Source organism: Euleptes europaea, chromosome 1, assembly GCF_029931775.1.
Source record: "Euleptes europaea isolate rEulEur1 chromosome 1, rEulEur1.hap1, whole genome shotgun sequence".
NCBI lineage: Eukaryota > Metazoa > Chordata > Lepidosauria > Squamata > Sphaerodactylidae > Euleptes > Euleptes europaea.
In genome coordinates, this window is record NC_079312.1 from 106,411,754 (window position 1) to 106,483,842 (window position 72,089).

The 72,089-nt window shown below is 42.7% G+C and overlaps 1 protein-coding gene across 1 annotated transcript; it reads left to right on the forward strand.

Moving 5' to 3' along the window:
* Nucleotides 1–6,930: 6,930 nt before the first annotated feature.
* On the forward strand, nt 6,931–57,530 carry LCP2 (lymphocyte cytosolic protein 2). Its single transcript, XM_056866683.1, has 21 exons — nt 6,931–7,023; nt 23,867–23,929; nt 24,455–24,501; nt 36,269–36,334; nt 40,902–40,933; nt 41,636–41,673; nt 42,119–42,305; nt 42,765–42,865; nt 43,458–43,521; nt 43,780–43,854; nt 45,498–45,523; nt 45,614–45,633; nt 45,739–45,843; nt 48,271–48,301; nt 49,864–49,876; nt 51,541–51,658; nt 53,889–53,932; nt 55,157–55,278; nt 56,669–56,746; nt 56,914–57,069; nt 57,402–57,530. Exons 1-21 carry the CDS (start codon nt 6,946–6,948, stop codon nt 57,522–57,524), a joined length of 1,587 nt encoding a protein of 528 aa, XP_056722661.1. The 5' UTR covers nt 6,931–6,945; the 3' UTR covers nt 57,525–57,530.
* Nucleotides 57,531–72,089: the final 14,559 nt, after the last annotated feature.

Sequence of the window (72,089 nt, forward strand, 5' to 3'; positions counted from 1 at the left end):
TTTTAAATGAAAAAGACAATGTTCGATTTTTAGGGGAATGGGAGGATTGGATGAAATATTGTGAATATGAATTAAAACGGGGGGAAATGGAAGAATACTTATTAATCTGATCTAGAGAACACAATTAATATTAAGAGTTATAATCATTTATATTAATAGAAGATGTTTTATGAAAGTTAAATGAATTTATGATAGTTAAGATCAGACCAATTACGATGGGATGAATACTTTATTAAGAGGCGGAGAGAGGTGATGGGGAAGTCATAAATTTTCCTCTAATTTGTTTTTTTTTTGTTATGAATTCAAGAAACCATAACAACATAGAGTTAGAATTTTGAATTTCATATTGCTTTTATTGTTGTTTACTATCATGGAAAATTTGTATTATAAAAACCAATAAAATTATTATAAAAAAAAAAAGGAAAGAGGCTATAGGGACGTTTAGGGAAGAGGGAGGAAATAATGGGAGTGGATGAAATTAGATGTCTCCCACAAGCCCTTGTAGGTCCCTCACTTGTAAGATTCTATGTAGAAAAGGTATCAGATACAAGATGTATGTCTGTGCTGTCAAGTCTCAGCCAATTTATGGCAACCCCATAGTGTTTTCAGGGCAAGAGACATTCAGAAATAGTTTGCCATTGCCTCCCTCTGCATGGGCTGAGACAGTTCAGAGAGAGGTATGTCTGGCCCAAGGTCACCCAGAAGGCTTCATATGGAGGAGTAGGGAATCAAACAGACAGATTACAGTCTGCCGCTCTTAACCACTTACCAAAAGTATATGCTTTTTATACCCTCTAAACACATTAGCATCTTTGTATAAGATTAATAACAGTTTACTGCTTGATGACAGTTTGCTTCTATTTATCAAGCAGGCATGTTTTCACCAATATGGTTTTCTAGCAAAGCCAGCTCCTATCTGCATTAATATCAGTAGGACTGGAATGACAGCCAGGGGACTTTCTCTTGCACATGGAAGACAGCAGCAAGGACCTCCTGTTCAGGTCAGTCTTGACTTGGAAGCTTTTGTAGGGCTGAAGGAGCTCACTTACTCTAGTCATATATCATTAAAGGCTTCTATGTGAGCCTGGTTAATTTTCCTGTAACTTCTGCATATGGTCAGATTGGCATGCTGGAGATCTGACATCATTCAGGTGCCATATTAGAATCTACTGAAGGCTGTCATACGTTGTTCTTTGGTCTTCAGTTTGGTTCTTTATGGCTGTTTCTGTGTTCACCCAACACTCAGTTTTCAGCACATGACAGTTTTGTACAACAGCATCCTGCTTTATCTGACAATCCTAGCATTTTCTCGAGTACAATGTATCCTACTGTTGCAACATCCCAGGTGTTAATTCAGTGTACACCAATACTACAGATTGTGCCAAAACACTAGCTGTTGCATTCCAACCTAAAGTTAAACACTTATATACTGGATCTCATCTTAAAACATACAAGCTTTGTGCTACACTGAAAGGCCCTGTTTGAGATACGAAAACAGAGAACTCTATGTTTTCATGTGTACCTAACAGTCTGTGTGGTTCCTGGACAAAGATGGGCAGAAATGCCAATAAGTTCTGTTGAATTTTGATAGAGAGCAGAGAACTTCCTTCCATTCAACCAAAATTCTGACATAGATTATGTAAACCAGAAGGTCTTATGAATCGTTCTGATGCAGTGAGGAGAAATTATGATGCAGTGAGGATGGACTGGTTTTAGATTGTTTTTTAAAAAGTTGTGAGTTGCTCTGAGCCTGGCTTGGTCAGGAAAGGGTGGCCTATAAAAATCAAATAAAAGTAACTTAAATTTAAAACACATACTCTCACAGGACTGATAGCCTTCAAAATATGAAGGAAATCCAACAGCAGCCCCCAAGCTGTATAGGGTTACTCCCACACAGGGAAGATGGTGCTTTCCCTTCACTGAATCAGAGGGGTTTTGACCTGGAATGTGAATGAGAGGGTGTACAATAGCCCTTAGAATATTGCTAGACCTGTCCGAGGCTTTTGAAGCATGGGTGAGGAGGCAAATATATATATACATATATTCTTATCCAAGAATATCCATTTGGTGGCCAAAATGAACAATACTTGGAGTTTCAACCTAGCTAATAATACATCCTGGTTGTAGGACCATCATAGCATCCCTGTGCATTGGCCTCTCTGGTGCCAATTGTGGGCCTTGGAGAAATTAAAGAAGGGAACAACTACAGAGAGTGAAAGAGAATCTAGAATGAAAGAAAAGGGCATGGGACAGTCATATACTGTGTCCAAGTCCTGGCAAGTACCTTGGAATCAAGGTGGCTAAAGAACATAAGAACTAGTTGGGAATCAACAGGTCTGAAAAACCTTATGTCCTTCTGAAGAAGCAGATTGTCTCTCCCAATGTTATCTAACTACTAACTGCAGAATTTTTTATATTATCTGCTGGAACGTTAGCCTTCCAAAATTTAAATTGGATTGCCTTTGTGATAGTGAAGTGTGTCTGATACTGATTGGCTGAGCTGGTTCAGTAGGCCTCCCACTTACCTGCCTGAGGTGGGGAATTACCCAGCCCCAATTTCCTGCCTCCAAGGAATTGAGGAACAGAAAATTGGCCTCCACATATTGACATTCTAGAAATTTCCCTTAATCTCTGTGGTAAAGAACATAGAGACTATGGGATGTAGCCTAGAGCATCACCCAGAACTGACATCATATCCTTCCCAAATTCTGCCCTCCTCAGACCCCCCCCACCCCCCAAAAAAATATTCCAGCATTTGCCAAGGCATTGTTGGGAACCCTATTTTTAAGTAAGTAGGCCTGAAATCAGGACCTGAAGGGAAACTATGGATGATGGAGACATGTGGTTCAGGAATGTCAGGTGCTGTTTACATTTCAACACCGCCTAGTGGATTGAAAGTTATCACACACTTGCTATAAACTTGTCATTGACAGAAACATTGACCATTTTGAAATAGTTGTTCTTACCCTTTTCCAGTCAGTTTACTTGGGTTTTACTTTCTCAAATATCTCTTGTGATTTGGGGGGTTGTAAAGATGTGTTTCTGATTATGGTGATGTAAATGGGGTCTTATCAACAGTTTCATCCGTAGAGGTGACTATATCGGACACTAATTTAGAAGGATCTTACAAACACATTTACTTGGAATGAAGACGAGTGCCTTGCTATCAGTTATATTTAGAATGACAAACATTAACCATAGCCATGTGTACCAGCAAGTAAACAGCAGTTTCAATTGACTCATTTCCAAGTCGATGTATTTAGGATTGTAGGTCTAAAATCCTAAATCTCGTGGCTATCATGCTGTGGTTCTTGGGCACACACCATATACCACCAAACTGATGAGATACCATTATTTAGTTAATTTGGTGGTATAACTTTGATTGCTGCTCTCATGAGTGGCTTGAGTTTAGGACTCTGTGTCTTTAAAGGTGAGAGTGCTCCAACACATCTGTACCTTTTTATGTCTGCCGTTCTCACTCCTATAGTCTATTTTCCAAAAGCCTCTCTGTCCCCAGTGCTGTGATAACTGAAACTAGTGTGTGTTTTTTCTTTGAATATCAGTATATTGCTTTCTTAAGATGTAATGATAACCAATTCCTCTTTCATGTTATGGAATAATTTCTAAATACGTTTACCAAGAATAGACTGAATGTGCCACCTTGTGGTAACACAAGGACTTTTCTAGTTCCTTCTTTGATAGATTGTAGGGAAAAGTCCCTCATAATTTAATAAACTCATTCTCTCCTTTTAAAAATATTTATAAATTTATAGAAAGGTTCAGGGTATTTTTTCCTACTGCAGGCAACAGAACATTGACTACCTTATATACAACAATGATGGGGGTTTTCTCTTCCATTCTATGGGCTTCCTCCTTTCATTTGGATGGGATGTTTATTCCCTTAAAAATGAAGACAGCAACCCAGCAAACCCTGTCACTTCTGGGTTTGCCTTGGAAGGGACATTATTGTGCCGTGTGGGAATTGCCCCCCCCCTTTAGCTGGCCTGCTTCCCCCACTGGCCAGCTAGGGTTGCCAACCTCCAGGTACTAGCTGGAGATCTCCTGCTATTACAACTGATCTTCAGTCGATAGAGATCAGTTCACCTGGCCACTTTGGCAATTGGAGGGAGGGGCTTGGGGAGGGGAGGGGCTTAAATGCCATAGAGTCCAATTGCCAAAGTGGCCATTTTCTCCAGGGGAACTGATCTCTGTCACCTGGAGATCAGTTGTAATAGCTGGAGATCTCCAGCCACCACCTGGAAGTTACAAACAATAATCAAGCACTGACGGCATCAAATTCAAATGTATTGAAATTAGCATATAAGCATATATAAACAAAATAATTATTTGGAGAACAATAAAGCCAAAAAGTCCCGAAGTATAACTGCATGCAAGATAATAACAAGCATAAAAGAAGAAGCCAGGTGGGGCAGAAGACCAGCAGGAGTGCTTGCTGCCCAAGAACTCCAATGAGCGGCTGTCTGGAAATCCCGGAAAAAGGACCGCTGGCCAGTGCAGTATGACGGTCAGATTATTGGGGTTCATACGGGTGAGCCTACTATCCTGAGATGGGAATCTGGTAAAACCCATTTCGCCGTAGCTTCATCCATCGGGAGGAGTTTTACAAACAGCAAGAGATTAACATCTGTCTCACTGTGCCGCAAAGCCCATAGCTTACAATTCTGCGGACAGCTTCTAGCAGTGTATATTTGAACTTGATGCCATCAGTGTTTGATTATTGTTTGTAAACTCCATACTGTAAACACGAGGAACCTTTTTGAATCTACCACCTGGAGGTTGGCAACCATAGCCATCTGGGAGAGAACAGTGAAGCCTGAGAAGGATCCTTGAGAGAGCCGCAGCCTCTAGAGATCAGCAGCAGGCCCAAGAGCAGAAGTAGCAGCACAGAGAGTTAGCCAAGGCACAGCAGAAAAGAGCATGAGAGACTTGCAGATGGCCTCAGAGAGATAGTAAAGGATTCTTATCACCTCTTTAGTTCAGATTTTAAGTTGCATTGCCTAAGTTTGCATTTAATATATGTGTGCCCTTCTCTGATTCCCCATCCCTCCTTGTTGAATTAAACAACTTGTATTTTAAGTTCTACTTGTGAAATGGTTATAGGTGACCAGAGGGTTGGGGAGTTGTTTTAGAAATGACTTTTTCCCTTGTTTGCCTACTGGCCATCCCTCCTGTTAGGAAGTGGAATCCAGTGGGCTGGAAGCACCACCGCTTTCTTTTTCTTTTTTTGTCACCCCCATCCAATTAACGAACACAGGTCCCATAATTTCTTCCCTCAACTGTTGGTGAAAGATACAGAGGTTACATGTTGTTCCTCCTGGGAGGACTCCATCCCTTCCTCCAGCTGAGACCCCCTTGGATAGTAGGGTACCCTTTTATTTTGGACTTAGTTGTTTTAATAGGCATCCCCCTTCTAGATCCTAAGTGCCAGGGGATCTTAAACTTGGCGAGTCTCATAAAGGCACCTAGGTTCATCCATGACATTGGAAAGTCCCAGGAAAGAAGAGGAAGGGTATGCTGGAATTTTAAAAAATCTGATTAAGGCTGTAATCTGGAGAACTGGATTTGAGTTCCCACTCCTCCATATGCAGCCTGCTGGGCGACCTTGGGTCAGTCACAGTTCTGCCTCACAAGGTGCCTGTTGTTGGGGGGGGGAGGTGCTTTGAGAAAAGCAAAGTATAAAAACCAACTCCTCCTCCTCCTTCTATAAATCAATTTCATTTTTTAAACAACGTAAGAACCAAATCTGACTCCTCTGTTTTTAAATTTGCAGACCCTTTTAGATAGTTTCAGACTCAAATCTAACCAGATCATTTTATGTTCTCATGGTTGCTTTTAATAGTACATGGTATTCTAGGGTGCTTTGGATTTGTCAACCGACGACTATACTACATTATGTGATGTGAATCTAAACGAAACTATCTGCATATTGAAATCATCCTCAGAGGCACCCACACCTTGAGGGTTTGGTAAGCAATCATCAGCAGAGGCCCCAAGACTGAGGACCTTCTTCCCTGGGGAGATTTCTCTTTTCACTTGTTTGATGGAATCTTGTTGCCAGATCCAAAATTATCTTTTTGAGAGCACTTCTGATGGTCTGTGGCTCGTGGTATGGGTTATCTGCTGCTTCTGTATTATTTTGATTGATTATGTATCTGATTTCTTTAATTATTTTGCTATATTCTCTTCATGCTCTTTTTTCATTTTAGATTGTCAGGTTTTAATTGTTTATTATTCCTTAGATGCCTTAGTTAAGTCAAACAAAAGACAAGCTTGACAATAGTTACTGTAGTTACTTCTGTTAACCATAGTAATATTTCAATTTCAGTACCTTTATTGGCATACCATCAAGCAGTCGATCAAATAAAACCAACCCTCTAAACATCATTTAACCTTCGCCTCTTAACAATTGCATCAAAAAATTTAGCCACAGATTCAATAGTCTCAGAATCTTGTGAGGACCACAGTAATATTACTATTGTAATAAACTCAAAGATAACTGCTAGCTAGCTTCCTTTCACATCAGGATGTGACCTAACCTGATCAGTAGTCATACAATTTCTGCCTCCTCATTTTCAAAATTCACCGTACAATCCTAGCCTTCAGCATGTTAGACGTAGCTTTTAGGCATAGGCAGCAGCATTTCCTTGTTTACCCATTTAGATCCAGAAAAGGGAAGTGGTGAAGCCGACTAACCAGCTGACAAGTTTTCTGAGAAACTAGAGAGACCGCTTGGTTCGCAGAGGAAGCCGTTGCTTTCTTAAGTATATTTTGAGCGCAGTTCTGAAGAAAGCCAAAAATCTGGGAGTTCAAGGAACTGGTACTGGATTTCCCCCAGTCTTTGTCACCAACTGGGAATCCGACATCTGGCTCTCTAGCAATACTGTCATATCTATGTCTGCAACTGGCTAGCCAAGAAGAACAGCGATGGATGCACGACACCTTCCCTATCGGTCAGATGTGGGCAGCTGGACTCCAGATGATCTGGCAGACTACTTCAGGAGGGTAAGTGGCATTTAATTTCAACTTGTTGCATCTTTACACTACAAGTAATGTTCTGAGCATAACCTTAGAAGAGTCTCTGGGAAGCCATTTTGAAAGCCTTTGTATCTTCTTCTGAAAGTATCACAGGACTTGCTAGAAATACTTCCAAATTCACAAGCCTGAAAGGACAATCTTTACTGAGTGGTTTGCTGCAGCCTTGCACCTCAACCCATCCCTGTTTTGTTTAGTCAATGTCTGCCTTTACTCTCATTCCATCCCTGCTTTGCCTGACTCATATGGATTGTGACACTTTTGTAAATAACCTAGCACACTGTTGGAGCAAAATAAAAAATTTTAAGGAACAGAATTAGTGAACTAGGCCACATTGTATCTGACGAACAGAGCTTTGACTCTTGAAAGTTTATACCCTGAAAATCGTGTTGGTCTTGTCGCGGTTCGGGCCGTTAAGTGCCTACACTCTTAGAAAGGACCCCTTCCTGAGAAGGGATATGTGATCTTATTCAGCGAGACACCACTAGACCGGAATCAACGGTTCCTAGAAACTTGTTATTGCTCCTAGGACATCTCTTGAACACGCCAATAAATTTATAATAATGGACAAGAGTAGAAGTATATAAAAAACACATTTATTTACATTATATAATATATGCTTTTTGGTTGCAAAGCCTTAAAATATCATATAAGGATAGACATCATTAGTCTTAAACATGTTGATGTAGCAAGTAATCATTCATATTCTCTATGCCTCCATAAAGGAGTATTTTAGTCAGAATATACTCATAAAGTATCCTTAGTGCAATGCACCTTCATTCAGAATATAAGGTTACAGAAATCCTGTCAAAATATGGTTAATTCTTTGGAGAAAGATTTGGTTAGAAGCATCCTAACTTAAATCATTCAAAACATCATAACATTTCTGTACAGAAGACACACTATACCTTGCTGTGTCATCTGTGTCATCTGGAGTCCTTAAAGAATCTAAGCTCTATGAGAACATATGAAGTTATCCCAGAGTATCTGTATTTGCTAAGTCTTGAATCCTTTAAAGACTTCTATTAATATTCTTAACTGATCATCATTAAGATCAGGCATTGTGTATGTACATGCTATGCATGCTCTTTCTAGTTTTAGACAGCAATGCTGAATATATAAATACTATGTGTTAGCTTAAAGCTGTTTACAGTCTCTTTGACTGTGCCAATCTGTGTATGTGCATTGTGCATATCTCACAGAGTACAGACAGTCTCCTTTCCCTTCTCTGGTCTCTTGCTCTGAGGAGGTTCAGAAGTCCCTCTGTTAAGTAGAGGACGTTCTGACACAATCTCAGAGATCTAGCTATTAGCCCTGTATTCAGGATGCTTCTTAGCATTGGTAAGCCAAATAGGCTTAGTTTGTAAGAATCCATAAATCTGATGGACTCTCAGTGTTCCAATACATGGAAAGATCATTGCACTTAGATTCCCATTCAAAGAATAGGAATTCTAAGGGTCTCTATCCTCTTCTAGGAATAGAGCAGTCTCACAAGAAGACTGTAAGTAAGATATGTTGAAATATCCAGATCTTGATACCTCAAGATATCTCTGAGAACTGCTGTCCACGCAAGGACAGAGTTTCAATGTTTTACATCTCAAGCCTTTTGAGATGGAGAAGTGTCATTCCAGGCAGCTGCAGTCTGTCAGTCATAACACTCTAAAGTGCTAGCTGTACTGTGGCTGTTATTTATACTATTTCTAGACCCATTAAGAGTGAAGAAAGATCCTTTATCCCCTCCTTCTTATCCTTCAGATGGGTACCTTTATTCTCTTTTATCAGATACCAGGAGCAGTGCAGCAATAGCTTAGTAAGCAGTTGCTCATGTCTTCTGATGTCTTATGTCCTAATATGGACTTCCTTGTCTTTCAGTCCTCTTAGCTTAGAGTATAAATTCTCATTTCTGAGTTACATGATCACGTTACATATTTAATTTCTATACCATCCTCTTTGTTAGGACTATACGCATTAAATGAGACTACTTAGAAATCTGTAGCACAACGTTTAACTATATAACTCATGAAACACAATTATTGTTTACATTTGTCACTTTGTAACATCTTTTAGTAACTGACAGCCTTGGGCAGATTACAAAAGGCAAGAAAGCTTGTTACTCATATCTTTGAGAGAACTTTAATGCCTCAATAGCACAATTTCAGCTATTGAGACCTTGAAAAGGCCTTTGAGATTCTGACATCTGGCAGCTGAGTCAGAAAGGTGACTTTTGCACACTTTATGGACAAAGTGCTTTACGCTGCCCCTTCAAGGGAAGGTGCTCAGCTCTGCCCCTTCAAGGACAAAGCCAGAGTAACTTTAGTAGTTAGCTTTGATAGAGCTAACCTTGAGAGTAGTCTGTCAGCCTGACACAGAGCTAGCCTGTCAGCATGACACAGACTTTCATTGTACATTACACAAACCTCTGTATGTGTATGATGTGTTTAAGCTCTATATGGAATTAATTCTGCACATGTTCTCATGATTATGTCAGGGCCTGGCACAGTCTCTAAGGTGTTACTGGACTCGAATCTAGCTCAGGAAACATGTAGGATTTTATACATGGACTTTTAGAGGAAGGTAGGAAGACTGATTTTTTAAAAAGCAGGGTCTCATCCACTCCATTGACTAAATACTGGGGACAATAGGGACAATACATGCAATAGATCTCCATCAGTGGTACATGGAAGTTTTATAGCAAATGAAGAGCAGCTGTTCAGAATGAGGTAAAAATCCAGCAGGATGCAAAAGATGCCTCCATGTCGCCTGGCATATCTCACTGACTTTTCTGCATCATATATATTTCTCTACCGCCTAGAAAACTGTTTGCACTCTTAGGCATAAAACATTTATATATTTATTTTCATTCAAATAGAATTGCAAAATGTTCAAAGAATTTCAAATTTCAATATCTATGTACACATAGATAACAGTCTCTGTTACTTTCACTCTGGTTGGTATGAGCTCTGGTTGATAACAGCGATGAATAGATAAGTCCTGACCTGGCTAGATAAGATAAGCAGGGCTGGCCCTGGTTATTATTTGGAAGTGCAGGGTTGTGACACACAGGCAGGCAATGGCAATCCATCTCTGAACGTCTCTTGCCTTTAAAACCCCACAGGGTCACTGTGACTTGACAGCAAAAAATAAAAATGAATAGCTATGAATGGTGTCCCTCCTTCTCATGTTGCAGACTTATTAGTTCAGTCTGTCCCTGAAGACTTATGAGTATGTCTGGTTTCCAGAATGCTCTGGGGGTTTTCTCTCTTTGGGGACAGCCAGTGGGGTGTAGTGGTTAGGAGTGGTGGACTCTAATCTGGAGAACCAGGTTTGATTTCCCACTCCTCCACATGAGCAGCAGACTCTAATCTGGTGAACAGGGTTGGTTTCCAAACTCCTCCACACGAAGCCTGCAGGGTGACTTTGGGTTAGTCACAGTTCTCTCCAAATGGATTTCAACAGGGAGAAGTGTAAGGTACTTCACCTAGTCAGAAAAAACATAAGACACAGGTACAGGATGGGAGAGAGTTGGCTTGACAACAGTACACGTGAAAAAGATCTGGGAGTCTTAGTGGACCACAAACTGAGCATGAGTCAACAGTGTGAAATGGCAGCTAAGAAGGCCAATGCAATTCTGGGCTACATCGATAGGAGTATTGTGTCTAGATCAAAGGAAGTAATACTATCACTGTATTCTGCATTGGTCAGACCTCACTGGGAATACTGTGTCCAGTTTTGGGCTCCACAATTTAAGAAGGATGTTGACAAGTTGGAGTGTGTCCAGAGGAGGGCGACCAACCAGAATGGTCAAAGGTCTGGAATCCATGCCATATGAGGAGAGACTTAAGGAGCTGGGTTTGTTTAGTCTGGAGAAGAGAAGGTTAAGGGGTGACATGATGGCCTTGTTTAAATATTTGAAGGGATGTCATGTTGATGAGGGAACTAGCTTGTTCTCTGTTGCTCCAGAGACTAGGACACGGAGTAATGGATTTAAACTAAGAGAAAAGCGATTCCACCTAAACATTAGGAAGAACTTTCTGACGGTGAGAGCTGTTCGACGGTGGAATGTGCTGCCTCGGAGGGTGGTGGAGTCCCTGTCTTTGGAGGTCTTTAAGCAGAGGCGGAATGGCCATCTGTCGGGAGTGCTTTGATTGTGGGATCCTGCATGGCAGGGGATTGGACTGGATGGCCCTTGTGGTCTCCTCCAACCTTGTGAACTTGTGAACTTGAGACAATCAACAAGATTGCTCCCCAGTTTCCTCTCCCATGCACTGTAGAACACCTACCACCTGCTATACCATTAGCTATGGCTGAACAGAACTTGATAGGAAGTCATCTTGAGTGATGATGGAAGAAAACTCCAAATGAATAAGAAAGACCCCTACTTGGAGCCCATTTGAATGCCTGTGTAGTGGCAGTGATGGCAGTGAAGATAGCTTTCTTCTTCTCTGCCACCATTGCTTCTGTAGCATCTCCTCTAGTGGAGCTATGCTTATGCACTCTTAACATACAGATTTGCCTGAGGTGGTGTGGATTTGTCCTGCTGTGGGACATTTGTGATATTTTCTGCAGAAACCCCCCCCCCCCGCCCCCGTGATCTGTTCCAGCTTGGACTATAGTTTAGATATAAATCAGGGTATAAGAACACTTGTTTCCAGTGGATCATTTAAATCCTACTTCTGTGGATCATTTAAATCCTACTTCTATGACTGCAGTAGACAGGAACCCATCAATTGGAAAGACTATGACTTGCAAACTTGGCCTGTGTCCAGCTTGGTTAGTTAAATCAGCCAGGGAACAAATACATGGCAAGGCTATAATTTCATCTTTGGTTCACGGTCAGTTTCCAAGAATCTTCAAAGAGGCTATTATAAGACAATTGCTAAAGAAGCCAACTCTTAACAAAGATAATCTGGCAAAACTATAGATGCGTGTTAAACCTGTCATTCTTGTGCTAGTAAATTGAGCACTTTGTGGTGCAGCAATGTCAAATTTACCTAGAAGGCCCTTCTTCCCTTGTCTGGCTTTCAGCCTGGTCATATGACAGTGCTTCAGTGATGGATGATTTTTGGTGTCACATGGATAAGGGAAGTGCCTCCTCGATTGATCTGTCACTTTTGATACGTTGGACCACGCCATTTTGTTGAACCACTTCAAGAAGAGTTTTGTTGTGACTGGAAGGAACTGCTCTTCAGCGAGTTGAGTCTTTCCTAATCAAGAGAGGGAAAAGAGTTCCCTTTGGTGAAACAGAGTCAAGATCATGAGAATTTTCCTGTGACATCCTGCAAGGCTTGGCATTATCACCTATGCTCTTAGTAGGCATATGAAACCAATGAGTGAGGTATTTGGAATTTGGGTGTCATCAATATATTAACAATATCCAGTTTTATATTTCTAATCATCTGTGTGCAGTGGTCTCAGCCTTGAAATAGTGCCTGTACACTATGGTTAGGAGGGGCTGTGGCTCAGTGGTAGAGCATCTGCTTGGCATGCAGAAGGTCCCAGGTTCAATCCCTGACATCTCCAGTTAAAAGGACGAGGCAAGTAGGTGATGTGAAAGACCTCTGTCTGAGACCCTGGAGAGCCGCTGCCAGTCTGAGTAGACAATACTGACTTTGATGGACCAAGAGTCTGATTCAGTATAAGGCGGCTTCATGTGTTCATGTGTTCAATGACCAGAGACAGGGCTTTTTCTGTGGTGGCACTTCGCCTTTGGAATGCTCTCTCCCATCAGGCTTGCCTGGGGCCTAGCTTGTTTTCTTTTAGGCACCAAGCTAAAACTTTCATTTTTATCCAGGCTTTTAGCTAAGGGGTTTTAATCTTTTAAAAATTTTATGATCTGCTTCTGGCCCTAGGATCATTTTATATATATCAGTTTTGGCTGCTCGGTATGTATTTTATGCTGTTATTCCCTTGGATATTTTAATGGCAATGGTCTGTTTTTTAATGGTATATTTATGGCATTGGCCTGTTTTTACTGTTTTCTTTTAATGGCACTTTATTGCCTTACCTGCACATTGCCTCCAGCAGGTCTCTGGGAAGAGTTATACATTTTTGAAATAAGTAAATAAGCACGGATTCCCGGACCTTACCAGGAGTCCGCTTTGCTGCCCAGGCTGGGGGAGGCACAGGCCGGGCAGAGTCTCGGGCGTTAGCTGGCACTCAGGAGTGACGAGGGAGCCTTCAGATCTTTCCTTGCACACAAACTGCTCTGCTGCCTCAGACAAGCAGCTGCCGCTGAGGTTCAAACTGAATCTAACTGGAGCTGTGGACCAGGGGAGGCATTCAACGGGTGGACACTGGAGTTGGAGTTTACTCCAGTCAGCCCGCTCCACCTAAATAAAGGGGCTCGCCTGGCTGGAGCGTCAGTCGTCCCCAGCTTTGTTCCACCCTCCCTCCCTGTTCTTGTGTATGTTTATTGTTTTTTGTCATGACTTAGGCATTGTAAGCATGAGGCTGGATTCGTTTTGGAGGAAAGTGGCCTGCGTGCCCCTTTCCCTCCCATGGGGGATCCCACTAAGGGATTTTGGGAGAGGCTTTGCGATGGACATTCCCAGCTCGGGGGGATGTTTGGGCAGCCTGTTCCCAAGTGGTGGGGGAACACCAAGTGGCTCATGCCCAGGTGAATTCCCAGTACTGCCATCCCTGCTATTCCCAGCAGGATCGCTGGAGGTAGGATGTACACATTGGCTGCACAGGGTTGGCTGATGTTCTTGATCCAGCCCACAGGCTGCCCCAATGTAATTTCAGCAATTGCCAATTTAAGTTGTGGCCATTTCATTCCAATAAAATATTTCTCTTATTAAGTAACATGGTTATTGTTGGTTATTGTTGAGTTCTCTGCCTCATCCCACAATTTAGCCCTGGATCAGCAAGGGTAAATACACTGAAACTGAAGTAAAAAGTTTTTTGGTGGATTGATCCACCTAGTTTGGATGGTACTGTTTTGTCCTTGTCTAAGCATGTGAAGAACCTGGGAATGTTCTGATCCCAGCCTTGCTTTTTGAGAAACAGATAAGTATTTGGCCAGGAATACCAGTGACATCTAATTTGAAAGCTCTGTACCCCTCCTTTCCCTACCAGCTTTGCCACATTGATCCACACTTATGCATTCCCCTGATGTGACTGCTGTAATATGTTCTGCCTGAGACAGCCATTGAATATAACTCAGAAACCGCAGTGGTCCAGAATGCAGCAGTCTGCCTGCTGGGAGAGCATTATATGTATGTGGCATCACTTTTTAAACAAGTGTGCTGGCTTTCAGCGTATCTCCATGTCAAGATCAAGGCACTGGTTTTGATCTATAAAGAACCACACATTTGAAGAAGTGCCTTTCCTGGTAAACACCAATGGATCAGTAGAGGTCAGTGCAGTGTCATCTGCTAGCGATCTCTTCCTTTTCAGTAGTGTGTCTGATCACTGTAATTTCTCTGTTGCCACTCCCATTTATAGAAAAGCTTGCCAATGGAATTGCTGCAGGGACTTCCTTTGACAAGATTTCATGAGGTGTGAGTGAAGGCATCACAGGAGATGCGTAAGTAGCAGGGTTGCTAGCTCCAAGTTGGGAAAGGCCTGGAGATTTTGGGGGTGGAGCCTGAGGAGTGCAGGGTTTGGAGAGGGGAGATAGTTCAGTGCCATAGACTCCAACTGCCAAAGCAGCCATTTTCTCCAGGGGAACTGATCTATAGTGCCAGGAGATCATTTGTAATAATGGGAGATCTCCAGCCACCACCTGGAGGTTAGGCAACCCGCCCTGAGCCTGGTTGTGTCCCGGGATGGCGGGCTAGAAATGCAATAAATAAACAAACCTTAGTAAGTAGGTAGTCAACACCAGTGAGTCCTACCAAAATACTTGGGCCCTGGCAGCTGCCCCCCATCAGGGTATGCTGATGTCAACCCTGAGAACAGCTGAACCCAGACACGAGTCTCACCATAGCATTTTGTATTTTGAAGACATCTTCAAAAACAGCCCAACAAGGAGCACTCGTGAGTCGCAGTGACTCATGAATTACTTCTTCAGAAGAATTCTTCAGAATCTTCTGGTATCTGAAGAAGTGAGCTGTGACTCATTAAAGTGACCCCACCAGAAATTTTGTTAGTCTTTAAGGTGCTACTGAACTCTTGCTCTTTTCTACGGCTACAGACAAACACGGCTACTGATCGTGCTCTATCAACAAAGAACATGTTACATTAGTCCAGAGATTATGGTAGCATGGGTCAGTGTGACTAGGTCAGCAGAAACTAAATAAGGTCCCTTTATGAACCAGATGTAACTGGAAAAGATGCTGTTAGCATTATAGTCAACTGTATCAAATGCCACTGATAGGTATAACAGTTCCAGCAACAATGGATTGCCCTTATCCAGCTATACCCTAAGATCATCAACCAAGGCCCATATGCTGTTTCAGTCCTGAAACCCAGCCAGAAGCCACACTGAAATAGGCCAAGGGCAGAAGTTTCATCCCCAAATATCTGCTATTGCTCTTCCACAACCTGCTCAATCACTTTGCCCTAAAAGTGGCAAATAGACACTGGTTGATAATTGCCCACATCCATCATCCAAAGATGACCTATTAAAAAGAGTTTGAACCACAGCTTCTTTTAAGTTGTCAAGAAAACACCGATTGTAACACTGACTTATTAATAATCTTCCCCAAAGGAGGTGTCACTTCCTCCCAGCATGATTTTAGTAGTCTGGATGGGCAAAGATCTAGTTTGCCAGACGTGGACTTCACAGCCTGAAGCACTCTGTTGATATCAATCAGGTAATTATCCATAGAACTCTAACAACAGGTTGCTACCAATATGCCCAGACAGGATCTACCCTCTGACTGGCATCTAAGTCAGACTGGATGAGAGAGACTTTATCAGAAAGAAAGAAAAAAAGAGCTACGATGATGGTACACCAGCAATCTCCCCAGCTTGTCCCTGGAACCCAATACAAATACATAAACTCAAAAGTGGACCTTGTCTATATCAGGAACATGTAGAATGAGAAACAGTATAGCTTCCCCCCCTTCATCAACCACAGTTTAGGGTTGATGAAGAACAGAATACCCAGACGGAAATAATTGAAACAAATGCTTTTAGAGACTTTTATATCCTCTAGTATTTCAGTCACACATGCCAGGTCAATATGACGCTAAATATGAGACTAACTGCATGTCTTTGAGCAAGTCTCTCTGTCAGCCTGACTTACTCACTGGATCATTGGGATGATAAAATAAGATAACTGTGTCTTCAATGTGTCTTCAGAGAAGTTCCATAGCAGCGATTTGCATTGTCCTGTCTGTGTGGTAGTTGTCCTCCATACCTTAAGGCCATACTAAGGCTGCTTCAAGCCATTATGTACCATCAGAGGTGGTACATTGTATTGGACTCTGGGACCCTTCAACACTGACATCTTTGGGTCATCTCACCCAACCCTACATTATCCCCAAGAAATAATCAAGGATAAAGGGAGGACAGGCAGACAGTTTGCTGCAACAGTATCTTAAACATGCTCAGAATTTAATCACTAGACCATGTATACTGGATGGGGACATGCATACTGGATGGGGGATACACTTCTGGGTAGCAGTGTGTGTGAACAAGATCTTGGGGTTATGGGTGGACCATAAATTAAATATGAGAAGCCAGTGTGATGCAGGGACAAAAAAAGCTAATGCAATCTTGGGGTGCATCAACAGAGGTATAACATCCAAATAGCAAGATGTCATAATTCCACTATACACAGTATTGGTTAGGCTGTACCTGTAGTATTGTGTGCAGTTCTGGAGGCCTCGTTTCAAACAGGATGTTGACAGAATGGAGTGGGTGCAGAGGAGACTGACGAGGATGATCAGGGGCCTGGAGACCAAGCCCTATGAGGAAAGGCTGAGAAAGTTGGGAATGTTTAATCTGGAAAAGGTTGAGGGAGACATGATTGCTCCCTTTAGGTATTTGAAGGGCTGTGACTTAGAGGAAAGCAGGGAGTTGCTCCTGTTGGCAGCAGAGGATAGGACTCACAATAATGGGTTTAATCTGCAGGCAGAGAGGCAGCGGCTGGATATTAGGGGAAAGTTTTTTACAGTAAGAGTTGGAATCAGCTACCTGGGAAGGCAGTGAGCTCTCCCTCACTGGCAGTCTTTAAGCAGAGGCTGGACACTTGTCAGGGGTGCCTAGGCTGATCCTGCATTAAGCAGGGGATTGGACTAGATGGCCTGTATGGCCCCTTCCAACTCTATGATTCTACCATTTGCAAAATCAAATGATATGTACTGGTATTGAAACCAATCCTTTCATAACTTCCTCTTTCCTTCGACACATTCCCTATATTCTATCTGGTATTCTTTCATGAGGATTGTGCTCAGGCCTGTTCATTTGCTGAGATTGTTTATTACACAATTACAATAAATAATATAAAATAGAAATATTCCACATGGCATAAATAATATACATTAATTATATAACTTCTAAATGAGTCATAATATATTTCCGAATACTCACTTGTCTATTTACATCTTGTTATATTTGAAAAGCAGTTAATTTGTATAGACCAAACTCTATAATTTTTTACCAACCGGTCTTCATTAGTAGGATCTCATTTACTGAGATTTTTCATACACCCTGAGTTTGGATTACATGAGGAATTCAGGATACGCACACTTTGCACTTCCAAATTGTTTTTAGTGATGAACATTGTTGTAGTCTTGGGAAATTTGTATCATCTAGCCGTTTGTCAACACTGTAAAAAAACTTGCACTATTGGTATCTTGGGGAAACCACAGTCATGGATACTTCAGTGATGAGGCTTTCTACCCCAAGTCAAATTCCAATGTATCTTGGGGTAGAAAATGTCCCACAATTAATTTCATGTGTGTGGGGAAGTAATATTGTATTGTAAAGTACCAACACCCAAATGCCCAGACCCTGAAAACATATTATAACAACAGACCAAAAAAAAGTGCATTAATGATAACATTATAAATTACACATTTTGTTGTTGGTCTGGGCTTAGTCAGTAACATATCTCTCTGTGGTGAGACAAATGATCCTCAGACATATGTATATTATGATACTCTTTTGGTGCCAATGCGTTCAGGGCTTAAACTGAAAGCTAATTCATTCCTTTTGTTTCTGTTATTCCCTTTACTCTACATTAGGTAGACATGGCCAATGTGTAGAAAGAGTTTCTTGAATGAATGGTGAACATTCAACATGAGACTGGTAAAAGTCAGATGACATAAAACATACATCGAATGAGACATGTCAGTGGTCCAAAAACCACTTTACAGGGTAGGCCTTGATAGATTTAAAGATGTAGGGAGCAGTTATGGCTAGAACAGCACAGTTCAAGTAAAGCTAAATTGAAGACTGCCAAATAGTGTGTGTGTGTGTGGGGGGGGGGGGGTTTGCCTCAAGTCACATCTGATTTATGGCAACCCCTGATGGGAGTTTTCAAGGCAATAGACATTCAAAGGCGGTTTGCCACTGCCTGCCTTTATGTTATGACCCTGGTATTCCTTGCAGGTTTCCCATTCAAATACTTGCCAGGGTCGACTCTGCTTAGCTTTTGAGAGCTGACCAGATCAGGCTAGCCTATGCAAATGGTTAAATGGTAACAAACTGCCAAATGTGATTAATTTGTTTTTCAAGGAGAAGGAGCAATACATCTACAGTCTTCATTGTTGATCCTATCCTTTTTAAATTTTTAAAGTAAGGTCACAAGTACAATGGTAGTTAGCAGATGATTTAGAGAAGGAAAAGCACTTCCTGTAAGGGCAATCGGTAGCTGAGTAGCTGTGCGAGAGAGCTATTTAACGCTTTCCCTGCCTGCCCTTTCTCTGTTCCAAATCTTTCTCACGCACATACTCCATAGCTTTCATATACCATGTGGTTTTAATTTCTTTAAAGTCCTTCAGGTGGAAAGCTGCTTAGGGAGCATTCAGACTGGAAAAATCCAGTCAAGGGAAGGATTACATGCCGCCTCTCTCTACAACTGTTCTATTCACATGAAACCCACCAGAAGTGGCTTTCCATATGAAAGTGTGGTATTGATCTACTGCCTAATAGTCTGTGTATAACATATAATTTGGCATAGGTTCCAGTGCTTTCAGTGGGACTTATTGCCAAGTCCCACTGAAAGCAGCCTATACATCTAAAATTGAATCCCAATCTTATCTTTTTCTGTTCAAAGACTCTGACAAGGGTAATTCAATTTGCACATAAGGTGTTCAAAAAGTGAATTTACCTTGTTTGCAGTGCCAGTTTGCTGACATCCAATATAACCCCGTTGGTAACCTCTTCGTAGGGTTGCCAACCTCCAGGTTGCCAACCTCCAGCTGGCCATCTCCTGCTATTACAACTGATCTCCAGCCGATAGAGATCAGTTCACCTGGAGAAAATGGCCGCTTTGGCAATTGGACTCTATGGCATTGAAGACCCTCCTCTCTCCAAACCCCAGCCTCCTCAGGCTCCGCCCCAAAAACCTCCTGCCAGTGGTGAAGAATGACCTGGCAACCCTGCCTATCCACAATTTAAAATGAATAGTGTTTTGGTTTCATTTCTGTACAGTGGCAACAGTCAGCGTAGTGGCTAATTAGGTTACTGGTGTTGGTGCATGCTCATCATTTCCTGATTTTCTGGCCCCATGGCCATGAATTACACATCATTTAAAAACAACTACATTTCAAACTATATGCTGAGTTTGTCCCTGGGTATTCAATGGCATCAGTCACCATTCAGTGACAAATCAGTCACTATTCATGATGTTGGAACACGGCCAGAACTTACTGGATTGAAATACATTTCCCAGGTAACAGTATGAGAACAAGCAAAGTATGAAATGAAATATAAATCACATTGTTTAATATGAATACATTTGGGTCAGGTGTCAGAGGAAAGGCAAGGATGTATCAACAGAAAAACCACACACTTTTCCCCCACCCCAGCAGCCTTGAGACAACCAAGAAAAGCTGTTGGGTTGGATGATGGATTGGGGAGGGGGAACAGGAAGTCATAAAAAAGCAGTGTGAGAAAGAACATTGATGAAACCTTTGCAATACAACTTCTAACAATTTCGAGCATACAAACTTTTGAGCGTTCAAAGATTGCACTCATAACTAATTCTGACTCTAAAAAAGAATAGGTTGGCCTATACTTCTGCAATAAGAAGAGTCTGTGCCTGAGTTCTAACCATAAGAGTTTTATGACCCTCATAGTAAATATGAGAGATACCGGAGATAATCCTTTCCCCAGAGAAAGCTAATATTGGAGACCATGCTGCGTGGGCGCATTTATATTCAACATTGCTGTTAAAATCTTAGAAAATAAGAACTTTCTAGAAATGTGTGTGTGTGTGTGTGTGTGTTAAGTGCTGTCAAGTCGCTTCCGACTCATGGCGACCCTACAAATGAAAGTCCTCCAAAATGTCCTATCTTTGACAGCAGATTGAGTGCCATCCGACCTGGGGGTCCCATCTTCCAGCACTATATCTTTTTTCATTTTGGATTGTCTCATCATAGGGTTTTCAAGGTAAAGGTTGGTCAGAAGTGGTTTACCAGTGCCTTCTTCTGTGCAGTACTAACCAGGGTTAGCCATAGTGGCACTGCCGTTGTCTACGAAAGATCTTCCGCCAGTGTCACCTTCCACTACTGCTGCTGCCCAGTAGCTAACCAGGGATTCCTCTGCCCCCATCCCCATTGGAACTGCCTGTTCTCTTCTGCGGATGTGGCCATTGATCCCTTAAGGGGGTGGATGCATCTTCGTCTGGTGTCTCAGCTGTGACCATTCTGTCTTGAGTGACTCTGCTAGGAGTTTAGTCTCTTGATAAGAGTCTAGACCCCTTACGGTATTGCTCTCAGCTTCCCTGACACACACAAACCCCCTCACCACGTTAAGGTGTGCATCCAGAAGGGGCAAGAAATTTTTACTGTCCTCTTATCCATACATGATCCACAGCATACAACTAAATTAAATTCTTTGTGAGAAATGAACAGAATAGATTTTTGTCTGTCTATTATATCTCTCAGCTGGACAAATTCACTTTCCGGGAAAGAAACTGCAGATTAACATTCTTTTTGCGTCAGTGCTGCTGGTGTATCGTAGGATACTTTACCTTTTAAAGCAACAGATGGTTTCAGCAACTACAAAAGTAATTTTATGGTGAATGTGTTCAACCAGCAAAATAACACTGTATTCGGTTGTCCTGAACACAGGTGAGCTGATTACCTGATCTGTTCAGCTACCGACAAACAATTCAATTGGCTTCCAAGAGGAAGATGCCTCCCAAACATCTTGTTGAGTCTGTGTCTTGCAGGGATCTGGCGAGAAGTTTGGAGGTGGACATCAAAAGCTGACTCTCAGCTGAGCTTCTCCCTCTGTTCTCCACCCCACCAACCAAGCTTCTCTCTCTAATTCCATCAAAGCTGGGGTTGGGAGAAGAGAAGCAATTGGCTTGTTCTCCTCATCACCTCGAACTCTCAGGGTGGACTGCAGAGAAAAGGAATCGACTGGTCATCTTCTCCGCAGTCCAAGCTGTTTCAGGTGAAGGGAGGAGAAGCAGATCACACCTCCTCCTCAAGCTGTTATCCTGGGCTATGAAGGACAATAACAGATTGAGCCCTTTCTCTGCAGCCCACTCTCAATTTTGGGTGGCCATGCAAGAAAGAAGCAACCTTTTTTTCTTTCCACCTGAAATTAACAAAATGGGCTGACAGCTTGAGCTGCAGGAGCGCGGGAGCAATCTGGTTCTGTTCTCTGCAGCCCCAACTCTCTGTTTGGGGGGAAGGGGGATCTGGTCCTATTCTCATCCTAAATTCTCACTAGGTGGGGAAAAGGATTTCTTCTGTCCCCTCTCCCTAGGTCATCAGTTTAGGCTGCAGAGGATAAGAGCAGATCATTCCTGTTTTCCACAGCCCAAGCTGTCAGTTTGAGGTGGAGAGAAAAGTTCATTCAAAGATTGTTGTTTTCCACCCGAAAAAGCTCCTGATTTCTACAGCTTTGGCTGCAGCCCAAGCTGACCATTTGAAATAGAGAGAAGAGAAGGGTTGGCAGATCAGAAGAAAGCAAACTTTCCAGGCTGGCAGATCAGAAGAACCTGACTTCCAAATGAACCCTGCGATCAGCTGGGAGTTGGCTCCTGAGTCCTCCTCCCCCATGTACTTTGCTTGGTATGCAGCAAAGTTCCCCCAGCAGGAGATCAGAAGCTGACTCTCACCTGATCTCTCATTGTCTGGAGGGTTCTGGGACCTGCAAGTCGCCTGTTTCTGTGAATAGATATGAACAGATTTTAAAAAAAACCTGAATAGCCTGCCAATTAATCAGCTGTCTGATTGCCACCGGCAAACAGAATGTGAACCTCACCAGGTGCTCAATCATCCCTAATGCTTCGATTCCTTTTCATAGAAGGGGGGGTTAGCCTATTACCCCCTCCAATGCAGACCGCCAACTTACCCTACTTGCTGTTCCTTTGGTCCCCTGGCCCCCAGGAGCAGTATTTTGCAGGACATTTAAGGGGAAGAAAATGGGGGGAGTTGAGACGTCCCTTCTGGCCGAGCAAATCACTGCAGGATCCTACTCACTGTTTCAAAGGTATGGAAAGAGTGCTTAGAAGATAACAAGCAGATTCACACGTTTTCCCTTAAATATAGAATAAGAGCAGAGGAAATCTACTCAGTTGCTTTGTAACTTCTGTAGATTTCACACCGGTGTAATACCAAAAAAGGGTGAATTTTTTTGAACTGTACCTTGCTAAACAGAGGACAAGATCACAGAAGAATAACATTTAATTTGGCAATGTACTTCTATTGCTGAGCCTTTGGTCTCACTTTTAATTAACTGAGTTCTGCTGAAATTAAAAAAACTTTTTAATTTTTAAAAACCTTTTCACGTGTTTGCTTCAACAGATTTCAGGTGAGAATGTAAGAGCTGTGACAAACTGTATCTTCATTGATTGTCTCGAACTAACATTATATTTAACTTGTGACATGCTGCAGGGGCTTGCAGTCAGGCGGCAGCTGCAAGTTCTTCATGGGAACTTATTTCCCAAGTACACAGAACCCCTGTCCAGACTGAGACCATGATGGCACAGGAGGAGGAGGGGCTTCAGCCTCCTCATGCCATTGTCCTGACACAAAATGGTGCTGGGGAACTGTCCATGTACTAATAGGCTACAAATACCACCCCCATGGGACAAATAGCACCCTGGGACCATTTTGGATCGGGAAAATAGCACAGAGAGGAAGACTGAAGCCCCTCCCCCCCATGGTTCCAATCTTAATCAGACCCCTGAAACATTTGGGAATTGAGTTCCCATGGGGAACTCACAGCAGCTTTCTGACAGCAAACCCCTGTGGTTAGGGTTGCCAGGTCCCTCTTCACCACTGGTGGGAGGTTTTTGGGGTGGAGCCTGAGGAGGCTGGGGTTTAGGGAGGGGAGGGACTTCAATGCCATAGAGTCCAATTTCCAAATCAGCCATTTTCTCCAGGTGAACTGATCTCTATTGGCTGGAGATCAGTTGTAATAGCAGGAGATCTCCAGCTAGTGCCTGGAGATTGGCAGCCCTACCTGTGGTGGCCTTGTGTTAAAAATGCAAGTCCTGTTGAAATAAACAAGCCTGGAACTGAAATAGCCTTATAATTTAAATGCTGCAATTCTATGCATTTTTACTGGGATGGCCTCATTAAAGTCATGTTTGAATAAACATGGATCAGTTCCATATGTAAATTAGTTATTTAACAGCCTTACTACATATGGAATGTACATATGAACACTGCTTTATCCGGCTGTCTCTGAATTACCAAAATGTGTCCTAAGAATAATTCATTTTACATTGCAGTTGAACTACAAGGACTGTGAGAAAGTTGTGCGGAAACATAGCATCACTGGGCAAAGGTTTCTGGTAAGTTTTTCAATATAGAATTTACAATATCAAAAGATGCCTATTTCTTTGGATTAGTTAAGAGAAAGAAGTGTGGGTGAATGGTGCACGATGAGGGAAAGTGGCTGGATTTTGAGGGAAGGGTAGGATTGCCATGTCCCTCTTCGCTACTGGTGGGAGGTTTTTGGGATGGAGCCTGAAGAGGGAGGGGTGGGGAGGGGAAGGACTTCAATGCCATAGAGTCCAATTGCCAAAGCATTCATTTTCTCCAGGTGAACTGATCTCTGTTGGCTGGAGATCAGGTGTAATAGCAGGAGATCTCCAGCTAGTACCTGAAGGTTGGCAACCCTAGGGAGGGGCATGAGACATTCTGTAAAATCAATCTACACAAAACAGTTGCTTTTAAGAGAAAGTCTGAGAGCCAACTCATACATGCAACCTCTGTACTTTCAGTTTTGCTTTAGCAATGGCTACCTGAAAAATTATCTTGATCATAAAATATTGCAGTGACTCTGTTTTAATATGCTGAGTGTGTTTCTGTTTCAGAACATGTCTGAAAATGATCTTCAGAGGTTTCCAAAGCTAAGAATGCCGTAAGTAAAATGCATGATATAAGCATATTTGAAGTTGGAATCCCATCATCCGATCATGGATGATATAAGCATATTTGAAGTTGAAATCCATCAAGTCCAGCAGTCTGTTCACACAGTGGCCAACCAGGTGCCTCTAGGAAGCCCCCAAACAAGACAACTGCAACAGCACCATCCTGCCTGTGTTCCACAGCCCCTAAGATAATAGGCATGCTCCTCTGATCCTGGAGAAAATAGGTATGCACCATGACTAGTATCCATTTTTACTAGTAGCCATGAATACCCCTCTCCTCCATGAACATGTCCACTCCCCTCCTAAAGCCTTCCAAGTTGGCAGCCATCACCATATCCTGGGGCAGGGGGTTCCACAATTTAACTATGTGTTTTGTGAAGAGATATTTCCTTTTATCAGTTTTTAATATCTCACCCTCCAGCTTCAGCAGATGACCCCGCGTTCTAGTATTATGAGAAAGGGAGAAAAGCGTCTCCCCGTCTACTCTGTCCAAACCATGCATAATTTTATAGACTTCTATCATGTCTCCCCTTAACCACCTTATTTCCAAGCTAAACAGCCCTAAGTGTTTTAACCGCTCCTCATAGGGCAGTTGCTCTAGTCCCCTAATCATTTTGATTGCTCTTTTCTGCACCTTCTCAAGCTCTGCAATATCCTTTTTTTAGGGGTGGTGACCAGAACTGTACACAGTATTTCAAATGTGGTCTCACCATAGATTTGTACAGGGGCAGTATGATAGCAGCAGCAGATACAATGAGGAGAGGTGAGGTGGTAGGCTCAGGCGGCAGGATTTTTGGGGTGGCCACCTCCACCACTACCTCACCATTGTCTCCCACCCAAGAATCAGCTAATATTCCTTCCCTCCTGATTCACCTGGCACACGCAAAGACTCTGCTGCAGGTCACGCAAGACCACCTGGCATATAGGAACCCTAAGTCAGGAAAAGCAGCAATAAATACAAAGCAAATATGTTTCAAGTTACACCCTCTTTGTGAGAAGATAGGCAGAAGGGCACAGAATGCAGTGGCTGGTTAGTATGCTCAAAATATTATTATTCTCTTTTTCATTGTTCGGGGGGGGGAAATGGCTCATTCATAACTGGTGAAAAGGACATGAGCAGAACCAGTGAATGTTCAAGCCTCCCTAACTTCACTTAGAGATGTCAAAGCCCGGGGGGGGGGGCAGGAACAGGGAAATAACAGGGAAAACAAGAACCCCCCCCTTTCCCCCCAGGGGACTTGTTTTCAATTTTTGCAACAGAAAAACTGGGAAATTTGGGGAAGTGCTAAACATAACTTCTCTGAAATATTTACTTTTTAAAGAATGAATTAAATGCTTCTTATGGTGAAGCTTTTAACACTCAAAATGTATCGCATGAATAAGCCTGATGACTTTTTTTCAATTTTTCCAATGGAAAAATTAAGAAATTTGGGGGGAAGCTGGAAAAAAAACTCATGACTTTTTGTTCCCCTTTTGGAATAAGTGAAATGAAAGACAAAGTTTTACTCAAGATGTGTAGTATGAAGAGCCAAACTTTTTCTTCCTGTTCCACTTTGGTGGGCAATAAGGATAACAGCAGATAATTCTGGCTTGGACAGAAAAGAACTCAGAGTCTGGGTTTTCATTTTCCCAGCAAAGCTGTAATATTACTCGTGTGAATATTAGTCGTGTGAATGCCAGATTGTGTGGGCTGATCTGAGATTTATTTTGGTTGTAGGACGTGTGTGTGTGGTAAACGTCAGCTCTTACCTGACAGAAATTGTTATAAAGGCCAGATTTCCACTCCAACAAAGGCAGGATAGAGTGGGTGCATACTAGGCGTTTCACACTTGTATCTATCATTCACCTCCCGTTTGTGGTTTTCAGTAGCCTCACCTATAGCATTTAATCAGTCTTTGCTTGCTTTTTGATGTTAGTCGGATTTTATTTTTACAATGATGAGAACGGAGTGAACACAGATGATTTTTCCATGGTCACTCCGAGGCTCTTCCAGTTGAAAATAAAAACCTGACTCTCTGATAACTTTCAAGCAGCTTCGCAAAACTTTCTTGTTTCATCAGACATTTAGGGATCGAATGTGACTGTTGCTGAATGATCTTGTCCTTTAGATTAAAGTAGCTTAATAGTAATTTTTTATTGTTCATAACTTTGATTGTTGACCTTTCAGATAGTTTTAATCATTTAGATGGTTATGCCTAAATGATTAAAAACAGTTGGGTGTATGGGAAATAAATAAATATTTATATATAAAAAAATTATGAGCTACAAGAAGACAGCAAAATAGGTCCTCATGACCAAGGTGAGAACAGTACAGTGATTCAATAAGAACAGCTATGCTGAGTGAACTACTGAATACATTTCACATAAAAGTGACGAGTTTCAATCTGTTGTTTGTCCCTGATAGGCAAATAAGAAGGACATGACCATGGTTCAGTGGTAAAGCATCTGCTTGGCATGCAGAAGGTCTCAGGTTCAACCCCCGGCACCTCCAATTAAAAGGCATTAGGTGACATGAAAGACCTCTACCTGCAGAGCTGCTGCCTGTCTGAGTAGACAGTACTGACTTTGATGGAGTGATTGCCTGATTCAGTATAAGGCAGTTTCATGTGTCTATCACCATTTATGCAGGGCTGTTTCCCCTGCGGTCACCCCGCTGACTGCTTTGGGGATTCCTTTTGATTATGCATGCCTTTCCCAACCGCCAGAGATTGCCTCGCTTTCCCTGTGCGTTTCTGCACATTTTGCCAGTGTTTTCTGGATGCTGTTTCAGCCAAAAGCCAGAAAACGCGGGCAAAATGCGCGGAAATGTGTGGAGAGCATGAGGCGACCTCTGACGGTGGGGAAAGGCATGCATAATCAAAAGAAAGCCCCCTAAGCAGTCAGTAGGGGTGACCGTGGGGAAACAGCCCTGCATAAATGGTTTATGTATCCACGAACTGTCTGCTAAGCCTGTCACTGCCTTGTTTCTTCATCTTTACCCTGACAGCATCAGACCACTCTCTTCTAATGCCTGGTTCTGAGTTGTTCACTTTAAGCAAAATAATTTTAGCTACTATGCAATTTCCTTTTTTCTAAAACCATCACACCGGCATATTTGGCAGCACATTTTACAGTGTCAAAACTCACTTCAGCAGCCATTGCCATCACAAGGACCTTCACTGCATTGCTGTGTGTGTGCATACACAGTACAATGTTTTAAACAGTGGTCTAAAACGCATGGTCAGTTAGCCCCGTTCCAGCCCCGTTCCAGCCCAGTTCCCTCCCAGTTTCACCCAGGATCAAATCTTCACAAACGGACGGTACTTTATTTACTCTTCTTTCAGCCCTGTATCGAAGCGAAATGAACCCGCATTTTCCCATTCCTCTTCTGGGAGAAACAGAAACAGAAATAGGGGAAACAGAGATGATTGGCATCACTCGCAGCCAATCACGAGGCAGTTTGTGAAGAGGCAGGAATTCAAATACTTCTTGCCTGCTGCTACTTCGGAGCTTTTTCTGAGAAAAAGAAAGTCTTTTTTCAAACGAGGCTTGGATCCCCCCCTTCTTTCAGGTAGCTCTGTTTTTTAGTTCTTAAAATGCTTTTAAAATTACAAGCGGGGGGGGGAAGCCTCCATTAGTCAATTCGAAAGGACCAATCACCAGGAGCTGGGGGGGAGAGGGAGGGCTTACTCAGCAGGAACCCGCATTTTCTGTTTACATGGATCCATTCGCACATAGTTTAGTCCCTGCTCATTCCAGGTAATGCGGGTTCGTTTGATCCTGGGTGGAACGGGGATGGAACTGGGCTAAGTGACCATGCGTTTTAGACCAGAATGTTCATTTCAAAAGGTATCCTGTTAAGCAAAGTTTCTGCCTGAAATGTTGAAGAGTTATTGTTAGACTTATGCATGACCTGACATTTTGTGGTTGACTCGATCTCCAGTGGCAATCATTTTGTAGGTGGCTCCGCCTGCCGTGGAAACCGTTTTAAAGTTGGGCCTACCACCTTGTGTCACATTCCAAAGGAGCCTCTAGGCTCAAAATGGTTGAGGACCTCTGCTAAATGAACAGGAGATGCAGGCTTATAATCAAGTGAACTGATCTCTATCGGCTGGAGATCAGTTGTAATCTGAGGAGATCTCCAGCTACTACCTAGAGGTTGGCAACCCTAGGCAGACAGGAGGAGAAAATTAGTCCCCTGTCTCACTCTGCCTGGTATCTTCTTCTAGTAATTAACTTATTAATCAAGATTTTTGCAGTCTGCCACAGCCTCTTCCTCTCCCAGGGTTTCCCAACCTTTCTCAAACCAGCTTTGCTGCAAAGTTTTGGGAAAGATTACAGTAAAGCCTGGATGATGATGCTGGGTTGGAAAATCTGGGTTTCTCTGCCTTCTGCATTAGTGGGGAAGAGAAAAGAAAAGGGTAAGAATTAATCGAGTCAGTACAGGGTTAACATGATTCAGGACAAGAACACCAAGGCTCATCCTCATTTACAACCCACCCAAAACTGCTTGTATATTGCCTTCCTTCCTCTCTTCTACCACTCTATGTGAACATCCTGCACTTAAAGGCAAAGGTAGTCCTCTGTGTAAGCACCGGGTCATTACTGACGTCACATCACAACGTTTCCTAGGAAAACTATGTTTATGGGGTGGTTTGCCATTGCCTTCCCCAGTCATCTACACGTTACCCCCAGCAAGCTGGGTACTCATTTTACCAATCTCAGAAGGATGAAAGGCCGAGTCAACCTTGAGCCGGCTACCTGAAACCGACTGCCTTCGGGATCGAACTCAGGTTGAGAGCAGAGCTTTGACTACAGTCCTGCAGCTTACCACTCTGCGCCACGAGGCCATTTTCTTAGCTACTCAATAACACTGTTTGGGAAATACAGGGGAAAAACCTTAAAGGGCATCCATGATGAATGAAGCACAGCAACAAAAAGTGATCAGTGGAGAAAAAACACTCATATCACCCTCTTTCAGAAGCAGTCTTTAGAACTATAGGCTTTGTTTCTCTTCTGATTTGTCTTTTTTTGTTTTCTGGCGGGCTAGCTGGTGTTCTTACCATTTTGACTTATGAAGAAGAACAAATTTAATGTATAACACACACTTTGATCTGGTCATGTGGGAGGGAGGAGACGGGTATGAGTAATATTTTCCACAAGTGTTGCTACCAAGCCTGGACTTTTATCAATTGCAAAAGTCTTGTAACTAAGCAGTGTGGTTTTCACACTTCCTTCCTTACCTAGCTGCAGACACACAAGCCGCATTCTTGAAATAGTTTACAAAAATAAATGCAGAGGAGTTGCTATTTCTTCTAATTTGCTTCACATGAATTCTGTGGAGTTGTTTGGTGCAGTTCAGCTACATACTGCTTGTATATTGCCTGCCTTCCTCTCTTCTACCACTCTGTGTGAACATCCTGCACTTAAAGGTAAAGGTAGTCCTCTGTGTAAGCACCGGGTCATTACTGACCCATGGAGTGACGTCACATCACGACATTTCCGAGGAAAGCTATGTTTATGGGGTGGTTTGCCATTGCCATTACAGCAGCCAGAGTGGTGAATATTGTGTGATTGGTGATAGCACTGATCAGCTGATTGGGGAAAGGTGGAAGCAGGGGGACATTAAATCCAGCACAGATGATCTTGATGATATGTGTGCATATAGTGCTCTTTTGTGCACATAATGCTTAATCCAGCTAGGGCACCTGCCTTCAGATTTAAAAGTACAGAGATAATATTGGGAGGAACCCTTCCCCCTCCTCGGAAATAAAGGATATAGTAAAGTTCTTTGTAGCATAGTAAGAAGAAAAATAGGTTAAACTAACAGTCCACAGGATCCCTAAGGTGAATATTACACTATTTCATACCTCAGCCCTGAGATATAAATCCCAATTGTTTCTATTTTACTGATGGGAAACTGAAGTCTAGTGATTTGGCTGAGACCATACTGGAGGCCAGTGGTATACTCACCCATTTTAGGTCCAGTGCCTGAAGCCCAAGATTTCAAAGCACTAGGCCAAATAATCTAAAGGCCTTGTGAAATGTCCTTTTCTTGCAACCATTGTGAGCAACTCCTCCTTTAAAACAGTTGTCATATAGTTAAATATTACATATTTTTTGTTAAAGCAATGTGTCATGAACACCTGCATAATGATGAGTTGTCCCGGTCATGGAATCTAGAATAACAGGAGGTTCAAAAAGGGGAGAAAAAACACCTGAGAATTCAGCAGTTGGCAGTTGAGAGACCATTAGAAAATGACAGTTGAAAACTGACTGTTGAAGCTGACAGTTGAGATTGGCAGCTGGAATGAGCGGAACACAGTTGTGTAGGATCAAGATCCTACAGTTGTGTAGGATCTTGTATGTGAGGGAAGTGATTTGAGTGTCCTTCCCTGGGGAAGCTCCTAAGTGAAGGGGATGATCTCTAACAAATTTTAAGGAAGAAAACTGGAAAATCTGTGTGTTTGTTCCTGACTCCGTCAACATTTAAAATATTGATTCAAGAAGCTTAACCATGCAATCCTGAAGGGGGGGCAGAGCCGCACAGGAACTGGCATGACCCCCATGCCACTTGTACTGTGAAAACTGGCCTGGATCAGTGCAGGGTGACTTATGCTGTCCCCGGAGCACCACGCAGCCTCCTGCACCTGCACTGCCTTGCTGCTGATATGTCTGGTTTGAATGTTCATGCCAGCATCCTGAGGGGTGTTCCTGGGGTATTCCCTGAGGAGGAGCTGCCTTTAGGCAGGTTTCTATCCTCTTTCAGGCTGGAAAGGAGCCATTTTTCTGGCATGATGATATGCCTGCAAATTCGTGGCACAGCCCCATAGAACTCTATGAAGAGTTCCACAGGATTTTTCTCCAAAAATACTGTGCTGGCAGCAAGCCACTCTGAAGGCGGTGCAGCTGTGCTGCCTCCGCCTGCCACCTATCTGCCCCCCCCTTCAGGAATGGGCTGCCCACCTGTTAGACTAAGCAGTGAGTCCCAAAGGTTCTCTGTCTCAATCTATATAAAAGTATCAACACCTGTCTGTGAAAAACATCAGATACATCCTGCTTCCAAAATATCTATTATTTATAAATATCCTAAGTTTCCCCATTCCTGTTTATTGTTTAACCTGCCCAAATTATTTATTGAAACCTCCCTGAAAACCTGACTTTACTATTTCCTAAAAAGAGATAAATAAAACAGTTTTGAGTTTTTATTTCATTAAGTCTCTCTTGTGCTATGTTTTAAACTTCTATATAAAGAAAGAGTTTTTGGCAGATCCCTCAACCACAAGAGACAATCCAGAAGTGTCAGGAGTGATAGTGATGGTTGCTGAGGGAAAATAAATAAATAAAACAAAAGGAGATCCATCATACAATGTTATATGGGTGTTAGAACAGGAAATCTTAGGTGCAAACCTCTACCCAACTCTCATGGGTGGCTTAGGACAAGTCAATATCTCTCATCCTCATCTCATTCGTATGAAGAAAAGAAAGAGCACTGTGCATGCAGTCTCAGTCTGCTTGAAGTAAAGGTAAAACGGAATGAAATACATATGTTGGATCAAGGTTGTTTTAATAAAACACCACCAAGATGATTTTAGCACATTGGTGAACTGTTACTCTTACAGGGGTGTTATTCTTACAGGGAAACAAAGAAGGGGCTTTCCTTCTACTGTGCCAGTAAAAGTAGGTCATGTGCTTTGACATTAACTCAGGATTGATACTATCAGATGCTCCAAGTAATCAGGGTTTTTTCCAGATAGAACTTTCTCAGACTGGCTGATAAGAGATGGAGTAAGAGAATGACTCATGAAATGAGCAGCAAGTTTCTTTCTTTTTTAAAAATTTTATGCAAAGTAAGAGCAAAAGTAACTTAGAGTATACAAGCTTTTAGATCCAATTAAAAGCTGCATAAGACATCGCCTCATCCTAAACTTTGCTATTCCAATACATGATAAACTTTGACCACTTTTTAAAAAATTGGTTAGGAACATTACTTAATACTTCTTTTAACCTTACATGTTAGGTTAATGTTGTCATTTGCATGATTTTCTAAATCTTCTGATACTACTCCATGATAGGAGGAGGTTTATACTTTTTCTTATTTGCTGCAATACAGATTTTGGCTGCTGTAAGCAAGTTGAAGAACATGTCCAAATCAGATTCAACAACCATCTCCTTCAAAAAATCCAATAAGATTGTACTGGGATCAAAAGCGATTTGAAACACCCACAGTCATTAAGGAATATAGCCATCCTTTTGATACCACATCAGGCAATAAAGCCATTCATGGTAATACGTCAGCGGAATCACAAAAGTATACCTCTAGCCGCCCTCTGCTGGTATTTTGGTGGGTTGGGTAAGAGCTTGATCGTTATACTTCTGTGATTTATTGGCTTTCTACACATGGGTTGTTCTTTTCATGGTCATCCCCCAACTACCTTGCATTATTCAACCTTCAGAAATCACCTCTCTTTCCCCTCGCGTTTTCCCCACATTTTCAGGATGCTGTTTTACAACAAATTTAAAGTCTGCCTCGATCCCAAATTGAAAGCTGGTCCTGTGCATACTTGTCATTTTGTTTGTTTTTTCTCCCCATGCCCATTCTTTCTTCTCCATCCCACTTCTCTGTCCCTCTTATCCAACCCCTCCTCTGGTAGCTATTTGTGAGTGAGGCTGCTTAGTCAGTTTCACAGCGAGTATGGGTCAGTTTCAGTCCTCTGCTGGATGGAATGGAGCCAGGCTGTTTTGCTGCCCTCCCCTTATAGGTGTCCTCTTATAGGCATGAAATCCTTTTTTTTTTTTTTTTTGCAAGTGCAAGATTGCTGATGGGATAGCTTTTCTTCTAGGAAGGAAGGAAGGAAGGAAGGAAGGAAGGAAGGAAGGAAGGAAGGAAGGAAGGAAGGAAGGAAGGAAGGAAGGAAGGAAGGAAGGAAGGAAGGAAGGAAGGAAGGAAAACAATTATAAAATAAGATCTTAATGAGGTGCTGCTTAGTGTGTAAGGATGCAAATCATAAATGTTCATGAAGAAGCAAACTGGGTCTAGTGTGGTGGCCTGAAGGGAACAGATCACTTTTTAACAATATATGTCTATGAGAACTGATTGTATAACTTGATTTGGTATTCATTTGATAGGCAAGGTTGAGTATGGAATTTGTTTCAAACTAAATCTTTCATTTTCTTCTGTTGCAGCACAGTGTTGCTGCTATGCTAGTCACTAAAAGCATGTTTAGGTCACATCAAGATAGTAATTTGCCCTGATACTAAAGATTAAGGATCAAATTGTCCATGAATTTAAGAAATTGAACGTAGACTTGCTCCGTGATTATAGTTACAAAAGGAAGTGGATGAACAAAGTAGGGATTTCTTAAATTCCGATAAAGCCTTTCAATTATGCACTAAACGGACCACGGCAAAGTCTTCTGAGTCCGCCATACAATTATATCTGCAAGTATCTCATGGGTGGCAGGGGATGCTTACCAAAGATAACACCTTTACTGTTCTTCCAGCAGTAAGTCAAAATCGTGGTTCAGTTCTGAGTGTTTGATAGCAAAGAACCAATTGATATCTCAGTGGCCATTTTCTCCAGGTGAACTGATCTCTGTAGCCTGGAGATCAGTTGTAATAGCAGGAGATCTCTAGCCACCACCTGGAGGTTGGCAACCCTACCCCAATGCCCTCTTATTCAGAGGAAGGCCCTTGGTGAGTGAAAGGAATCTGGGCCAACGGCCTCCCTGGCTGGGCCCTCCCTTCTCCTGCCCTGCCCTCCCCTGAGGTTTTAAGAGCCTGCTCTTCCTGCCTGCCCAGGCCCCAGGAGGCTCCAGCTGCAGCTGTCCTCCTCTGGCCTGTTCCCAAATATAGTCTGCTGTCTGAGCCCCACTCCCCTTCTGAGGCCTGTACTGTGCCTGGCAGACTCTGAGGCTGCTAGTGGTGCCTTTCCAGGTGTGGCTTCACCTGTGCTCTCTTCCCCAGAATCTCTGGTTGGGATGCCTCTAGGGTTGCCAGGTCCTTCTTCACCACCAGCGGGAGGTTTTTGGGGCAGAGCCTGAGGAAGGCGGGGTTTGGGGAGGGGAGTGACTTTAATGCCATAGGGTCCAATTGCCGAAGTGGCCATTTTCTCCAGGTAAACTGATCTCTATCAGCTGGAGATCAGTTGTAATAGCAGGAGAGCTCCAGCTGCTATCTGGAGGTTGGCAACCCTAGCTGCATTCCTCAGCAATCTCTGAGTGAGGCCATCCCTCACTGGTAGGCTTACCAGGTCTCGCAGATCCACCTGCGGGAGCTTTTCTTTGGCATGCGATGCGTGCATGCGCCTGGCACAACATGCCAACACGCCCACGCGCCTGTCATGATGCGCATGTGTGTGCAGCGCAATGCGCCTACGTCACTTCCAGTTTCCATAGAGTTTCGGCAGAGGCTGCTAGAGCGTCCGCGTCACTTCCGGGTAAAACCGAAAGGGACGTGGACGCGTCGCACAGGCACGCGTGCTCGCGTTGCCCGCCAGCCCTCAGGTGGTCGGCGGGCAGCCCGGTGGATTGGCGGGATTTTACCCGCCACCACCGGGCACTTGGCAATCCTACTCACTGGAGTCTCCTCTGAAGCGGACGCGTGTGGGGGTGGGGCCACCATCCTCAGACATATTATCATCCCATTCCCATATTATCATCCTTCTAACTATTGCCCAACTAGTCTGCTCAGTGTAGTAAGCAAACTTTATGCTAGACACTTAGGATGGAAGTTCTGGGACTGGCTTGACCAGAATAATATTTTAAGGGAGGAACAAGCAGGCTTCAAGACCTGCATCTATGTTAGACCAATATTTGATCTTACACCATCTGCCAGAGAAATGTAGTACTAGGCCCCATGGAATACTTCATGTGGCCTTTGTAGAATTCCCTACATGCCAAAGACATTCACTTTGGCCTGCTCTAATGCTTTGCTTTACCATCAGTGCTTTTGAAAGGGAGGTATACACATATCCGTTACTCTGAATGCGTTTGCCCTTGCCAATTGGACATGGCTGAAACAGTTGACCATGTGTTATTGTATTGTCCTTTGTACAGGGACATTCAGTCTCTATATTGAATCTTCTAGGCAGTCCTGATGAATTTTATATTTCCCCTTTCCTCTTAGATTATTCTAATGAAACCACTTTTAAGGTTGCCAGATTTGGAGCCTTGGCATGTCCAACAAGGAAGCAGCTGCTTGTCTTTTTATTAAGTATGTCTGCACTATTGAGATCAGCCTATTATGTGCCCAGAATTTTATTGTATATAGATGTGCTCATGATTCTTGTCTCTGTGTCAGTCTTCCCTGATCTAGGATTGTAACAAATAAATCCATTTATTTAAACCACGTTTAGGATGTCCTTATTTTTTGGTTTTAAAATGATCCTAATCTTTATCATTTCAGAGATGAACAGAAGAGCTTGTATGTTGGTGGTGGAGTTGAGAAAAAGTAATAGAAAATAATGTAGGTTTTGTCTCACTCCCATCTTAAACTGGAAAGAATCCTCATACTCAGTCAGCAGCCTGAATTTGCCACCAAACCATTTAAGAAAAATTACTGTCACAATTTAGTCAAAATTAAGCACATTTTAATCCGACTGATTCTACCAGGAGGGTAAAGTATGTGCTTAATTTTCTTGCATTGTAATTAGTGCAATATAAAAATGCTTCACTTTGCCTGAATGGTACCCAATATTTGTAATACAGAATTCCTTCTTCAAATAATTGCTGCTTTGTTTGGTAATACAGTGTTCTTTTATTTCTTTTTTAATTTTAGAATTCTAAGTAAATTAAGTATGGATATAAACCGAAATGAAGAAAAAAGAAGTATTTTTCCAAAACGGTAGGAATATATAGTATTTTATTGTTGCTACAGAAGAAAGATAATTCTTATCCAGATGACTGAGTATTGTTGAGGGGGGCACCATAGCATTTCATTACTAAATCGTGCTCAATGAATGAATATGAAATCTCACAATAGTTTAATTAAACATTCAGTAATAGCTGTTCATTTATGTTAAGTGCTCATGGACATATTTTTCCATACCCTGGCGTTTAACATGGAAATTATTGATATTTACATACATACAATCATCAATTTTTTGCCGTCAAGTCACAGCTGGCTTGTGATGACCCCGTAGGGTTTTCAAGGCAACAGATGTTTGAAGGTGGTTTGCTATTGCTTGGCAGTGGTTTGCCATTGCCTGCCTCTGTGTCACGTTCCTCGTATTCCTTGGAGGTCTCCCATCAAGGCTGAGAGTGTGTGACTGTCCCAAGGTCACCCAGAAAGCTTCCATGGTGTGAATGGGGATTTGAACCTGGGTTTCCCAGGTCCTAGTCCGACACCTTAACCACTACACCATACACTACAATCACAAAGTATCAGCATGATAATTACACATGTTAGCATGAAATTTCTACTTACAATGCTGCACGTCTCATTATGACTTGGATTTCACAGTTTTAACTTAAAGAAACATTCAATGATTTCAGTAAAAATCCTTGCATTGTATCTACCTAACACTATTTTATCCACCATGGAGTTTGGGGCAACAAACACTTGGTTCTCTCATCAAACACTGTGTTGAGGTGTAGCTTCAGTTGCTAGACCACTCTGATGTACTGGGCTCAGCTCAGCCTGGAATAGTATTTTCTGGGCTTTATTGACAGAATGATGATCAAACTAAACATTTTGGTTTTTGAAAAGTTGGGTCCAGGTTTCCCATACCCAACTCACCTTCCCCGCAGCCACATAAGAGGTATGGGGATGGCTTTTTTTAAAAAAATAAAGGAGCACCCAAACAGGCTTGAAATGCCACTGCAGGGGGTGGAAGTCCTCCTGCCTTCCTCCCAAACCATTTTCCCATGCCAAAATACCATCAAATATGCATAATAAAATCAGGCTATAAAACTGGAATTACAATAATATAAATGACCCTAAAATAATTAATTTTGATAGAACAATATAGACAACAACTGCTCTCGAAGAGATAGCCTTGGCCTTTATTTTCTTTGCTGCCAGGGTGTACAATGCCATTCGGTATGATCATTTGGTATGATCTTCAGTATCTGATAGCAGAAATATTATTTTCTCTTTGTCAGAATGAAAGCTTAGTCTTGCTAATATTCCAATGAGAAATTTGGGTTGTACATATGTTGGGCTATCAAGTACATAATGGGCTAAATCCCCCAGCACTGGTATAGCACAAATACATAAGCATTGGTCTTTTGGCTTTTGTTTATAATGTCGGTCCAAGATGGCCATAGGCCATGCCAAAATAGCATTGAGGGGAGTTATTTCCCTATTTTTGCTGCTCTATATGCACAGAATACTCCACATGGCGTGGAAAAAATGGGGAAATAACTCTCCCCAGTATTGTTTGGCTGCAGGAAAATGGCTTCCTCCCTCTGTGGCAACATTCTGAGCCCATTTGGGCTCTCCTTTGTTTTTAAAAGGCCATTTCCTGCAGCTTCTATGTGGCTGAGTAGAACCAGGAAACCCAGACCCAACTCTATAAAAATCAGAACATGCAGTTTTGCTTCCTCACTATGGCCGTTGGAATTTCATTGCACCAAACATGTGGGCTGTTAGACTGAGATCTTTACTTGTGAATTGATTTGCTCACAGAAAATAATGCCACTTTCTGTTTCAGGCAAAAACTGAGTTTAGAATTAGACAGTATGACAGCCCAATCCTGTCATTGGCAGCTGGCCACCAGCATAATAACATCTCTGGTCAGTTCCCTATGAACATTCTGCAGGCAGGGGGAATAACATGGGCCCTTCTACCACGCACAGATCTATAGCAAGCATGGCAGAGTCCCTAGCAACCCCAGCAATACCCCCTATTGTGAAGCAGTGGTCAGTGGCATCTTTCTGTGTGGCACAGATAGGGGCAGACAACCAGCACCTTCCAATGCAATGAGTCCCCTCCCTATGGAGTATAGAGATGAGCGTCCAAGTTGCAGTGAGATGAGTTGCCCATTGCCAGGCATGGAACAGCAGATATTGGGGCACAAAGAGCACCCTCAGCATTAACCTTCCTCCCCTGCCCACTGGGGAAGGGTGCCCACATAACAGACAGGATGCATGGGTCCAAGCCACAGAGACTGGGCACAGGGCCAAAAGAAAGACCACACATTCCTTTGGCAATGGTCCAATCAAAAGCAAAACATAAGACGGACACTGTGTTCAATCTCACAGCCCCCACACCCAAGACAAGGCAACTACAAAGGAGGATTGCCATTGGGCATTAGGCATTCCACTACATCTGTGACCTGACCACCACCCATGTGGAGCTGGGCACGGAACACCACATAGACAAGTGTGGCCTAGTGGCAAGGCACTGGGATAGTATGGTCTGGGCCCCTGACTTGATCCCTACATGGGGAGAGGCCAGCCAATATTTTGCCCCCTCCCAACTGCAAAAGAGAGAAGGGGATGGTCGATCTGATGAGCCACCCCAGACATCTGTCATTTTGCTTGACACATCCTTTCACAAGGGCACATTGTTGTCATCTAGCCCCTTGCACCTCAGCTTCCCCTCCATCCAGAGACCGCCCCCATTGAGGACACCTATGTACCACTTGGCCCATCCCCCAGCTCTCCCCCAAGGCAAGCTGCACACAGCAGCCAGCAGAGTGTTTGAGTGGGAAGGGGGTGTGGACCACAGAGGAGTAGCTGCGTCAGTCTGTTGCATCTGAACAGAGGTCCAATGGCACCATGAAGTCTAACAAAATGCATCCCAGCGTGATCCCCCTGTGAATCGAAGCCCACCTCCTCAGATGTGGTGATCTCTGCTTATTTATTCGTTTGTTTAAAACATTTATTAGCCACCTTTCTCCCTTGCGGAACTTAAGGCGGTTTACAGTATAAATAAAACATTATAGAAACACAATAAAAATAACAATCATAAAACCCATAGAAGTCACAGTTTAAAAACTCCAAACAGTACTGCCAATAATAAAAGCTAAATCAATAAAAAATACAGTCCTAAATAGAACTGTCTTCAACTGTCTCCTGAAGATCAACGATCAGGAGCCAGCTGCACCTCACTGGGGAGGTTGTTCCATAGTTGTGGGGCTGCCACAGAAAATGCCCTCTCTCGTGTACATCTTTAATTGGTGTAACAGTCAGGAGGGCATCTCCCTGCAATCTTAATTAATGGGCAGGAACATATGGGAGAAGACGCTCCTTCAGATACCCCAGTCCCAAGCCATGAAGGGCTGTAAAGGACAAAGCCAACACTTTGAATTGGGCTCAGGAGTGGATCTGTAGTCAGTTTTCCAATAACCAAGGTGCAACACCCAAAGATTTGAGCCCTGAGCGTCCTGGCTGAGGTTTATGCAGCATGATTGTGTCATGGGGGGAAGGTGTGCCCAGCTGCTGGGGATGTGTGATTGGCTGCAGTGTACTCAGCATCCTCAGCTACACTGAGACTTGTTGTGGGGGGCATAGCTTGGGGGGCAATTGGGCTTCCCCATTGCATGAGTGTCTTGATTTTTGGGAGAGTAACTTTACACTGGTCCTGGGGAGTAGTGACAGGCTGAAGCAGTTTAGGGGAGCTGACTACCTCCCACCACCTCCCTGTCCCGCCCCTTCTCCCACTGGGAGAACTGCATCAATGCGTCAATCACACACTGAGGTAGTTGTGAATTTCCTGCATTGTGCAGGGGGTTGGACTAGATGGCCCCGGTGACCCCTTATGATTCTATTATTCTAAATGTTATATCATTTCCCAAAAATCTCAAAACAGCATAAAACCACAAAACGTCATTAAACGGGGCAAAGATGAACTGAGCATTAGTAGGCTTCAGTAAGCAATTCAATTGCAATCCCAAGCCTCTTAATTCTCCATCAAAATTCAGTCAGTTTTGTTCTTTTGGGGATTCAGTACCCTGAAAATATTTTATGTCAAAATTGCAAATGCCATATTTTTTACTCATTTAAAGAAGAAGAAAGTTGGTTTTTATATGCCGACTTTCTCTACCATTTAAGGCAGAATCAAACCGGCTTACAGTCACCTTCCCTCCCCCTCTCCACAACAGACACCCTGTGAGGCAGGTGAAGCTGAGAGAATGTGACTTGCCCAAGGTCACCCAGCTGGCTTCATGTGTAGGAGTGGGGAAACCAACCCAGTTCACCAGATTAACCTCCGCTGCTCACGCGGAGGAGTGGGGAATCAAACCCGGTTCTCCAGATCAGACTCCACGACTCCAAACCACTGCTCTTAACCACTAGACCATGCTGGCTCTCTAATCCAATGAGTTGGAGATCAAATAAAGTGCATATTTGTTTGGATACATGATGGATAATTTTAACTAAGTACAGTTATGCCTTGGATATTTTTAGTTTATAGTTAAGGTGTGAAAATATTAATTGCTGTCATTTTCTCCCCAATGTTACTACAGTACATATACACAGAAGGTTCCTCAAAATACAGGTAAAAGAGCTTTCTTTTTATGAACCAATTAGTGGCTAGATATTCTGGCCAAGCTCAAGTTTTGTTTAGAGAACTATTATCAGCAGGAATGGCTTCTTAAAACAGTGTGGGCTGAAAAGGGAGGAAGCAATTCATAGCCTAACAGTATTTATCCCTAAGATGGAGCCTAAAATGTATCAGGAGAAAAAAAATGTGATCCATGGTGATATGGCTATGCATAAATGCTAATCTTGTTTACACCACAATTCTCCTTACAGAACCTCAGCAGCTAATAATGGGAACTTGATACACTTGAAAATGTATAGCTATTAAGGAACCTTTTTTGTTGCCTTTTCACAGACTTTGGCAAGAAGAAGGTGATAGCTGTTCTTTTTAAAACTTTATTACATCTTGAATAACAGTACATTTTAGTGTAATATCTGTCTTGCATCCAGCTTTCTTAAGTACAATGACTTTAAAATTAAATGCAAAAGGTGAAGAAGGATACAAGGTTGTGGAGAAAGCTCTATGGATAATAGTTTCATGGGGGGAGCGGGAGGGGAGGGGATTTTTTATCATTATTTTTGTAAAACGCCAAACCCAGGCCTAAAAACAGCACACTGCATACAGAATGTTGCAGAGGGAAAAGGGGGAGGGGGAGCCAGAGTGGAGAAAAAACCACAGCCAAAAATGTATAGCTATTTTTTCGTTGCCTTTTCACAGACTTTGGACCAGAAGAAGCTGATAGCTGGTCTTCTTTTGTAAGTATGTTTTAAAACACATAGTTATACAATTGAAGGGACAGAAATTATGACAAAGTCTGTGCTACTTCTACAATACTCCTGTGTATTTGTTAAATTAAAAATCAGGATTTTGGATTTATATATAAAAAAGGCAAAATAAAACTCTTTATTCTTCAAGATCTTCTTACAACTTAAAATTCTTTGGTTTGAATTCAAAGGTCATTTTCCAGCTGTGGAGGAGTAAGGCAGTTTTCACCAGTTTCCTCTCCCACTATAGACTCTCACTTCATCCCCCCCCCCACATACACTATCCTTGAGTGCTCCCTGTCTCCCAAGAGCAGCATTTCAGGGAGCTCATTGGGCTTCAGCAGGAGGACACCTTTGTTGATGTTACACATGGGTGTAAGACCACAACTTTGCTATGTTAAGCTACTGTAGCAGGCTGACACTTCTTTTTCGACAGGAAAGTGATGACTATGAATGTCCAGATGACCAGGAACCTGGAGTAGACTATGAATCACCAAATGATGAAGATGGTGTAGGGGATGAAAATGATGGCGACTATGAACCTCCTCCTTCAAATGATGAGGAGACGCACCGTAATGCTATATTTCCTTCCAAATCAATTCCAACACCCTCTGAATACATAGGTAAAATCTGCTTTCAAAAATGTCATGCCTACTCATTGAGGCTTATGCTCAGGAAAGTGTTCGTAGGATTGCACTTAGTGTTGCTTTGAGGAAGCAGCATGGAGGGCTTTTTTCTAATCCAAACTTTTAATCAACAATTTTCTAATAAAGTTTTTTAAACTTCATTTATTTGCAGTTTGAGAGATATTGTTGAGATATGCCCTATTGTAAGTAAACAACTGAGTAGCTAGAAAACAGTGTTCTACATCACATAAAGATTAATTTAATTTCCCTCCCTTTCCCTAGATTTAACAGCCATTGGCTATTCATTACCATTTCACACTTTAAATTTTTTAAATTTAACTGTAGTTCTCTGAAATGTACCCTTAAACGGTAATGTCTAATGAGACCATAGTAAAACCAAATACAAGGAATGTGTGTATTTTTCTGTATATTTTTGACTGTTCTTGTTTTCTTTAGATAGAAGTGCACCAGTTAAAACATCTCTTCAGCCTCCTGTTCCTCCTCAGAGGTCTGTTCCCTCTCCAACACCAGCAGCTCATGGAGGCAGAGGTGCTGCGGTATGTTTTATTTTTATATATATATATTTGGAGATTTTTGGAGTTGAGTCAGAGGGGAGGGACTTCAATGCCATAGAGTCCAATTGCCAAAGCAGCCATTTTCTCCAGGTGTATTGATCTCTATAGGCTGGAGATCAGTTGTAATAGCGGGAGGTCTCCAGCTAGTACCTGGAGGTTGGCATCATGGTACTGCATCTGTACATGCAATAAGAAATGGGAAACTACCAACTATCAGTTTATCAGTATCTCTGCTGTACACATTTTCTATTACCTTCCAGGCATAATTCATTAGACCACTTTTGAAACAGTCCCTGATTGTTTATGTTGTTGACTTGAAACTGCCTACAGGTTCTCTCTGCAGGTGGGAGGGTGCGTGTCAGTTAGAGATGGGTTGGCAACATGTTCAAAACAATACACTAATTTTTATATATACCCACAGACTATCCTCCTAAGCTAAAAAATGTGTACAAAAACAGGGAAAGAACATCTCTGTGGCCCCTCATAGTTTTCAGATATCTATTGGCAGGTATTATCAAATAATCATAGTGCAAAGACTGACTTAGACCATTGACTGAATCTGTTACTTTAGCAGCCAATGTTCACTTCACCTTCAAGCAATGAGAGTAACAGAGAGAAAAACATCAAAATATTTAAACGTAAGTAGTTTTTATTCTCTCCTATTTTTAAATCACATTCTTTGGTACATTTCCATCGCTTGTTACATAAGGCATTCTTTTGGAAAGGGATCTTTCAGCTTTGTCTTGACCCTCTTAACAGATCAGGTACTTAATTCTATTATTATTGTAATTCTAAAGAGGAATTCTATTTTATGTAATGTAGAAGTTATGTGAAATGCTTTGTTGAGGTTTATATATTAGCATAATATTTGAAACACTGTTTCTGTTTCCTTCCAGCTCCTATAGATCGAACCAAAAAGCCCCCACTGAATAGATCTGGGCCACCATTTGACAGAGACCTACTAGGAGGAGGTTAGCACTTATTTATCATCTTCAATTAACAGCTAACATTATTTTTCCAAATGATACAACATACTGATAAAAGATGCCCATGGGCAAATATATATTTCAAGCTGTTAGAAAACTAGTGATTGAGACCTAAAAAGTAAAGCTCCAGCAGATTGCTATGGGCTCCTGCTATGGGCTGATAACCAAACAGTATTTATGTAACTGAGTAAGCCTGTAAAAAAAAAAGGAAGGGCAAGTATAGTAACCTTGGAACATCATGGGTATTTCTGTTGGGTACCCTTTGGAAGAGCTGAAAAATCTACAAAGATCAAAAAGCTTCCTGAAAACAAAAGTATACTGGAGGATATAATGTGAAATTCATTTATCATAGCAATTTTTTTGAATGGCTCTTCATCATGATGTATCACTATTGGGAAGAGAGATGGGGTATAAAGAAGTAAATAAATCAATACTTGATATACAGGTAGAGTATCACTTATCCGGACATCCCATATCTGGATTGATTTGAAAACCGGACCCTTCAAGATGGCATGCAAGCAGATCCATGCTGCCTGTTTTCAGTGTTTCCTCTCACCTTAAAAAATTAAATACAGTGTACATTGCATCGTAGGTGAAGACTGAAAACCTGCCTTTGTTAGTTAGTTTGTTGTTCTTGTTCAACCGCTGGTACAGGTATTCTGGTGAGATAGTTACACCTTTGCTTTTTGATGGTTCAATGTACACAAAAATATTTAAAAATATTGTTTAAAATTACATTTAGGCTATGTGTATAAAGTGTATTTAAAATATAAAGGAATTTGGGTCCCATCCCCAATATGTATATGCAAAAATTCAAAAATATTCCAATATACGGAAAGATCCGAAATACAGACCACTTCTGGTCCCAAGCAGTCTGGATAAGGGATGCTCAACCTGTATTTCATAATGGGACAATGTGATCCATTAAAAAAAAAAGATGTGAATACAGACATTACATTTAAAACTCTTTATCTTCCACCCCGTTTTCAGTTACACGTCTATACAATAGGGCCATATTGAATATGCCACTGCCTCTCTGGAGCACATTACAGCATTTCACTGTTTGCACATGTGTTCAGACCAAAGAGCTATATTTTCTTATGCTCAGACCTGCCAAGTTAAAGTCACACCAATATCTATCTTTTACATTTTGATCTTGCCTTTCCTCCAAGGAGCCCTGGGCAGAGTACATGGGGAGGGGCCATGGCTCAGTGGTAGAACATCTGCTTTGCATGCAGAAGGTCCCAGGTTCAATCCCCAGCATCTCCAGTTAGGTGATGTGAAAGACCCCTGCCTGAGACCCTGGAGAGCTGCTGCCAGTCTGAGTAGACAATACTGACTTTGATGAACCAAGGGTCTGATTCAGTGTAAGGCAGCTTCGTGTGCGTTCCTCTCCTCAACCATAGTCCCACCACAGCCCGGTGAGGTATGTTAGGCTGAGAGAGAGTGAGAGCCCCAAGGTCACCCAGCAGACTTCACAGCTGAGTGGGAGATCTGAACCCTCATAACCCCGGTCCCGGTCCAGTACATCACAACACAGCCATATGAAACCTCATTAGGGAAACCATCACAACCAATAACTTTCACTTTCTTTTTTCTATTTTGATTTCAATTTAAAATCATTTCAGCCAAAAGAGGAATGCGTTCCGAAATGGTAAGACATCATTTCTACCACATTTTAATTCATTTTTTTAAAAAAATATATCTTTACCACTTCCTTTAACTTTTTCTTACTTTCTTGCAGTCTTTGACACCACAGCTCAGGTAAAAAAAAATTAATTTTCTCTGGCACACAGGGTCAAAATTACCCTTTAACATGGGACAATAAAAGCAATTGACCCCTTACATCTTTTTCCCCTTCTGTTTAAGATCTCTGGGAGAAGAGCTGGCAAAGATACAAAAGCCTCCTGTGCCATCAAATGAAAAGCACGAAAAACATAATCCTGCCTCTAGATGGATGCCACCACCCATACAGTAAATATAGATTTATATTTATTGAAATAGCTTCACATGACCATGGGAAAGGTTTAATGTTAAGAATGTGGGTATCACGATCCCCCTTTCTCATCCAGAGTTTACGGGGAGAGAGACTACTTGTTTGTCAGAATGTTTATTTGGAGTTTTAATTTTCTCCTTCTTAGTTCCCTGTACTTATTTTACCGTAGTAGAAATGAGACACGAGACTTTTCCAAGCTAACACACAAATAACAGAGATTTATTAAACACTGTACAAGGGATAGATTTGGAGGGGAAATGGTGATTAGGAAAAACATAGAACTAGAGCTGTTTATCGGTTTCACTTCAGAGAGGGCATAGGTCTTAGATGGCTTAATTGGTACAGTATTACAATACTTAGATTCCGTTCACAAGTTCAGTTCAGTTCCCAGAACTTCTTATAGATGTTTCTGTTCAGACTGTGCTGCCTAGCTATCAGGGACGTTGGAGACCATATAATCTCTCTTCCCCAGAGAAACACAAAAGTGTGGAGATTTCTCCTCAAATCTCCTTCCTGTTCTCACTATAGATATATTCCACTTTTGTGGCAGTAATCCCTAAACAACACCCTGTATTTGGAATATCTCCTTCCCAGAGCCTATTCCCTTCCAGTGACCTGAGAAGGGGTCCCTTTCCTCCCGATCTCTGCCGGTCACTCTACAGGATTTGTTTTACACCAGTTTAGGCAAATCTGAGTCCTCAGGTTGTTCCCAGAGTCAAACATAGCTTCTGAACACACAGGTTACCAAAATCAGAATTCAATTCCTTTCTTCAGAACAGACAGTGAGTTCCTTAGCTCTGCCCACTCCCTTTCTCTGAGCTTCTCTCAGAGATTAACTCTTTGTTCATCATAGCGGGCAACCTGGACATTATAGTGGTAAAAACTTGTCAGCATGTGAGGACAATTTAGGACAGGAAGGCGGTGTTAAACCTCTCTCTCTCTCTCTCAACTGCATTTCTGGCCATTCCCAATCACTCCACCAGCAGTAGGGCTCTGAGACTAGAGGTAATTCTCTGTCTGAGACATCAGGAGGATTAATGGCATGGTAAGGCTTAGCACATGCTTGTTCATGCTGCATTTTGCAAATTTCCCCCTGATTTTTAGGAATTCTGTGCAACCTATGTGCAGGTTGATTGGCCCTGTGAAGAGCTCCTCCTCCCTACAACATACAGTACCTGCGGTATTCTAAGAAGACCTGGGGTGTGCATTGATGGCTTCATATGTTACAAAATGATGTGGAGGCACTGAACAGTACATTCAACCATACTAAATATGATAACCTGGGGGAAAGTACATAGGATTACCCTGTTTCTGTGCCCAAAGTAGCCTTTCTGTGCTTATCTATCAACATGTATTTTCTTTTACAAAGCTAGTATCAACCTTTTTCAAAGTGGGTTGAATGTCACACATAATTTCAGTTTTGCAATCTATACTTTTCCCCTGCCTTGCTTCATAGTGGGGCTGGTGGAGAGAAATCTCTATCGAGGAAATGGTATAGGGTTGGAAAAAGGATTAAATCATAAGAACATCAGAAAAGCCATGCTGGATCAAACCAAGGTCCATCAAGTCCAGCAGTCTGTTCACACAGTGGCCAATCAGGGGCCTCTAGGAAGCCCACAAACAAGATGACTGCAGCATTATCCTGCCTGTGTTCCACAGCACCTAGTATAATAAGCATGCTCCTCTGATCATGGAGAGAATAGGTATGCAGCATGACTAATATTCATTTTGACTAGTAGCCATGGATAGACCTATCCTCCATGAACATGTCCACTCCCCTCTTAAAGCCTTCCAAGTTGGCAGCCATCACCATATCCTGGGGCAGGGAGTTCTACAATTTAACACAATTTAACCACCTTGGTCTCTAGACTAAAGAACATCCTATCAAAGTATATGTAACTTTAAATCAGTCTGGATTTATTTCTGATAAGCATATTCCTTCAAATGTGTGTAAATATCTGAATTTAACAGAGGGTGTTAAAAATTACAATACCTACCACTTTTCTTTTGTAAGGTGCTGAAAAGGCTCTTGATAGTTTAGAAAGCTATTTCTTGAAAAACTCTCTAAAAGCTTTTCATTTTTGAGAATACATCATTCAGAGGGCTCAGTTAATTTAGTCTAAATCTGTGTTGAAAGTGTCAATAAATATGCTTCATTTGAAATTGAAAGAGGAGTTAGACAAGGCTGTCCCTTGTCAGCTGTGCTTCTCCCTTTTTATTGGAATCTTTTGCATTATTGATTTGTCAGCCTGATCCAATTTAAATGTCAAATGCAATTTCCAAGGTAAATGACAATGACATAATGACCATGGGATTTCATTTTATATACATATATCCCATACTTGCAAATCACTCGTTCCCACTATCTGCACAATTAATTTTTTTAATATATTTTCCCGTTTTAGGAACAGCCAGGCATCTGAAAGAAAGGTAGAAGTGAGTATGCTGATCACAAAAGTCTGTGGTACATTTGTTACACGTGAAACCCTATTTAAAAAAACATACTTGAATGCTACATGTGTTGCCATCAGTACGAGGTTTCCAAGCAGTCCTGGCTGCAAGAACTAGCGGGGCTAAATCTCGTTTAGCTTCAACAGGAAGATACTTTCTAAAGGGACAATTTAGTTCCTTTTTAGTGAATGCAATTACTAGTTTAATACCAGCAGAAGATTGTTAAGATTGGTCACAGTTTTAATAACGGCAGCTGCTTCTGGGACGTGTTTATATTCTGTACACAGCAGCACTGACACCCTCCTAGATAATTCTTAAGTGATGCTGAGCAATTCCTTTCAGAAACCCATCTCCTTAAAACAATTATTTTCAACTTGTGATAGCTCATCAGTCTTATAATGGGTAAAGGGAATATTTCATATCTGGACATCCCGGGGGTGTCAGTGCGGGGTAGGAAGTAGTCCTTGCAGAAAAATAACGGGAGGACAGAATATCCCCATCTTCTCCCCTCTACAGCAAGTCACACAAATGCACTTCTCTCATGCCACTGGGTAGTATTCCTGGTGGCACAAGGCTGGGAGTAGCCACTAGCTCTGAGTCCTCTGTGGGTCAAACTAACTGTTTTTAAAGAACCCAACTCGTGTTCTCAGCAGCCACACAATAGCTGTGGGGGAACAACTTCTTTAAAAAAAAAAAAGAGGACAGACCAAACAGGCTCAGGACAGGAAAGGAGAGGCCCCTACCCATTTTCCTGCTGCTGGAGGAGTCATTTCCCTGATTTTGCTGCTCCACGTGGAGTATCAGTGCACATGGAGCACCAACATCAGGGAATTAACCCGGTGTGGGTTTTGCCTGGGAAAATGACTTGGGGGGATGCAGGAGCCCCTCCCCCACCGTGACGCCATTCCAAGCCCATTGGAGATCTCTCTCTCTCTTTTTAAGAAGCTGTTCCCTGCTGCTGCTGAGCGGATGGGGGGGAACATGAGTTGGGTCCAAGGAACCCAGACCCCAACTCCTTAAAAACAGTAACATTTAGTTTGGCCCTCAGAGGATGAGGTTCTTGTATTGGCTAATTTAGCACTGTTCATTTCCCCCTCGACAACAAAAAATGTCCAGGTGGGATGATGTGGGGTCATCCCATCTGTAGGTTTGCACCCCTAAACCACTCATTTAGCAGCAAAGGAGGGATGCCATCAGGGAAACAGGGAATTCAGCTCTAATGCTGGCAAAAGGTCAGCACCTCGGAACCACCGAAAGTAATTGCTTTTCTAATAGCTCTATATGAGATCCACTAACCTCCGCCCATTAGCCTGCTATGGGTGGCCATGACAGGTAAATGGGCTGGGTAGTAAACATTTGTGTGACCTAATCTTTTGGGGAACAGAAAGAAGATACTGCGTAAAAATAAATAATGTTTTTGTTCTTCGGACCAATTGCTTCTGTTAATATGCAGATTTTTATTAGTCAATTAAAATGCATACAATTAATTAACTGGATTTTTAAAACTAGCAACAGTTCTAATTTCAACTTATTTTATGTTCTTTCAGGTGGAAGATGTCAGTATGTAATGTTTCATTATTATTTGTATATTTTTATAATTAAATACATTTCGGGGGAGGGAATTAGATTAGTGCTTGGGTATCTCTACAAAGGCTTTTTCTTCCATAGTGTTCAGGTGCTGCGGACCTTGCATATTCTTACGGCCTCGCTCTTGATTTTGAGAACAGTGTGATAAATGTGATAAAGTTTATTGTCTGCGGCCGAAGTCCATCACAGAGGTTTGGGGTTGGAAGGATAGTCTGGTCACAAAGCTGGCAACTATCCAAATTCACTTTTTGAGGAGAATTCTAGCCTTACCCAGAGGCACCCCTGCAGCCCTGATGCGAGCAGAACTTGATTTGCCCTCAATCGGGGCCCGTGTTCACTTAGCCCTGTTAAGATCTTGGAGAAAGCAAAGCAGTGACACCACCAACTTACACCACAGGCAGTGTTTCAAACTGATGATGCAAAATGATGCTGACAAGCTAGCCTGCTATAACAACATCCTGCATTGCTACTCCAAGTCAGATGACACCCAGGCTGTTCCCATAGCAGGAGCACAATGTCCTCTCTAGTCAGGTAAAACATTAAATCAGAAGCATGGGAAACTACCATGTTACCCTGTCCCAAATCTCTGCTCTGATGCAAGTAATAAGTGAGCAACAAGGGTTGCTTAAATGCTAAGACAGCAATTTCCTTTCTGCTTATTTCTTGGCATATGTACACAGGCTCCATCAGGATGAATCCAGCAATACTAGACATCTCATAGGAATTAAGGGCATTCATTCTCCATTTAGGTGGCTACTATAAGCATTTCATATATTAAAGATGGTGCCAAATTCTGCTCCTAATGGAATGGAGCAGATCAACCAGTAGTAGTGATGTTTTAGAATGAACCAGTAAAAGAGCCAGCGTGGTGTAATGGTTAAGAGTAGCAGACTCTAATCTGGTGAACCGGGTTTGTTTCCCTACTCCTCCACATGAAGCCTGCTGGGTGACCTCGGGCTAGTCACAGTTCTCTCAGAACTCTCTCAGCCTCACCTATCTCACGAGATGCCTGTCGTGGGGGGGGGCGGTGTTTGTAAGTCCCTTTGAGACTCCTTAAGGTAAAGAAAAGTGGGGTATAAAAACAAGCTGCTTTTCTTCTTCTTTCAGTTTTAAAATGTATTTTATAATAATTAGTTTTAATGCCTTAGTGGCCCTGTTTTTAAATAAATAAATGTAAGTGCAGGACATCTTGTGCAAGCAAGCCAAAGCTATCAAGGAAATTTGAAGAACAACTAATAGAACACAGTTCTGGATGATTCTGTGTTACGTCTTTGCTTCTTACCCCTCTCCAAGGTTATTGTATTCTGGGTCTCTAAACTCCCTTTTGGCATGTTTAGCTTAGAGGCTAGACCAGCTCTGTTTGTGTATAGAAACATCCTCCATGACCTTTTTGGTCCAGTCCAGCAACGTTTCCCCTGTATTCCTGGCCATATCTGTGACAACACATACAGAACATCTGATGCTTTTTGAATTCAAAATTAATCCCAGAGGAGGGGGAGGAAATTTAATGGACAACCAGCTAATACCCCTAGATCACTCAACCCTATCTCAAGCACAATTAAGTAGTATCAATTATCTCTATTGTACAGCTGTTCAGAAAAACTGTTTAAATAGAGTTTTTGTCTTTCTCTTTGTAGATGTTCCTCAAAGACCAGTTCCTCAGCCACCTTCACAATTCTTTAATACATTCCCTTCCAGAACCACTAAACAGAGCCCTTTGCCTCCTAAGAGTATACCTGATGCATATCCAGAAAGGTTTGTTGGACTGAACTACTCATTATTAGCTATGACATTTATTTATGATGCAACATATCTATGTATCTAATTCCAAAGTAGGCCTTCTGCCTGAGGATAGCTAAATCTGCATATAGGGGGCACAGTCACCCCAAACAAATCTTTCTGTAGACCTGGGTGACCCCCTAGTGGTGCAGAAAAATCTGCCATTTTTTTTTTAATTGGGCAGGTTAAATCTCCCCATTACCTTATGCTTTTGGTGGCAGCGGTGCAGCCCAGGAGTCCAGTCCACACCGTTTTGAGGGAGAGAGAGAGTGAGTTAGGGGGAAGTGTTGGTGCACGTTTTGACAGAGAGAGTTGGGGGAAGCATCCGTGCTGTTCTGAGGGAGAGAGAGAGTAAAGGCTTTAAGGCATGGCTGTTTTGTCCTGCAAGTGTCCCATGAACGTAGCTAATTGCAGCAGTCCAAACGCATGGCCTCCTCCTGCCTGTGGGATCAGCCCACCTCCCTCCGAAGCTTACCCGGGTTATGTAATCCCTGCCTTGTTACGATTTTAAAGAAATATTCACTTCAATTGTGAGCGCTATCTGGTGCGTTTCTGTGAGTGGGTCAACTCCCCTCCCTTCTGGTAATCCTTTCCCCTCCCACCTCTCCTTTGCAGCCCAACTCCTTTGCAGCAACTTCTGCTGTGGGAGGAGGGGCCAAGGCAAAGGGGCTGAGAGAGCCCAAGTTAGACCCACCGGCCAACGCCCTCTGTGCAAACAGCCAAGGCAGAAAGCGTCCCTGCCTGCCAGGCGATCAGAGAAGGTTGGGATCGGAGGCAGGGGGGAGCTGCGCTTGCAGCCTCTGCTCAGGCAGCCAAGCCTGGTGTGGTGCCCCCCCAGCACTCTTAGCACATAGAACACCACCGACGGTCCGCCTCCTAGCGTGCCAATTCGGCCTTCCTGGCCGCTGTGTCCTCTTACCCTGCAAAGCCCCTCCCACTGCCCACCCCTGGCAGGCGGTTTCCAAGTCGGGAAAACTTCCCAGACTGAATCGCCCAACTTTGCGCCAGGCAGTAGTGCCCTGGCAGCCCCCCTCCACCTCCAGGGCTGTCGAAGCCTGGATGAGGCTGGCCCTCCTTGCCTTGCTGCCACTACGCAGGCCGGAGGAGGGGGAGGAGGAGGCGGCAGCAAACTGGCTGCCGTCACCACAGAAGCCACCTCCACGGGAGGAGGAGGAGGGCCCCCAAGGCGAAGGGGGTGAGAGAGGTGGCAGCAGTGGACAGCTGGGGGCAACGGCCAGCAGCTGCCAGAGGGCATTCCCTGGCAGCCAGGCCCTCTACCACCCATCTGACGCAGAAGGTGTGTCACTCTCATGCGTTCGGTTTTTCAAACCCGGTTTACATGAGAGGGACAAACCAATCACTCTCTAGCCATGTGTTAACAGCCTAAATATGGGAAGCGTTGGCACATGTTTTGAGAAAGAGAGAGAGTGGGCAAAGCATTTGCGATGTTTTGAGAGAGACTGAGTGCTGGCACATGTTTTGAGAGGGTGGGGAGCGTCCGTGTCATTTTGAGAGTGTGGGGGAAGTGTCGGCATGTCTTTTGAGAGGGAGAGAGAGTGGGGGAAGTGTCAGCACACTGATGAGAAAGAGAGCCGTTGAGAGAGAGAGAGAGGAGCCTGGGGAGCCGTTGAGAGAGAAAGAGAGAAAGTAAGTGGGTGGGGGGAGAGAAAGCCTCTGCACCTTTGAGAGAGGGTGCATTGAGAGGGAGGGAGGGTTTGGAGGGACCCAAGTTTCTTGCGGGTCTTGTTCAGTACTTTTCTTATTTTAGTTCTGTGAGAGGAGGGTACTCTAGTGCTGTTACAGACAGGGCAATCCATGTACCAGTCACCTTTTGTGATTCCCCATCTTACATGTGTGACACTGAATCCAGGCATTGCTTTCCACTGCCTCTCCAGCTATACCAGTTAAAGCTGTCTTCTGTGGGCACATAGTTGAAATTACTGTGTTCCTTGACGAATACAATTGTCCTCCAGTTATAGTCTTTTGATATTAGTTTGAGTCATCACATGGGTCCTACAAAGCATCTGAAATGGAGAATGGTATTGCAACCTGCGGTGGATTTACTATGACTGTTAGATCTACATAGCACCAAACAGGTTCTGGCTTCAAGCCTAATAAGTGCTTCAGAACACTGTTAGGTATAACCAGTTGATCAAAAACACATTGGGTCTCATTTGTGTATGCTAAGCATTAATTATTTTCACAGCACTGTTTCATCAAGTGGATCACTACCATCACGCCTTCAGCCAAGTATGTATCTCACGAATGCTCAGCTTACGGTATATTTGGAAACCATCTGCATGCAGGCACTACAGCCTTTCCCATTATACTGTTTTATAACAATACAATTGTAAAAAGCTTTGGGAGCCCAAGCATGAATTACAGGGTTGCAGAGCATACAAGGTTCCACCACCTCTTTCCTAGTAGAGTCCATGATAACAGCAATCTTGTTAAAAGCTATGTAGGTTTGGATCTCTTCAGCATCTAGATGGGATACAGCCCCCCCCCCCCAAAGAATCCCATGCAAGGTCTCTTGAGCTCAGTGAAGAGTAGACTATAAGTACAATAAATTATGTAAATCAGTTATTGCTGAAGTTCAGATTAGGACCCCAGGACTAAAATAAGGTCTGCGAAATATCACTTAGTTCAGAGGCCACTGATATAATTTTGAATATCATGTGTGGATCTATGGCCACAAAGATGAAATTGACTTATTTTCTCCATTCCCAAATGCATTTTCCTTATCTTTCTGTCCCTTAGCTATGTTTCTTCCAGTGCTTGGCTCTTAGGCCCCTACATACTCTGTGATCCCTGCTTTCTTTTCCTAAGCCCTTATACCTAGTCCTACCCTAACTTCCCCACTATTTGGGCCTTATTATATCTTTTTCCTATGTTGTCAATTTTTCCCTGCTATATTTCTTTTTTGCTTTGTCCACATAATAGTCTTCCATCACAATACGTGTTACAATAGTACCTTTACTTCCTGTCCTAATGTGCTTCACATGCATTCCTTCAGCCTTCCTTCACTATGTCAACAATGTTTGGGTTATTTTAGCCAGCCTCCTGAACTGAAGGGAAACAACCGGGAAGCTAGTTCTCGCTAGGGCATACAGGCAGAGTCACACAGTAGGTGATTGAATGTACCACATTTAATGTTAAGAATTAGGGTTGCCAACTTCCAGATACTAGCTGGAGATCTCCTGCTATTATAACTGATCTCCAGCTGATAGAGATCAGTTCACCTGGAGAAAATGGCCACTTTGGCAATTGGATTCTATGGCATTGATGTCCCTCCCCATCTCAAACCCCGCCCTCCTCAGGCTCCACTCCAAAAATCTCCCGCAGGTGGCGAAGAGGGACCTGGCAACCCTATCTATCAGGCTCATGTGGTGCAAAAGTCAAGCTCCTTAACTATGTCTACATCAGTGAATTAGAATTAATAAAGCTTTTAAACTGTGTTTAACATTTCTGAAGGCAGCATCTGCAGAACCTTTTCCAAAGGCAAAACAGACAGCAGACCACCACTGCCAATCCCAAACAGACAAACTACACGAGTACCCAACATCGAATATGAAAAGGAGCAAGAATTCCACAAGGTACAAGAATGCCATAAAGAGAAGCTTGAATATACTGCAAATTGCCATATATTTGACAGGTGTCACCCCCAAATTCTGCCAAGCCAGTGCATATGTGGTCTGGAGATAAAGTTATCGAACACAAGTTATAGAAGACATGATGAGGAAACCAAAGGCAAGAAGATGCAGCAAGTCTTTTTGTCTCTCAGACCGAGTGCTATCAGCTGACCTTTTATAGAAGCCAGGTCCTGTCACCCAGCCTGTTCTAGCCTATTAATATTCTTGAAATTATTATTTACATTGCAGATTTTGACCCGGGAGGTTTATTTTTCTCAGCAAGTACTCATCACTTTGATTGCCATATGATATGTAGTTGTGAAATTACTTGTGAGAAATGACAAGCAATTTTATTTTTTTACATATAGCGTTTTAAACCCTTTAAAATGTTTAAGAATAATTTATTTTTCTGGTTTTTAAAATGCTGAGCACTTTTTTATTCAGTGGAAGATCATGCATTTTTTGGGGGGGGGAATGGGCTTTAGGAGGGGGGCGGATGGGCTTAGGAGTTGGCGTGACCCCTGCGCCAGCATTAGTGTCACTTGCACCGTGCAACTGGGCACTAATGTCAGTGCCGGGCCACTTACGCTGGTGCTGGGGAGCAGTGTAGCAGTGCCATGGGTTCTGGCGCAGCCTTGACAACAGCACTCCTCGGGCACAGGGGCTTGCACCAGCGCCAAAGGGGACATTCCCAGGGGTGGGGCTGACACTAGTCAACTCCCTAAGCCCTTTCACCCTAGGAACGCCCCCTTTTGCCAGCATAGACTTATGCCTGCAAAAATGGTGGCGTATCCCCATGGAACTGCATAGAGAAGTTCCATGGGGCTTGGGGGAATTTCCCAATTGGCTTGCTTGCCACAGTGCAGCAAACCAATCAGAAGGTGGCACAGCGGTACCATAGCTGCGCAATACCCCACCGTGCCGGAAGTACCCCCTCTTAGGATTGCGCTGCCTGACTTTCAGAAGGAGGAGGGAAACGCTTGGCCATCTCTTCCTCACAGCTTAACCTGCCATTTTTTAAATTTCCCCTCCTCTCCTCCTTATATTGTCTGCAAGTAATGAAAATATAATATTACTCTTATAAAAGAGATAAAAAGAGATATAACATCCAAATAGATGATAATCCTCAAAAAAATTAAAAAGACTGATTGACCCAAAATATGTAGCTTCCCTTATCAACAGAAAATGCTGCAGAAAATAGTACAGATCAGCAAAAAAACAACAAAAGAAAACGAATACGCCACTAAGTTAAAGAATAATATTATCTTCCAGCATTGCATTCTTTATCTCTAATTGGTAATATCACAGAATTTACTCACTAGTAAACCCATTTTTTTTCATTTAATTCAATCAGGCCTCTCTAAATCATAAATGGTATGCTGCTGATATCACCCGGACAGAAGCAGAAGTTGCACTTAGAACCATAAACCAGGTGAAGAGTTATATTATACATCTATGCATACAGTAAAAAAAACTATTAAATATTTAAACAGGCACTCTGAAACTTATCCTCAAAACTCTTCCTTAGAAATGCAATCAAGCCAGTACACAGTTGTGATTATATTTATCTTAAAATATTTTAATGTATTGTTTTTCTAGGATGGCACTTTCTTAGTAAGAAACAGCTCAAGAAAAACTCACGAACAACCCTATGTCTTGATGGTGTTGTACAATGACAAAGTATACAATCTTCAGATACGATACCACTTGGAAGATCAAGTATACTTCTTAGGAACTGGCCTGAGGGGAAATGAGGTATGACATGTTGCCATAGCATTTATATAGCATTTATCATCCGTAACACTCCAGCTCTTTTTAATGTTCTTCTTCAAACTTCCTCCAGATTCATGTGCCGTATTTAAGCCGGATCAGATCTAATAACTGAGTTGAGCCACTTTCCACATAAAACTGATAAAAAATAGCAAAAACTAGAACAAAAATACTAGACAATGGTAGATTATTCACCAAGTGGTCCCAAAAGAGCAATTTTATAGAACTGAACAGTTACAAAAGAGCCAAAAATTGGGGGGGGGGGGTTGCTGTATTAGGAGAATAACTGACTGAAGGATATTCTTTCCATCACATAGGATTTTACTTCAGTGGGCGATATCATTGATTACTACAGAAAAGCACCTCTTCGACTTATAGATGGAAAGGACCGAGGCTCAAGGCAGCAGTGTACATTAACATATGCCGCTGGAACTCATTAGAAGAATTTTTTTGTGGAGAACCAGTTCAGAAGCCACTTTACTTGTCCCACAAAGAAATTAGCTGAGTAATTGATTTATATTTGATGAACTGAAATAAATACTCATTATCTCTAATTTTTATGTAATATAACTAATTACCTCAGTTTTCAAACTTTACTCTTTTTATCATCAGATATTATTTCTCATTAAGCATACACTATGTGAAACTGTTCATGAGTGTGACGTTGATTCTCTGAAATCCACATTAAGTATTTTTAGGTCTGTGATCTTCATATTGCTTTCTTCAAGTTCAAGAAATAGCACTATGAAATTATTGTCCAATTCATGTTTATAGTAATTAATACATTCAGCAGAGTACAGTTCAGTGTTTCAGACTTTTGACCTTGTCAAAAGTTTCAGACTTTTGACCTTGTCAAAAGTACAAATGCTAATGTTTATTCTTTGTGGAAACATCTGTTTGCTATATTTCATGTATGATCATAAGAGTTATTTGCAGATTTACAAATGCAACAAGAATCAATAAATTTACCTGTTTTATAGCCCTTTTCCAATGCAGGCCTTTTTTCACAGCTGGCTTTTTCTGTTTTTCTTTAACTGTATGGACATTTTCAGATAATTTGTCTGGCACCCAGGCTAGGCCTGGTACCCAAAAATACATTTCAAATGACAGCCACATGAATATTGTGGTTACAGTTTAAGGTTTTTGGTTATATCTTGTTCCAATAATTCAAATTATTCCAGTTGTCTGCCTGGACTTGTTAAGCTGTTTAAAACTTTAGATATCTGTAAATCTAAAGTTTTAAACAGCTTAACAAATTAACTCTAATTAAATTCCCTTATTGGTCAGGATTCAGCCTAGACTGGAACTTGGAGTCAAGTCTAATTGAATGCAATAGTGGTGAACATTATTTTTAGTTGGATTGTGTCTCTTGTTGTTAGGATGTGTTTGCACTGTACTGGCCAAAATAATCTAAAGTATTCTCTTTTTGTATTATTAATGCAACCCAAAAGAATGCTGAAATTACACATAGAAATCCAGTGGTTAGTAAGAAAGCTCATACCATATCTCACAAAAGGCAACTATTTGTACGTGTTCAAAAATGTATTGCAGCAAATTAAAAAACAAAGACATTCACAGAGTTCTTATGCAGGAGCACAATCTTTAAGATCATGGATTCAATTACAAGGCATTTTTCTTTGATTTTTCATGTCTCAGTGAATAGTCAAAAAGGATTTTTTTTTTACTATATCCAGATATAAAGAAAATGCAGTGTACATTTGATAGGTCTGAAATCAATTTATTTTACCCCTCTTCTATCTGTGAAAACGTATTTATACAAGCATGTTTTATGTTGTCCATAATGCTTTCTGGAATTAAACATTTAGATGGTAACAAACGGTCAAATCACACTATTTTCTATTCCTTGCTACAATAACTTCAAAGATAAATTTGGATTGGATAAATTACCTGAACTAATTCTGTTATACTCTAATACTATATTCAGTTCTTTTCCACATGTACATCAAATGAATAGAGTTACTAAAGTGAAATACTAAACCTACATTTTCTGTCTATAAATAATCTGAATACCATCCTATAATTACAGGGGGGGGGGGGCGTTCAGGACAGTAGAAACCAAAGATGGAAAAGTGGCTTTTAAGGGAATACTCTGCTGCTTTACTCAATGTAAATTTCATTCTTCTACAAGAAAATTAGGATTCATGTGATGTGATATGGGGGTTCTTTGGCCCTTGTTATTTCATAGCTCAAACTACATTCCTACTACTTGCACATGAGTCTCTGGAACAGATCATGAAAATAACGCAAGGCTATTTAACCTAAGCAATGATAATTACATAAGAGTATGCTCAATATTTAGTGATCTATCCGCAATTACAGTGTATCACTCAAAAGCTCACCGGTAGCCATACTTTACAAAATTGACTGAATTGATTATTTTTAATGAATTCAGCATTATTATCACAATACACCAACAAGTTAGTCAAGGTAAGGTTTCTTTTACTTTTACCATTTTAAATGTAGATGCTTTACAAAGCACAATATTGCCAACAGAGCAGAAAAATAATTTTCTATTGATCTGATGGCAACAAAGAATGATAATGAATAGAACATGCAGGTTTGATTGTTAATTCTTCAGAGTCCTGGTTCTTTTCCTCAGCTTCCTTTGAAACAACTGCCTGCACTGGATGATTGAAGTTCAGAGTAAGATCACACAGCAGCAGTTGATTTTTTACTGTAAAATAATATTTAGCATTTATTTACTTTACAGTGTTTATAATACTTCACATTAGTGGTCTTACAAGCGTACAAATGAGATAAAAATGGCTGCAATACTAAGGACACATTCCTAGGTGTAAGACCCACTAAATAACATAGAATTTACTTCTGAGTGGATCTGTCTAGTATTGTGTTCTGTGTCAGAAAGGCAATCCTTTAAGTACACAACTCCCAGTTCACTTAGGATTTAAAAAGTGAGAGCCAGAACTCTGAATTAATCCTGGATACACACAGGCAACCAGTGAAATTCTTTCAGGACCAGCAAAATGGATTGTCTGTAGTTGTTACCAGCTTGCTGTCTTGTTGGTGCAATTTGAGTTGCACTTTCTGAATTGTTTTCAAACATAGTCCCATTTAGAGTGTATGGTGCCATGCAATCCTGAAGGGAGGGGATGAATACCCATAGGAGCCTGTGTGACCCTTACACCAGTGTCCAAGCCACTTGCGTTGTGCAAACTGGCATGGGCGGTAGCATAGGGTGACTTACATTGTCTCCCCTGAAATGCGGCAGCAGCGGGGCTCTCAGCTGCTGGTGTAGCCTCCCACTGGCATTTCCCCGGCATACCTCCAAGTGCCGGCATACTAGGTATAATACCCATGGCGTTCTGGGAAGCAGAGCTGCCTTTAGGCAGCTTCCTAATCCCTTTCGCCCCAGGAACTCCTCCTCATGCTGCGGTGTTGCTACATCAGCTTTTTTGCTGATGTCTTGATGGCATTAGCTGTATTAGTAGCTCTGGGAAACTGTGAACTGGTTTCTTACGAGTGAGTGCAACCCTGAATCCAGAAAAAATAACTGAATCCCAGTTCCTTAACTGACTTTACCACTGACAAATAGCACTTCAGTTTTATCTGGATTGAGTTTGAGTTTACTGGCTCTCATCCAGTCCGTAACTACCTTCATGTATCCAGTTAGGATGTCCACTACCTGACCTGATTCTAGTGAAACATGCCACCTATGTATAAATAGCTTATAACTCAGAATCTCCAGATGACCCCTTGAAACCATTTCATGCCTTTTCACAAGAAGAAATACAGCTCTGTGGGTCCCCCCAAGCATATTTGCCACAGGGCTGAAGAACAGCTCCCCATCACCATCTTTTAGAACAGTGAAACATACTCCATCTCCTGTTGTGACCATGATGCGTTGAGAAAGAGGAAATAATTGCAACTATGCACATGCTAATATATCCACATACATATATCCTTCCTAGGCTCTACAGGATAGAACAAGTCTATAATTTCTTTTCATTCTGACAACAGTGGCATTACCAATGAGTTTCTTCAGTTCAAAAGTCATTGTTTCTATATTTTTAATTGCAATACCAATAGTAAACTGCTGATCATCATCATCAGTCTTGGACATCTAAAAAAAGGGTAGATGAAATTAGAACTGGTTAATATGATCTCTGCTTCCATACATTAATTTATCCTTATAGGACTATACTGCAAGAAACACTTTCACACAATGCCTATAGTCTAAATAGAAGAATACCTGAAAAAAAATTAATCAAGACAAAATGGGAACACTAGGAAAATAATAAATAAATGAATGAATAAATAAATAATAACAAATAATAATCCTTAGTAGAATTTTTGCCGTGGACAAACTGAAAGAACATAAATTTTATGGACAAAGAGAACAGGCTCTTGATGGGAATGTCCAAACCTGAGACTATAATCTCATACCTAAAATTGTCTGATTTCTTTTAAAAGAAAGTATGAAGAAAAGTCACCAGCTACCTCCTCAACTCCAACAAAACAACACCTGGAGATACTTTATTTTATGTCTTTATTCCCTAGTCAATGGGTGGGAAAATGTAGTGCCGCAAGATGTTAATGCTGAAAGTCAGAATGTGCTTAAAATCACCACAAGAGGGAGGCATTACATTACAATAACAAAAATGGTAATGTTAGTTATCTGTCATCTGGCTCCTTAGCAGTTTGTTCGCCTCTGGCATTTTGGACATTATATTACATCTCTTACCACATACTCAAAGATTAATCAAAGATATTTTTCTTGACAAAATAAAATTTAAAGCCATTTTAGCTATAAAAAGATACAAGTCATTTCAACTAACAAAACACTTACCGTTCTAATTTAAATGCTTACACTGATTTTTTTATTTTTAAAGGCTTATATAGAACATTACTTCCGGGAAAGCCTGTGCAATTTAATTTCTGTAGAGATAAAATAGCTAGTAAACAGGGACAAGTGCTTATAATCTGTGTCCTCTCAACTATAGGGGCCACAAAGTGGGATGTTGTTATTCCATAAGTGTGCATAAGAGTTCAGCGTTATGTAGTTTACCAGTGCCATCATTAGAAAGCACAGGATGGCAGTGCAGATCACTTTAAAAGCAGACTTGTTGCTTATTAAAGAACAACCAATTAAAAATGATCTCCAGCCAATAGAGATCACTTCACCTGGAGAAAATGGCCGCTTGGGCAATTTGACTTTATGGCATTGAAGTCCCTCCCCTCTTCAAACCCCACCCTCCTCAGGCTCCGCCCTAAAAACCTCCCGCCAGTTGCAAAGAGGGACCTGGCAACCCTATTTTCAAGGCAAGAGACATTCAGAGGTGGCTTGCCATTGCCTGCCTCTGCGTCACACTCGTGGTATTACTTGGAGGTCACCCATCTAAATACTAACCAGGAATGACCTTGATTAGCTTCTGAGATCTGACAAGAACAGGCGAAATATCTGGAGATTTTTTGGAGGAAGGGGTTTGGGGAGGGGAGGGACTTCGGTGCCATAGAGTCCAATTACCAAAGTGGCCATTTTCTCCAGGGGAACTGATCTCTATCTGCTGGAGACCAGTTGTAATAGCAGGAGATCGCCAGCTAGCACCTGGAGGTTGGCAACCTTAAGCCTGGGGCTATCCAGGTCAGGGCTTTTATAGAGAGCCCAAACCAATTTAATATTATGTGAGGTCACTAAAGACAAATTTTACAGTATTTTTTTTTTAACTGGCCTGCAGCAATGAGGCAGGGAAAGATGCACTGTGTTGGGGGAAATGTAGTCTCAGCCTTTCCTCTGACGAGATAATAAGCCCTACTCAGCCACTCCCCTCCCCGCATAAATGCTATCACTGAAAAGGCCTTCTTCTTTTTTTCCCTTACAGATACATGTCAAAGAGTATCTTGGGAATATCTCCCAAACACCTACATATTATTAATACCCCTCCCCCACAGCATCATGTATGTGGGGAAAAATCCTATGAGGAAGTCACTCTGAGGAGATATGATACAAGAAGCCCCAGTACAGAATGCTTAATACAGTACTGTTTTAACATGTATATTTCTCTCAACAAGCACTTGCTGAACACAGATTGTCAAATTTAGATTTCATGCGTTCATAGTATATCATCGTGAAACAACACGTTTCAGTGTTTATGTTATGGTAGTAAAGTTGCCAGATCCAGTTCTCTGCTTCATTTTAAAAACCAAGAAGAACATGTCCTTTTTTAAATTTTAAATTAAAGATAGCTCCTCGCCTCACTTTGTCTGAGCTGGCCCCTGCGCGAGGCGACAATCTCTTTTCCTTGCCTCAACCAGGCCAGCCCCACACAAGGCGAGCCTCTCCCCGCCTCACCTGGGCTGGCCCCACATGAGGCGAGACTCTCCCTGGGCCCATGTGAAGTGAAACTTGCCTCCCCTCACCCACCGCTGCATGAGGCCATGTTGGATTTAACGCTGGGCCTGGTTTGATTGGCAGGGGGCTCTGGGCTTAAGGTTGCCAGATCCCTCTTCTCCACCGGCGGGAGATTTTGGGGGCGGAACCTGAGGAGGGCGGGGTTTGGGGAGGGGAGGGACCTCAATGCCATAGAGTCCAATTGCCAAAGCGGCCATTTTTCTCCAGGGGAACTGATCTCTATCGGCTGGAGATCAGTTGAATTAGCAGGAGATCTCCTGCTACTACCTGGAGGTTGGAGAACCAAAACAGCACAGAAACAATATATGCAATGCTTAATTTTATAAGTGAATAAAGTGCAAAAGTGACAATAAATGTATACAATATAAACAGCCACAATGAAGGCTGTTGCTTGACTTTTAACATACTGAAATATAGTCTGAAAAGACATACAACTGATTCCCACTAAGGAAATATTCTTCCTATATAACTACTGGACATATTGGACTTACATCTGAATGGACTTGAGAGGTTTCCAAGTCCTGGATATGCTGGATTGAGATATATTACTTACCTGTATCTTGTTGTATTATATTGTATACATTTATTGTCACTTTTGCACTTTATTCACTTATAAAATTAAGCATTGCATATATTGTTTCTGTGCTGTTTTGGTTCTCCAATACTTCTACAGCACTGAGCCTTTGTTTTCTCCACAGACTACCTGGAGGTTGGCAACCCTATCTGTGCTCCTGTGGCGTCGGCCCCTCCCTTCAGGTGGCAGTTAGTTCTAACAGACGTTTCCAACTGTCATTCAGTCAGATTCACTCCGCACTTAGTCTCAGGAAGGATTCAGTCAGAAATCACTTAAAGTATAACTCTGTGTTAACTCTCTGCCTCACACCCTAAGAAGTAACAATGTTTCAGTTAATATAAGAAAAGGACAAACCTCTTAAGGAGAAAATGTTGTTTATTGACAGAACCTTATAATCTTCTCTTAAATACAGTTTTCTTTATCTTACACACGCGTGCTGTTAATATTCCTCCACATAGCTTTTGGCTGTTTTTAACTCTGCTGATTTACAAAGGTGGTCTATCCTGCAACAAGTGAGTGCCGGGATATTGCCCCACATAAGGGACTGGATTAACTTCCATTTCCCCACCACCACCGCACACACACACAGGTCATTCTTACCTCACATGGGGCAGGCCCCACACAAAGTGAATAGAAAAGAGCCTCACCTCACCTGGGCCAGTCCTACACAGCAACAATAGCCTCACCTGGGCTAATCCCTGTGTGAGGTGAGATCTGTCTTGCCGAGGCCGGCCCCTGCCTGAGGTAAGACTCACCTCGCCCAAGCCAGCCCCAGGGCCTGCTCCACTGCAGTCCTCAATATGAGGAGCGGTCTCTTTATGAGAAGCTCACAACAAATGATTTCAGCCCGTTTTAAAACAGAAGTTTCAATAGTTTAGTTAACAGACTGAAAGTCTACTACAAGAGCTTAATGAACAAGATGGATTGTGAGTTCACTCCCTGAGCACCCTTTATGATCATAAACATAACACTCGCCACTAGCTAGCCCTTTCTTCTTTGGTGACATGGTCAGGGAGGGATGTGCCATGGAGGGGGCAGGGCCCTTTTTCTTAGACTGTTCTGCCTTCCCAAGCCACCTCTGGGAGAAAGGTAGGGTATAAATTAAGAACATAAATATACAAATAAACCAGTTGGGGTGGAGGTTAGCTGGCCTCTGCCCTGAAGCGGCTCACACACACCCATCGAACCTGGGTCTCCCAGATTCTACACCATATTGCCCACCTAGAATAAGCAGTCTGCTTCTAAACAGCTCACCCCAGAAAACAAATCATGTTTTTTTTTCTGTATTGGCAATGCACTCTCTGTTCTGTTTAAACCTTGTCTGACTCTTATGACCATTACCCCAGCTTTCTCAAAAGGTCACATCCATTATCAAAGTGTACTCCCTCCTTCCAATGACTTTCTGAGGTTATAACTTCCTCTCCCCCTAAACAACCCCTCCTTTCTCTTCAAGAGACACTCTCCCATTCAGCTCAACAACCCTCACAGTTCAATGAGGGAGTCCGAAGAGGAGATTAGGGAAAAGATTTTGAACTATTGTTGCATCCCTTCAGCAAATAAGTGAAGTGCTGGAACACAACACATTTTCATCGAAATTTAATGTAGGTGAACATGCCCATGTGGCCGACAAGGGCGATTTTTTAAACCAGTAAATTTAAAAAAATGCTTTAAAGTAAGGATCACAGTGCACGTGTCTGAAATTGGTATGATCTTTGGGATAGAAAGAGGAGGAAAAAATATTTGAAGGAATGGAATGATCATCAACTCTCACAAAATCCTGCATGGGAGGGGCAATTGGGTGACTGAACATCCATGTTCCTGACTGTTTCAAGTGCAGAATCGAATTGAATGTGCACAATTGAATGTGGTGGTGGAAAGTGCCATCAAGCTGCAGCTGACCCTGGACTTCTCGGCTCGTGCAGTCTTGGGGTGAATCAACAGAGACATAACATCCAAATCACAAGATGTCATAGTGCCACTGTACCCCGCACTGGTCAAGCCACACCTGGAGTACTGCGTAAAGTTCTGGAGGCTTCACTTCAAAAAGGATGTGGACAGAATGGAGCAGGTGCAGAGGAGAGCAACAGCAGAAGATAGGACTCTCAATAATAGGTATAAATTACAGGTGGAAAGGTACTGGCTAGACATTACAAAGACATTTTTCACTGTAAGAGTAGTTCAGTGGTGGAATCGGCTGCCTAGGGAGGTGGTGAGCTCCTCCTCTCTGGCAGTCTTCAAGCAGAAGCTGGACAAACCCTTGTCAGGGATGCTCTAGGTTGATCCTGCGTTGGGCAGGGGGTTGGACTAGATGGCCTGTATAGCCCCTTCCAGCTTTATGATTCTATAATTCTATCCATCCAAGTACTGACCAGGTCTGAGCCAGCTTAGCTTCTGAAATCAAATGAGATCAGGCTAGCTTGGCCATCCAATTCAAGGCAATTGAATGGATGAGAGCAAATCAGCCCTAAGCGAAAACCAATATCAGCTATTATCATCTATGGGCATAAAGTGGTCTTTTTGTTGCTGTTGAAATCTTTTGCAATGGAAAATGGAGTGAATGGTAACTATAGTTTCCCCCCCCCTTTATTTTTCTATATAGGGGGGCACAGAAGAGAAAAAAGGGGGAAATAGGGCTATCAGCAATGCAATTAAAGAGACTAAAGGTTTTTTTAAAAAGGCAAATCAAACAAATTACATTGCCATGCTGTTTAACGTAGTTATGCAATCGAAATGGCTACTCAAATTGCAAGAAATAATTTTAACACTACTAATCTTACGACAGAAAACTAATCGCCTTATCAAACATATCGAGCATATTTAGTGTCTATACAGTCAGGATAGTTATCCAAATATGAAGTTAAGTGGGGTTTCATTACAATTAATTAGCAACTGCTCTCTTATTTTTATTAACTATAATTAAACCTCAACATATTGATAAAACAGTTTCCATAGTTCGCATCACTGTTTACCATATAGGTCATTTTAGCAATAATAACATATTTCATTAATTTTTCTGAATGGTAACTATAGTGATTGCATTAGAACTGTATTTCCTTGGTGCCACTCAGCCACTTAGAATTGCTAGAGCTGAGCGACTGCTTCCCAGTGACCAAACACTTTGTTTTCTGGCTAGCAGTCTAGAAGCTAGGTGATCGCAGGCTGTGGCAGTGGCAGGTCTATGTGCTCCTTCTCTTTGAAATAGAGGCAGCTAATTATGCCCATTCTTCTGAGGCAGAGTTCCTGCCCCATTCCTAGAAAACAAGGCTCCATTGTCACATTAGCCAAATAGCATGAGAAATTTTCACCCTTTTCCCTTACAAAGTTCAGTTAGGTCGGCTAGAGTATACTTGTGGACCTCCAGGGATTGCTGGACTCATTTCAAAGAATGTTAGCATAGGCTACAAAATCATCAGAATCCTGAAAAACTACATGCGCTGATAGACTGATGTTTACATAGGGTTGCTAGGTCCCTTTTCGCCACCGGCGGGAGATTTTTGGGGCGGAGCCTGAGGAGGGCGAGGTTTGGGGAGGGGAAGGACTTCAATGCCATAAAGTTCAATTGCCAAAGCGGCCATTGTTCTCCAGGTGATCTGATCTCTATCGGCTGGAGATCAGTTGAATTAGCAGGAGATCTCCTGCTACTACCTGGCAGTTGGCAACTCTATGTTTACAGTCCCCTTTCAATGTTTTAATATATTTTTTAAAATCCGGAAGAATATAGATCACTATGGGTAGCCGTGTTACAGAGCATTCCTGAGTGGGATGCCTGTGCCGGTTTTCGGAGGCAACATGGCTGTGCTGCCACCAAAGGAGGTCTCAGCCCTGCCGAAACCTCCTCATGACAGCAAAAATCTGTGCAACCCTCAAAAAATAAAGTGGCATTCCCAGACTGAAAGGGCTGTGGAGGCTGCCTAACGGTGGCTCCTCCCCTAGCCCGGTGCCAGCACACCCTGGGAATGCCTCCCGGGACACTGGTGTGGCCTTTGATGGTGTTCAGATGCCACCTGAAGTCAGCATCCCAGGGCGGTGATGCTACGGCAGTGCCCCACGGCCAGCGGCCAGGCCTTCCTACCGGCATTCGGGGCGCTAACACCACCGTTAGTTGCCCAGACGCCGGTGTGGGGGGCCCGGACACCGGCGTGGCGCCTTCCTGAAGTTCCCAGTTTTCTGCTTTAAAACTGTTTAGGGATCATCCCCCTTTTTTTAGAACTGTTCTCCTCAGGGAAGGACACTCACTTCCTACAAACAGGATCTTTCTTGATCCTATACATAACTGTGTTCCTTCCACCCTGGTTGCTAGCCTCTAACTGTCAACAGTCATTCTCCAGTTGCCAACTTTCAACTGCCAACTGTAGAATTCTTGGTTGTTGTTGTTTTCTTTTTGAACCTCCTATCACTCAGGGTTCCATGACCGGGACAACCCATCAGTATTCAGCTGTTGTCACATGAGTCATTAAATATAAAGCTTTTTATCTAAACTTGTTGCATACAAAGTGAATCTCTACTTTATCATAATTGGTACTTAATCTTTTGTCATTACCAGCCTGCTAGGTTGTATCAGTTTAAAGAGATGTCCCAGTTTATAGAGAGAGGAGGACAATCAAAATCTGATTTATGTATTTACTAATATAAAAACATTTTGTACTCTAATGTTGCACCTGCCTAGTTATTACAATGCTAATACTTGGTCTGGAGATACTTCATTGAACATAATTAACAAACTCCAGTCTTAAAATGACAAGTTACAGCTTATTCATTTAGTACAGAGTAGATGTTTGGTTAAATCCAATTTATGCCATGCAGGTTAATAGATATAATCAATTTAAGATATCACAATATCAGAAAAGCTGTTTACTCCAGCTGTTTACACATTTTCAATCATTGATCTATACACACCTCAGAATATTTATCACCGCTACAAACCTCTTACAAGGAAATTACTCAATCAAAGTTAATATTTCAAGCACAATCCACAAAGTAAAACTATTTTTTGTTCTGACAATATGGTAAAACCCTTCACTTATGCCTAGTGATGAATTATCCTGCAGAAGGTGTAACAAGGATATATGTTGGAGGAATTCTTCCTTGCAATTACCTTATGGTACTCTGTAATTAGGTTTCAAGCTCAGATCTTTCATATGAGGTGTGAGCAGAATTTCAAGTCTCTGTGGTTACTCACTGCCACACTGCAAATAAACATGAATGCCTAGAAATACACTCCACATGGTACATTTCTTTAAAATATTAAATGTCAAACTTTCAAATTAAACTGCACTTTATTTCTTCTGTGGCACAATGGTTTTAACATCTTAACATTTGCTGTATTCATCTTTCAAATTGAACCTGAAGGTGTGAGGGTCTCTGTGTCTCTGCTTTCCATCACCTACTTTGTTATCTGTGAACTCATAAAAGCAGTTCACACTTCTGGTCTCAGGCGCCTGACCTGATTGCCCCAAGTATCTCCCCCCGCTGTTCTTCCTGTCAGTACTCCCTCAGGCCAGTACGGCCTTGGAAGTGTGATAGCTCCAGCAGACTTCCTGGGACCCGTTTGATGTTTTGTATTATGCCAAGCTTGTAACTTCCCATAACAATAAGTGTGAACCCCAGTGCCCCAGTGTCCTGGAGTCAATATATTCTGTAACCCCGATAAGCGCCTCACTTGCAACTTTCTACCTGTGCCTGTCTCATCTCCTGATGTCTTCAATAAATCCTTTGTTTCTGTATCAACGTCTGAACATTTGATTTGGAGAAGCAAACTCAGAGAGAAGGGATCTCTCACATTAAGTTGCAAGTCTTTGCCTCTCGGACTGCAGCTGTACCTTTCGAGACAGAATGTCAGCCGACGAGGACACCACCCCTAACCCCGATGTACCTGAGAAACCCGAGGTGCCGGAGAAACCGGACCCCAAGGAGGAGGGCGCCAAGCCGAAGGCACCTAGGGCTCCTGTCCCCGACCAAGGCCGGGACGGACGTCCCCGGGACTTCCTCAACAATTGGTTGGACTCTCCCAAGGGTTGGTCTCTCTCCCGGACTGCGGCAAAGGGACGCCGGTTGGCCTTCCCCAGTACAGGACTCGAGGGGGACCCTGCTCGCAGGGAAGTTGTGATGGACGAAGAACGGAGGCAGTGGCAGGAGGACCGCCAAGCCATGCAGGATCAGATTGAGACCATGCAACGCGTGATGGGTGAGATGGCCGCGGCCCTAGATGCGCTTAAGGTGCAACCACCCACTGGTAATCCCCCGGAAGGGGTACCGGCAACTCCTCCCGCACCTCCTACCCTCCCGGCCCGTCGGGACCTGAAAGTCACGTATGACGGGTCAGGAGACCAATTAACCTTTTTCTTGGTCCAAGTGGACATTTTTATGCGGGAACAAGGCCGGACCTTTACCTCCGAGGAGTCCCGGGTGCAGTACGTAGCTTCTTTACTGCAAGGGGAGGCGGCCGCTTGGATGGTATTGCAGTACGAGCTCCGCTCGCCTGTGCTGCGGACTCTAGACGAGTTTATGGTCGCACTCCGAAACCGTTTCGAGGACCCGACTCTGGGTGAGCGGGCTAAGGCCTCCCTGATGCAACTGCTCCAAGGGACCAAGTCGGTGGCGCAGTATGCAAGCGAGTTCCAGTCCCTGGCTAGCCGAATCCTGGACTGGAGTGAGGCCACTCTGGTACAGTGCTTCAGGGAGGGTCTCAACCCGGACCTCCAACATTGGGCCTTCATGCAAGGGAACCCCCCAGACGTGGAAGGCTGGGTCCGCCACGCTGCGGACATTGAGAACCGTAAGCAACTCCTAACATTGTCCAAGCAGCGCATCGGACGGGACCCGAGACCCCGGAGTGACCGTGGCCGGGACTTCCGACCGGGAGGGAGCGGGGGCCCCTCGGCCGCTGAACGCCGCAAACGCTTCGAGACCGGTGTCTGCCTGACCTGCGGGGGAAAAGGACACTTTGCGTCGCAATGCCCCTCTCGCTCGGGCCGTCCAACCCCTCCTCGCCAGGTTCAGACCGAACCGGAGAAGGCTTCCGCCGAAGACCAGTCCCGCCGCAGGAGCGGACCACCGGGCCGACGCTCCGGCGCACCCTCCGCTCTCCAGGCGCGCCCCCAGGATGGAGCTTCCACCTCCATGGGCCCAACGGGGTCCCGGATTATAAGCACCACTTTTGATTCTGATGAGTCTCCAATCGCCACCACCCCGTCCCCCTCTTCCAGTGAGGAGGAGGAGTGGGAACAACCGGCAAAAAACGCCGTCAGTCTGCTGTAGAGGGGGCTCCGCAGCAGACCGTCCCTGTCGTTGTGCAAGGAGCTCCACCGATGGTAAGCGATCAAGAGGACAATGTGTATGTAAGGGTTCACCTATCCCTACCCAAAGGGGGTCCCCGTTTAGAATTCCCCGCTTTAGTTGACTCGGGATGTGCCCGCACCATGATTAGTGAGGAGGCAGCCAAGAAGCTGGGCGTCCGGCGCAAGCGGCTTCCGGGACCCCTCCGCTTTTCCCAAATGGACGGCAGTGATTTTAAACGGGGCCCGGTGACCCACAGAACTGCGGCTGTGATTATGTCTGTGGGGGAACATTGGGAACGCCTGTACTTTACCATCGCCCCTATTGTAACCCCGGTGGTGTTAGGGATGAACTGGCTATGGGGGCATAACCCCTCCATCGACTGGGTTAAGCGGCTGCTCACGTTTCCCGAAAACCCCTGTAGGTTACATGATGAGGAACGGGTGCTCAGTGCTCCGGCCGCCGCGCTGGTAGGGTCCCCCACCCCAGTCTCAATTTCTCCCCAATTACCTACCGAATACTCGCAGTTTGCGGATGTGTTTGATGTTAGAGAATGTGACGAACTGCCTCCCCACAGAGAGACGGACTGTGCTATCGAAATTGTGGGGGAAGGCAAATTATCTAAAGGGAAGGTCTATCCCATGAGCCCCAGTGAAAAGGCGGTATTACGGGACTATCTGGATGTCAACTTGGCTAGAGGTTTCATCCGCCCCTCCAAGGCCCCTTATTCGGCCCCAGCCTTCTTTGTGAAGAAAAAGACGGGAG

Bases quoted from the DNA above. Each gene is read 5' to 3' on its own strand.
- LCP2 (XM_056866683.1), top strand. From the start codon at position 6,946: ATGGATGCACGACACCTTCCCTATCGGTCAGATGTGGGCAGCTGGACT. The intron at 42,306-42,764 runs GTAAAATCTGCT...TGTTTTCTTTAG, and splicing joins AACACCCTCTGAATACATAG to ATAGAAGTGCACCAGTTAAA. The intron at 45,634-45,738 runs GTAAAAAAAAAT...CTTCTGTTTAAG, and splicing joins TCTTTGACACCACAGCTCAG to ATCTCTGGGAGAAGAGCTGG.